At 46.8% G+C, this 65,997-nt stretch overlaps 1 protein-coding gene across 1 annotated transcript; it reads right to left on the bottom strand.

Annotated features, from left to right (window-relative positions):
* Positions 1–5,687: 5,687 nt before the first annotated feature.
* LOC116989131 (solute carrier family 43 member 3-like) lies at positions 5,688–49,649 on the bottom strand. Its single transcript, XM_033046356.1, has 12 exons — positions 49,454–49,649; positions 43,415–43,547; positions 32,730–32,776; positions 30,362–30,438; positions 28,939–29,031; positions 22,712–22,851; positions 20,447–20,571; positions 17,275–17,448; positions 15,078–15,197; positions 12,823–13,015; positions 10,168–10,291; positions 5,688–5,786 (listed from the first exon to the last, which is right to left on the bottom strand). The coding sequence occupies exons 1-12, from the start codon at positions 49,647–49,649 to the stop codon at positions 5,688–5,690; spliced, it is 1,521 nt and encodes a 506-aa protein (XP_032902247.1).
* Positions 49,650–65,997: the final 16,348 nt, after the last annotated feature.

Genomic DNA, 65,997 nt, shown 5'->3' with positions numbered 1-65,997 from the left:
ACGCGATGACGCGCTTCGACACAGGCTGCTGGGGGGGGGGGGGGGGGGGGCGGTTTGGCGCTGGGGCTGATCATCCAACTCAGTATCCTGTAGCTGCCTTCTCTCCATACCCCCTGAGACCTTTAGCCACAAGGGCCACATCTAACTCCCTCTTAAATATAGCCAATGTACGGCCTCAACTACCTTCTGTGGCAGAGAATTCCAGAGATTTACCACTCTCTGTGTGGAAAATGTTTTTCTCATCTCAGTCCTAAAAGATTTCCCCCTTATCCTTAAACTGTGACCCCTTGTTCTGGACTTCCCCAACATCGGGAACAATCTTCCTGCATCTAGCCTGCCCAACCCCTTAAGAATTTTATAAGTTTCTATAAGATCCCCCCTCAATCTTCTAAATTCTAGCGAGTACAAACCGAATCTATCCAGTCCTTCTTAATATGAAAGTCCTGACATCCCAGGAATCAGTCTGGTTAACCTTCTCTGTACTCCCTCTATGGGAAGAATGTCTTTGGCAGGGGAGATGGAGAGGGGAGAGGAGAGAGGGGCGGGGGAAGAGAGAGGGGTGTGGGGGAGGGCGGAGGGAGGGGAGGAGGGAGATGGGGTAGGGCAGAGAGGGGGAAGAGTGTGGAGGGAGGGGAAAGAGTGGGGAGGGAGGGGGAAGGGTGGGGAGGGAGAAGCGGTGGGGGAGAGAGGGATGGAGTGGGAGGAGGAGGGAAGGAGAGGGAGAGGGGTGAGGAGAGAGATGGAGAGGGGTGGGGGAGGGGAGGGGAGGAGAGAGGGATGGGGAGGGGGTGAGTGGTGTGGGGGATGGGGGGGGAGGAAGGGAGGAGGGAGATGGGGTATAGGAGGGAGGAGGATTGTGGAGGGAGGGGGTGGGGGGAGAGAGGGGAAAAAGTGGGGAGGGAGAGTGGGAGGGGGAGAGAAGTGGAAGAATAGTGAGGGAGGGGGAGAGGGGTAGGGGGGGGGGGGAAGAGGAACAGGGGTAGGGTTAGGGAGGGACGTGAAAGGGAGGGGGAGAGAGAGGGGTGCGGGACGGAGAGGTGTAGGGGTGGGATAAGGGGGAGAGAAGTGGAAGTGGGGAGAGAGGTGAAGGGGGAGTGGTGGAAGAGGGACAGAGGGCTAGGGGAAGGAGGCAGAGGGAGAGAGGGATGGGGGTGGGGTAGAGAGGGAAGGGGGTGGGAGAGGAAGGGGGTGTGAGGAGAAGGGGAGGAGAGGGAGAGGGGTGAGGAAAGGGAGATGGAGAGGGGGAGGTGAGAGGGGTGGGGGAGGGGAGGAGAGAGAGGATGGGGAGAGAGGTGTGGGGGAGAGGGGAGGGAGATGGGGTAGGGGGTAGAGGGGGAAGAGTGTGGGTGGAGGGGGAAGAGTGGGGAGGGGGAAAGGGGTGGGGGAGAGAGGGAAGGGGGTGGGGACGGAATAGGGGTGGGGGGAGGGTGGTTGGGGGTGAGGGAAGGGTGTGGGCGAGGGAAGGTGGAGAGGGAGGATGGTGGGGGTGAGGGAGATGGGGGTGGGAGGAGGAGGGGAGGAGAGGTAGAGGGGTGAGGAGAGGGAGATGGAGAAGGGGAAGAGAGAGGGATGGGGACGGGGAGAGAGGGATAGGGAGGGGAGAGACGGATGGGGAGAGAGGTGTGGGGGAGGGGGGGAGGAGGTAGATGGGGTAGGGGAGGGAGGAGGAAGAGTGTGGAGGGAGGGGGAGAGGGGTGGGGAGAGAGGCGGGAAATAGTGTGGATGGAGAGTGGAAGGGGAGGGGTATGGACAGTCCATCTGTTCCCCATTCCCTATCACCCCCCAATCCTCTTTCTCTATTCCCACACACGTGGTGACGCGCTTCGACACAGGCTGCGGGGGTGGGGGGGGGGGGGGGAGAGGGGCTGGGGCTGCTGCAGAGGCATATGTAAATTGATCCATTCCGATTGGACATTGTGAGCATTGGGCATTGTGACATCACACGATCGAACGTTCACCAACATTCTATGGGTGAGAAGCTGTTTTTTTTTTTTAAATTTGGGGGGGGGGGGGGGGGGGGGGGTAGGGAAGGATTTTATTAAAAATGTGTACATAAACACGACGAAATTTAATCAGGAGTGGATACTTGGAATGAAAAGTGAAATCTCTACCGAAATGGAAAAAATCTCGGCGATTCTGCGTCTGGTGTTGGTGTAGCAACGAATTAAAGGCTGGCAGCTACATGTCAGGCACACACACACACACACACACACACACACACACACACACAAACACACACAGTTTTAATATATTATAGATAGATAGTAGATAGATATACTCATATATAAATATAGACCGTTTTGTTTTCTCGTTTATAACATTGTTTACAGAGTACTATGTTTACATATTCTGTTGTGCGGTTGCAAGTGAGGATATCAATGTTCTAACTGGGACGTGAGAGAATAAAACACTCTTGACTCTTGACTTACTCCGCTAATGTGTGGGATGGAACTAGTGTACGGGCGATCGATGGTCGGTATGGGCTCGGTGGGCCAAAGGGCCTGTTTCCACGATGTACCTTTAAATTAAACTAAAAACACTAAAACCAGAGGGAGTCTAAAGAAGGGTCTCTACCGGAAACGTCACCCAATGTCTTCTATCCAGAGTGGCTGGCTGCTGCATGGAGTTCCCCCGCACAATTAAAGCATGGAATAGTCTTCACCCTACCATAGTTACCCAACCAGACGCAACTAAATTTAAGATACCTCTTTTTTGCCCAAGAACCCTTTTTTCCTGAAGTCCAAGTCAAGAGTCAAGAGAGTTTTATTGTCATGTGTCCCAGATAGGACAATGAAATTCTTGCTTGCTGCAGCACAACAGAATATGTAAACATAATAAAGAACAGGAGATAAAAGTTCAGTGTATTTACATACCATAGACCATATATATACACAATAAATAAACAGATAAAATGCAATAGGCTGTTATTGTTCAGCCCTCCACCACCTCCAGTTTAAATTCAAATTAGAATATTTATCGAGGTCCAGGAAACCAGAAGCAAGAGTTACTCCAGGGAATTACTCCAGATCTAGGGTCAGGGAGTGATTCTGCGTAGGGTTTCAGCGTTCGCAGCGAGGCGGCGACCGGACAGCAATAGCGGCCAAATCTCCAACAATTCAAAGTGAGAGAGAAAGTGCCCAGGGCCGATCAGTTGCCTGGCAGTGCGCATGCGCAGGGCGGCCGATGATGTGCTGGCCGTGGTTGTGCGCATGTGCAGGGGGAGGATGTGCTGGCCGTAGCAAAAAAAACAAACAGATTCTTACTTGCAGCAAGTATATTGTGGATAAATGTGAGGTTATCCACTTTGGTGGCAAAAACAGGAAAGTAGACTATTACCTGAATGGTGGCCGATTAGGAAAAGGGGAGATGCAACGAGACCTGGGAGTCATGGTTCGCCAGTCATTGAAAGTACGCACGCAGGTGCAGCAGGCAGTGAAAAAAGCGAATGGTATGTTAGCATTCATAGCAAAAGGATTTGAGTATAGGAGCAGGGAGGTTCTACTGCAGTTGTACAGGTCTTGGTGAGACCACACCTGGAGTATTGCGTACAGTTTTGGTCTCCTAATCTGAGGAAAGGCATTCTTGCCATAGAGGGAGTACAGAGAAAGTTCACCAGACTGATTACTGGGATGTCAGGACTTTCATATGAAGAAAGACTGGATAGACTCGGCTTGTACTCGCTAGAATTTAGAAGATTGAGGGGGGATCTTATAGAAATGACAAAATTTCTTAAGGTGTTGGGCAGGCGAGATGCAGGAAGATTGTTCCCGATGTTGGGGACGTCCAGAACAAGAGGTCACAGTTGAAGGCTAAGGGGGAAATCATTTAGGACCGAGATGAGAAAGACATTTTTCACACAGAGAATGGTGAATCTGGAATTCTCTGCCACAGAAGGTAGTTGAGGCCAGTTTTTTGGCTATATTTAAGAGGGAATTAGATGTGGCCCTTGTGGCTAAATGTATCAGGGGTATGGAGAGAAGGCAGGTACAGGTTACTGCGTTGGATGATCAGCCATGATGATATTGAATGGCGGTGCACGCTCGAAGGGCCGAATGGCCTACTCCTGCACCTATTTTCTATGTTTCTATGTTTCTGTTTCTAAGATGTCTCTTCTCACTCCTCAGAACTATTGTTCTTGCAGCTGAGACACAGCAGAAACAATAAAGGTGGCTGGCCTGTCAGACAAAGGTTAATTGGATTTTGTTCAATAGGTCGTTGATTGCCTGATCGATGGGGTAAGCTACAAATACGAGAGCTGGAAAAGGTCCAACGGGTGTCAAAAAATAAGAAGTGAGGAGGGAAGGCAGAGCGGGGGGGGGGGGGGGGGGGGGAGGATGGTGCAGGGTGTGATTGGGGACAATATCAGGATAGTGGGAGAATTGGCTGAGCACCGGGACGGAGACAATAGGAGGGGGAAAGTATAGGGGATAACAGAGAAATGCGTTAACATGCTCATGGATGGGGAGCGTATCCTTAATCTTTCAATTAAAATATTTAGTGTTGAAATAGACACTTCGGTCCATGTAGCCCATGCGCTGACCGTCGATCACCTGGTCACACTAGCGCTATCGTGCCCCACATTCGTGTCCACTCCCAGCATCCCACATACGGTTTTAAAGAGGCCATTTAACCTCTAAACGCCAACTTGGAACGTGGGAGGAAACTGCAGGACCAGCAGGAAATTACACGATCACACAGAGAAGTGGAAACACCCCAACCACTCAGCACCCAAGACCCAGTTCCAACCAGAGTCATTGTCGGTTTGAGGCAATAACTCCTTCAGCTACGACACATCTCGCCGACAGAACGTGCCTGATCCAACATATTGCTCAAGATTCCAGTTTATGTAGCATTTGATGCGCGCTTCCTCGGAAACATAATGGTCCGAATATATACCGAATTCTTGTCTATCATTTTATATGGTTCTATCAGGATCACAATTACTCATGAATATTTAGTACATGGGCACAGATACATATATCAATGGCGAGCTCTGCAATGAATCTCGCACAGGTGTACGAGGATGCGAGGGGCTAACCGGAATACCTGAGGGAAGCATGCGCTGTCAAACTCCTCACAGACAACACTTCAGGTCAAGATCGAACCCTGTTCTTTGCCTCTGTGAGGAAGCACCTCTGCAAGATGTGTAGTACATAACAGCTCCCCTGTCCTTGGTTGAACTTCAATATTATCCTGATTTTAAACCAGTTAATGCCATGAGCATTCGAAGGGATTCTTACAAATTTCCTAATTGCTGACTAATTGTTCCACCGTTCATTGTTAAAAAAACATGCGTTCTTATATTTTACCGAACCTCTGGAGAAAATTATTATATAATGCGAGTTTTCCATAACACGTCCAAAACCTAATTAAAGTTCTAAACTACATTTTCCATCCATAAATCTTTATAGAATTCACATAAAATTCGCGTATACTTTATATGTTTGAGTCCATGTGCTTCAGATCCTGCTGCAACTGAGATTTGCATTGTACGTGTACCTCAGCGAAGGTAAATTTGTCAACACATTTGGAAGATCACAATCTTTTAAACTATTACACATTTTCCTTTCAGTTAAACACATCTGCAATCTTAGAATGTTGTATCTATAATTTTCTGTCCGCGTCTATGACTCAGTGACGTAATCTTGCCCTTGTATTTCAATTCGGCTCTTGGACCTGGTGTGGCTTCACACTGCCCTCTGAGAATTGGCCCGTTGGCAGTAAAAGTAGACGTTGATTGGGTGGGCGTAGGCCAAGGTTACCAGGGCGATGAACGCGATGTTCATCTGAAGCAGAAGGGAGATAGAGATGAATGAGCGGGTGGAATGAGGAGATACAACAATCTGGACCACACAGCGGGTCACAGGATGGCGGGACTCTACTTTCCAACACCCCGTACCACCTCCGAACATGGAACATAGAAATGGACACGAGACAGATTAAATAAGATGCACTGTTTCCCGAAACGAGAGGTGAATGAAAACACATCAGTCACAGTAGCTGAACATAGCACATAGAACATTACAGGGGGAGGCACTTCAGCCAACAGTGGCCGTGCTCAACATGACGCGGTTAAGTTGACATCTGGCTGCGTGTGATCCACAACTGTCCGTTCTCTACATATCAATGCGCCTCTCTATGTTTGAACGGTACTACTTTTTAATTCAGACGGGAGTCAATGTCTGGACCGAGCTGTCAGAGGAAGCTACAGAAGCGGATACAATTACGACAAACACAGCTGGACAAATACGTGAATATGAATTTGGAGGGATATGGGGCAAATGCAGGCAAATGGAACTAGCCCAGCAAGCCAGAATGTGATTCTGTATTCGCTACCATCCAGGGCAGCGTGTTCCAGACGGTCACCGCCCATCCTTCGTGTAAAACAACTTGCCCCGCACATCTCCCCTGAATTTCCATCCTCTCACCTTGAAGCCATGTCCTGTGCGTTCTGCACGATATGTATAGCAAAGCCTGCCCATACGGAACCCACACTTTCCCACGTGGTGCGATTCCAAGCAGTAGTGGTTAATCTATGTGGAGTAATGGTGCGTCGATCTCTACAAAGCTGAGGCCATGCGCCAACTCTCGGACTGGCGCGTCGATCTCTACAAAGCTGAGGCTACGCGCCAACTCTCGGACACCTCCTCCTACTTACCCCTGGACCATGACCCCACTGACGAGCACCAGGCCACCATATCTAGCACCATCACCGACTTCATCAACTCCCACGCCCTACCCGACCAAGCTTCCAACCTCATCGTTCCCCAGCCCCGCACGGCCCGGTTTTACCTTCTCCCCAAAATCCACAAACCCGGCTCTCCCGGCAGACCCATTGTCTCTGCTTGTTCGTGCCCCACCGAACTCATCTCCACACACCTTGACTCCATACTATCCCCCTTGGTCAAATCTCTTCCCACCTATGTTCTAGACACCTCAGACACTCTCCGCCGCCTCCGCGCATTCCACTCTCTAGGCCCTCACCCCCTCATCTTCACCGTGGACGCCCAGTCACTCTACACCTCCATCCCCCACCAGGATGGCCTCAAAGCCCTCCGGTTCTTCCTCGACCAGAGGGGCAACCTATACCCAGCCACTGACACTCTTCTCCGCCTAGCCGAGTTGGTACTCACCCTCAACAACTTTATGTTTGACTCCTCCCATTTCCTCCAAACATAAGGCGTAGCTATGGGCACACGCATGGGCCCCAGCTACGCCTGCCTCTTTGTCGGGTACGTCGAACAATCCTTGTTCAATACGTACCAGGGCCCCATCCCCGACCTCTACCTCCGTTACATTGACGACTGCTTTGGGGCCACCTCCTGCACCCACACACAACTGACTGACTTCATCCACTTCACCACCAACTTCCACCCGGCACTCCAATACAACTGGACCATTTCCGACACTCCCCTACGATTCCTTGACCTCACCATCTCCATCGCAGGGGACAGACTTCTGACCGACATACACTACAAACCCACTGACTCACATGGCTATCTGGACTACACGTCTTCCCACCCTGCCTCCTGTAAGGACTCCATCCCCTACTCCCAATTCCTCCGCCTACGCCGCATCTGCTCCCAGGATGAGACGTTCCACACCAGGGCATCTGAAATGTCCTCGTTCTTCAGGGAACGGGGATTCCCCTCCTCCACCATAGATGAGGCTCGCACCAGGGTCTCATCCATACCCCGCAACACTGCTCTCTCTCCCCATCCCCGCACTCGCAACAAGGGCAGAGTCCCCCTAGTCCTCACCTTTCACCCCACCAGCCGGCAAATACAACAAATAATCCTCCGCCATTTCCGCCACCTCCAACGTGACCCCACCACTCGCCACATCTTCCCATCTCCCCCCATGTCTGCCTTCCGCAAAGACCGCTCCCTCCGCAACTCCCTTGTCAATTCTTCCCTTCCCTCCCGTACCACCCCCTCCCCGGGCACTTTCCGTTGCAACCGCAAGAAATGCAACACCTGTCCCTTCACCTCCCCCCTCGACTCCATTCAAGGACCCAAGCAGTCGTTCCAGGTGCGACAAAGGTTCACCTGTATCTCCTGCAACCTCATCTACTGCATCCGCTGCTCTAGATGTCAGCTGATTTACATCGGTGAGACTAAGCGGAGGTTGGGCGATCGTTTCGCCGAACACCTCCGCTCAGTCCGCAATAACCTACCTGAACTCCCGGTGGCTCAGCACTTCAACTCCCCCTCCCATTCCCAATCCGACCTCTCGTCCTGGGTCTCCTCCATTGCCAGAGTGAGCAACACCGGAAATTGGAGGAACAGCACCTCATATTCCGCCTGGGTAGCTTGCGTCCGGATGGCATGAACATTGAATTCTCCCAATTTTGCTAGTCCTTGCTGTCTCCTCCCCTTCCTTAACCCTCGAGCTGTCTCCTCCCATCCCCCCGCCCTCGGGCTCCTCCTCCTCCCTTTTTCCTTCCGTCTCCCCCCCACCCCCCATCAGTCTGAAGAAGGGTTTCGGCCCGAAACGTCACCTATTTCCTTCGCTCCATAGATGCTGCTGCACCCGCTGAGTTTCTCCAGCATTTCTGTGTACCTAGTGGTTAATCTAGTTCGGGTTTCAAACTGCTGCTAAATTTCTTCCCATCACTCTATCACGAAAATATTTCCGAATCTGCAACGCTCGTTAGAATTTCTGCACCATCCAGCTATACAGCACATAAACGAGCCATTCGTTCCCCTGTACATGACGACCAATTTGGTTGACGGGCTAGTCCCATTCGCCTGCAATTGGCCCATATCCCTCCAAACCATTCATATGTCTCCATCGATCCAAACGTGTTTGAAAGGCCATTATTGCATCCGATTGTGCAACTTCCCCTGGGAGGTAATTCCAGATACTGAGTGAAAATGTTACGTCCACGGTCCAGCATAAATCTTTTCCCTGTCAATAGACAATCGACTATAGACAAGAGGTGCAGGAGTAGGCCATTCCGCCCTTCGAGCCAGCACCGCCATTCAATGTGTGTCTGAGGCAGAGAATTCCACAGACTCACCACTCTTTGTGAGAAAAAGTGTTTCCTCGTCTCCGTTCTAAATGGTTTACCCCTTATTCTTAAACGTTAATCCCTAGTCTTTATTTCCTGTCAGCCAACCAATTTTCTATCCATGTCAGCACGCTACCCTCAATACCAGGTGTCCTAATTTTGCCCACTAATCTCCTATGTGGGACCTTATGAAATGCTTTCTGAAAGTCCAGGTACACTACATCCACTGGCTCTCCCTTGTCCATTTTCCTAGTAAAATCTTCAAAAAAGTCCAGAAGATTAGTCAAGCATGATTTCTCCTTCGTAAATCCATGCTGACTCGGACCGATCCTGTTACTGCTATCCAAATGTGCGGCTATTTCATCTTTTATAATTGACTCCAGCATCCTCCTCACCACCGATGTCAGGCTAACTGTCATCTTGTGCCCAAATATCCCATAATTTTTTAATCCTCCACTCATGGAAAAAAATTGTGAACGCACATTTCATCCAATTTCCTCGTGTTCTTGCATATCTCAATGAGGTCATTCCTCAGCCTCATCGGCTCCGAAGAAGGAAACCTCACTGTTATCGAACCCGTGCCTATAATGGAAGTCACTAAGACCATCTAACAAGCTTATGAATCTCTTCTGCTTCTTTTCTGACTACATGACATTACTCATCTCGTTCCGTGCGCGCTAATAGGAACTTTCAACCACCGAAGACAACTTGAATTTATATTTATATCAGTGAGATTCGCGAGTTGGAAGGACTTAGAGAGACTTCAGACTCGCAAGCCAAGGCGGTTTTGTTCCTTGATTTCGGCCTATGCCCCTGCAGACATCCACAAAGCCTCTGCAATCACCAGAAATCAGTCTCCTCATTTACACCGCGAAAAGGTTTTAAAGGTTGAGGTTGTCTATGTCTTTCCTTTAAACCATCTCTTCTCTAAGGGAAACAGAACTAGCTCTATCAGTATCCCCACGGTTATCTCACGTCATTACCTCTGCATCCTTACAAGAGCTCTCCGACCAGCCTTACAGTACGGATATGGGAATATGATACAATATCCTAGCTGGGAGTCTACCTCTATGTTGCTGTATTTCCACCCATCTCTCTGGATGGTAGGTAGACAGACTCGCGTTACGGAGAGTCTTTGGGCTTCCGCTACTTACATACAGCGGATTGTGCTGCAACGGACCGTTAATGAGGATGAGGCAAGGATACTGCAAAAGAGAGATCACAGCGCCCAGGGCCAATGATGTCCCGTAGAGTTTCCCGAAGTGACATGGCGGAAAGCTGTCGAGAAGAAAAGAAGGAATACAAATCATTGCAGCCAATACATTTCACAATAACAGGCGACTTGGTCCAACATCGAGTTGGTATTAACTTGCGTCGACATACAGCCCGAAAACATGCCATTTGGCACAAGAGGACCATGCCTCCCTGACCTGGTTACGTTTGAATGTTCCTGCCCGATAGCTCTCTAAAAGGGATTCTGAATATAATTGTTCCCAACCATGCCCAAAAATGTATTAAAGCTTGTACTTGTACCTGCGTCTCCGATTTCCCCTGGCAGCCGTTTCGCACGTCCACCCTCTATGTGGAAGTAAGTGCCCATTAGGTTTTTATTTAATGTGCAAGAAGGACCTACAGATGATGGTTTCAACAGAATTCTAGACAGTAAAAGCCGGAGTAACTCATCGCGTCAGTCAGCATCTCTGAAGAAAAGGAAGAGGAGGCATTTCAGTTCGAGACCTTTCTTCAGACTGAGCGTCAGAAGAAAGAGACACGAGAGATGTAGATGGCGATGGAGAGATACAATGAAAAATGAATACAAGATATGCAAAAAAGTAACGATGATAAAGGGAACAGGCCATTGTTAGTTGTTTGTTAGGTGAGAACTAGTACAGAAAATGAGAGTGAACAAGACACATTTTAAGCTGGTACGACGTATGTGGGGGATGGATGGAGAGAGATTGGATGCAGGGGTTATTTGAAGTTAGATACATCAATATTCATCCAATTGGGCTGTAGCGTAATCTGAGATGTGTTCCTCCAATTTGCGTTTGTCATCACTTTGCCAGTGGAGGCCTAGGACAGAAAGGTCAGTGTCGGAATGGAAAGAGGATTTAAAGTGTTTTGCAACCGGGATATAAAGTAGGTCCAGGCGGACTGAACGAAGGAGTCTAGCGAAACGATCGCAGAGCCTGCGCTACGTCTCACCGATATATATGAGTCCACACCTGGAACAGCAGATACAGTAGATGGGGTTAGTGGAAGTGCACGTGAACCTCTGCCTCACCTGGAACGACTGGCGGCGTCCCTGGACGGATTTGAGGGAGGAGGTGTGGGTATAAGTGCCGCATCTCATGCGGTTGCAGGGAAAAATAACCTGAGAAGGGGGTAGTTTTGATGGGAAGAGACGAGGTAACCAGGGAGTTGCGGAGGGAACGGCCTCCGCGAATAGCGTAACGGGGTGGAGATGGGAGGATGTGGCCAATGGTGGGATCCCGTTGGAGGTGGCGAAAATGTAGGAAGATTATGCGGTGCATGCGACGGTTGATGGGGGTGAATGTTGAGGACGAGGGGGACTGCCCCTGTTGCGACTGGGGGGAGGGGGAGCAAGAGGGGTGCGGCGGGATATCGAAGAGACCCAAGTTAAAGCCACATCTATGCTGGAATCGGGGAACCGCGGTTCCCTAAAGAAAGAGGAAATCTCAGATGTCCTGGTATGAAACACATCATCTTGCGCGCAGATGCGACGTAGACGGGGGAATTGATAGTAGGGGATATACTCTTTGCAGGATGCAGGAGAGGAAGTGGTGTAGTCAAATGAGCTATTCTATAACTCTTATCTGCCTCAATCACGAACTCCGCAGCACATTCCACACAAACATAACCATCAATTCCCCACATATGTTATTCCCGTTGCCCCTCTCAACGTCAAGCTGTGCCATGCAGTATTTGATTTTCCATCCTGGAGAAAAGGATCTGATCTTCTATCCGGTCTCCCGCAAACTCTAACGTTGCCGATAAAACAATTCGTCTAACCAACCTCTTACTGTACCTAATGTCTCCCCATGTCCTCGATGTTGGGGGAGTCCAGACTCAGGGGCCACAGTTTAAGAATAAGGGATAAGCCATTTAGAACGGAGACGATGAAGCACTTTTTCTCACAGAGAGTTGTGGGTCTGTGGAATTCACTGCCTCAGAGGGCGGTGGAGGCAGGTTCTCTGGATGCTTTCAAGAGAGAGCTAGATAGGGCTCTGAAAAATAGCAGAGTCAGAGGATATGGGGAGAAGGCAGGAACGGGGATGACCAGCCATGATCACATTAAATGGCAGTGCTGGCTCGAAGGACCGAATGACCTACTCCTGCATCTAATGTCTATTGTCGCCTCCCCCAAATCCAGACAGCCCTCTGGTATTCCTCCTCTGTACCATTTCCAAACCCTCCACAACCTTCCTTTAATGGGGAGAGCAGAACTGCCAATAATGAGACAACATTCAACCCCTTGCCCTCGTCATTCATTTTGGACGAGTTCGTGCGACAGAACGTGCCACGCACACATTCTGCTGATATTCTGCTGGAATCTTCTGTCATCGTGCACCATCAAAATCTCGTGATAATTTTGCCCCATCCTCTACCGCCCCACTTTCACCCTGCAATACCCCCTCTTCCGATTCAAACGCACGATTCCGATCTCCAGGAATTCAGCTCCAACTCATAATCTAGAAACTCTAAGAAGTCCATGTGTACCAATACAACATCTCACACACCGAGCCTTGCTGACTGCACAGTGGCGCCAAGCCGAATTCGGAACTTACGTGATGGCTTGAAACGCAGAGAAACCCCCATAGAGGAAGCCGCCGTTGATCATTATCAGAACAAACGTGAAATACTGAAGCTTTGGTACAGGGATGGCGGCAGTCAGAGAGAACAGGACCGAGAGAGTGACTGTGAGGGCGAGAGGGAGGACCGCAGCCTCCATTTCCGCCAGTCTGCTGCAGGAATCCGAACCTGTGGAGAAACATGAGGGGATAGGGGAAGGAAATGTTACCTCGTCGATTCCCAAATATTGCAGAGACGCGGTAGGGTTCGAGTAGGGGGGGGGGGGGGGGAGGAGAGATGGATCTAGGGGTAATGGGGAGTCTAGAGGAGGTAATTGGGAGCTTTAGTGGGGGGGGGGGGGTCAAGCCTAGGGGAGAGACGGGAGATCCGGTGGCGATATAGAGAATGTGTGAGAGAGGGGGGTTGAGGGACGAAGCGATGGCGATAGAGAAGGACGTAAGGTGGGGCAGAGCGAGAGAGGCGGTGGTGGGGGGGGAGGGGGGGCAGGAGAGAGGGAGGGAAAACATGGGCTGGAGGGCGAAAGAGGAAGGGTGGCAGGCCGAAGTAATCGGGAATGGTGAGAGTGGGAGAGAGAGGGGGGGGGGGGGGCGAGAGTAAGTGGGGGCAGCAGGGCGCGGCAGAGGATGGTGGCACAGCGAAAGTGAAGATGAGGAATAACGACAGATTAAGAGGAAGAGCGGGTGAAACTGAGAATGGGAAGGCGAGAGTGAGGGGTAGTGGAATGCGGAAAGTAGGCGTCGGTGGATGAAATATTGGGAGTAAGGAATAACGAGAGGGGGAGTGCGAGAGAGAGAGAATGGGTAGGATGAAGTGGGATGGGTTTAGCAAAGGGACTGAGATCGACACAGGGTTACGAAAGTACGTCGGTAGAGCGGAAGTGAGGGAGGGAGCGAGAACAAACTTGGAAGGCGGGAGAGACACAGAGAGAGAGAGAGACAGAGAGAGAGAGAGAGAGAGAGATAGAGAGAGAGAGAGAGAGAGAGAGAGAGAGAGAGAGAGAGAGAGAGAGAGAGAGAGAGAGAGAGAGAGAGAGAGAGAGAGAGAGAGAGAGAGAGAGAGAGAGAGAGAGAGAGAGAGAGAGAGAGGAGAGAGAGAGAGAGAGAGAGAGAGAGAGAGAGAGAGAGAGAGAGAGAGAGAGAGAGAGAGAGAGAGAGACAGAGGAAGGGCCAAGGCGAGCACCGTGTAAGGATTGTTAGAATGAATCAAGATGGGGAACACGAGTACTGAGGAATGTACGTGAATGCGTGAGAGAAAGAGTGAGTTGGCCAACGTGGGCGTGACTGTTGTGGCACGGTGGTGTCAATGGTGACATTTGCATTTGGGTTTATTATTGTTACGTGTAACGAGGTAAAGCGAAACGTTTTTGTCGTGCTCTGTCAGATCTGGTGAGATCATCTGTACTCGAGTCTGTGTGATTGAGCGAGAGGTGAAAATGTGGATGAGTCCGAGTGTCAGAATGCGGGAATGAGGTGGCGACAGAGGCAGCGAGCGATAGAGTCAAAATCTATGATCGAGACTGAGTCGAGGACGCGTGAGCCACCTTGTGGAGCCAAAGCGAGAGACACCCAAAGGATTAGATTCTGCCAACGCACCAATTAACTCCAGAGTATAGAAAGACAGGTACAGCACAGCAACTGGCCCTGCTCATGATGCCACGATAAATTAATCTATTTGTCTGTTTATATCCCACCCGTCGCTGCATATCAATGTCCCTATCTAATCCCCTCTACACTTCACCCTGATCAGCTTGAAGCTATGTTGTTCAGTCTGAGATTTACTCCCTGTGTGATAACATTTAGGACTGTGTATAGAACCATAGAAACATAGAAATTAGGTGCAGGAGTAGGCCATTCGGCTCTTCGACACTTCACATAATATTGTATACCTCAATAAGGCATTCTTTTCGGCGCTCCAGGGAAAGCTATCGAAGTTTGTGCAACCATTTCTTGCAGCAAATAACCCCTAACCCAAGCAACATTCTGCGAAACCTCTTCTGGACCCTCTCCAAATTTGGGAGGAGACAGCTCGAGGGTTAAGAAAGGGGAGGAGACAGCAAGGGCTAGCAACATTGGGAGAATTCAATGTTCATGCCATTCGGACGCAAGCAACCCAGGCGGAATATGAGGTGCCTGGGTTGGAAGGCAGGTGTCGCTAAATTATGCAAGCACGAATTTAGACCCGGTCTTTGGTCAAGTTATCGATGCTGATTGTCGCATCGCCCTGGCATTACCTGAGACTGAGTCCAACCGCCGACATCTCAATTTCCGTCGATCCATAATTAAGCCGTTTACCGGGGCGCAGAAGATGCTAAACAACTGGATGATGGCAAAGGCGTTTGTAAACGTGCTGACTGTGAAATGGAAGTAAAGATTAGGGAGCTGTTTTGTCAAATATAAAGAAATGAAGAGAGATGAGCGAAACAGAAGACGTTGCGAGGGTCATGGACCACACTCAAGTAAACGGGTCATTGAGAACCCACCAGGACAGGAATGGACAGTCTTTTTTTGCCAAAGATACTCTTCAAACGCCAATCGTAACCGATTGCAAGAGGGTCACACATATAGAAACAGGCCCTTCGGCCGTAAACCTCCATTCCGATGTCCTATACAGGCTATATCCATAGCCCGCTTCTAACCAATATCTGTCCAACCTATTCCTAGTTACGCAACTGTCAAAATCTCTTTAAAATATAATCGTTCTACCTGCTACAACTACTTCACCGGAAGGTCATTCTAGATACGCATCATTCCCTGTGCAAAAATAAAAGTTGTCCCTCACATTCCTAGCACATCCTTCACCTCTCACCTTAAACCTAAGCGGCCTCGTGTTTGACTCATCTACTCTGGGGAAAAGCGATGAGCATTCGCCCTATCTATTCCCTGATGGTTTTAAATACCACTGTAAGTTTACCCTTGTGACCCAGGAAATAACGTGCAATACTGTTCAATCTGCCCCTATAGCCCCGGCCCTTATCTGTACTCGTCTAAATCCCACTGTATACTTTGGCAGACTTGCTCACCATCCACAACTCCATTAATGTTGGTGTCGTCTGCAAACATATTAGCCGGCCCATTCTCATCTACGCGCAAGTCGTTTATATATCACAAACAATGAAGGTTGAGTTTAGATGTCCGCGGAACTCAGTCACAGTCTTCCAGCCAGAACGATACCCTTCCACCACTATTTCATTCCATGACAAGTGAGCGGCAATTGATTTTACATCATTAAAAATACCAAGGCATCTCTTAAAGAGAGCTCGACCATTTACCCTATAGATAAAATGATATTTGCATTGGCCGGTTTCACTCAGAAACTTCAGGTGACCAGCCTCTCGAGAGGGAGGGCGGCATTCTGCGGTAACCATCAATTTACTGACATCCCCACATTTCAGCGCGTACAGTTTCTGTATCGCCAACTTCTCTGCACTAATTGGGGATAGATTGCAGATATGAATATCAGTCGCCACCCATTACATTGGACATGGAACACAATACATGAACGTGCCCTCCGGCCCACAACATATAATGACGTCGTTGCTGATCTAATCTGCTTGCACGTGGTCCATGTCCCCCGTTCCCTGTATGGTGATGCGCCTATCTAGAACCCTCTTGAATGTCACTATCGTATCTGCGCCCACCAACAACTCTGACTACTCACAGCTACCCACTACTCCATGTGTAAAACAATCGTCGCGCGCATCACATTTGAACGTTACCCCTCTCTCCACAACGCTTATTCCCGTAATCTTTAATATATCCACATTGGCAAAAATGTTCTGTCTACCCTGTTTAACCACTCATAATGTCATATACCTATCAGATCAAGGCAGTACTCTGCTGAACCCCTACTGCATCCTCTCTAGAGACTCCACATCCTTGTTGCCGTGGGGCGACCAGAACTACATTCAGCATTCCAAATTCGATCTAATTCAAGTATCAGAGAGCCGCATCGTGACTCCTATACAATATGTCGACCAATGAAGGCGAGCATAATGTATGCCTGCTTTACCTGTCCACTGGTACTGCCACATTCAGGGATCGTTGAACCTCGATCCAAAAATCTACTGCAAATCAATGGTATTGTCTTGCCATCGCCTGTATACCATCCCCTTGCATTCAACCTCGTTAAGTGTAGCACCTCACGTTTGCTCGGATTAAACTCAATCTGCCATGTATTCGCCCATTCCTATTGCTGATCGATATCCGCCGTAGAATTTGACACCTTTCTTCGCGCCCCCCCCCCCACGCCACACCCCAATAATCTCGTTGTCATCTGCAAAATGTGTAATCAATCTTTTCTCCTCTCTCCCCACTTCTATACTGCGCTCCTCCCACCCCTCCTTCTCCTGCACAAGTTAACACGTCGATGCCCTCGTCCTTCCCCCGTTCCCTAATCTTAAAGTCTTCGAGTGGCCAATGTACACTTACCTTGCTCGGTATCACCCTTCAGCATGAGATTGAGCAAGGGGTTAAGGGCACCGAAGAAAATGACGATGCGCAACTGAATGAGCGAGAACCATAGCAGGTTGGTGAAGAATAGCCGAGAAAAGACGCAGCTCCAGAAAGTGGGAACTTCCTCTTCCGTTTCCGTGAATAGTGAACCTGCAGCGGGAAGAGGAATGACATAAATAATAACAGGAAATTGAGAAGGATGCAAAGTTCACACCACTGATATTTCACATATCCACGGTAAGTAGTAGGGGGTAGTGTAGAGGGGCCAACGTTTAGGTTTCATTGTAAATTCCCACTCCTCGGTGAAGAAATGAGATCATTGGACGCATCTAGTTCGCAGTCTTCGATTCACAAGTGTGTGTGTGTGTGTGTGTGTGTTTGTGTGTGTGTGTGTGTGTGTGTGTGTGTGTGTGTGTGTGTGTGTGTGTGTGTGTGTGTGTGTGTGTGTGTGTGCGTGTGTGTGTGTGTGTGTGTGTGTGTGTATCTGCTTGTGTGTGTGTATGTGATGTTTTGTGTGTGCCTGCGAACGTGTGTGTGTACTTGTGTGCGTGCGTACATGTGTGTGCGTGTTTTTGTGTGTGTGTGTCTGGTGGATTGGAGGGTAGTTAATGTAACCCCACTTTTTAAAAATGGAGGGAGAGAGAAACGGGGAATTACAGACCAGTTAGTCTAAAATCGGTAGTGGGGAAACTGCTAGAGTCAGTTATTAATGATGGGATAGCAGCACATTTGGAAAGTGGTGAAATCATTGGACAAAGTCAGCATGGATTTATGAAAGGTAAATCATGTCTGACGAATCTTATAGAATTTTTCGAGGATGTAACTAGTAGAGTGGATAAGGGAGAACCAGTGGATGTGTTATATCTGGACTTTCAGAAGGCTTTCGACAAGGTCCCACATAAGAGATTATTATCCAAACTTAAAGCACATGGTATTGGGGGTTCAGTATTGATGTGGATAGAGAACTGGCTGGCAGACAGGAAGCAAAGAGTAGGAGTAAACGGGTCCTTTTCAGACTGGCAGGCAATGACTAGTGGGGTACCGTAGTGGGGGACCCCATCTATTTACAATCTACATTAATGATTTGGACGAGGGCATTGAATGCAACATCTCCAAGTTTGCGGATGACACGAAGCTAGGGGGCAGTGTTAGCTGTGAGGAGGATGCTAGGATGATGCAAGATTACTTGGATAGGCTGGGTGAGTGGGCAAATGCATGGCAGATGCAGTATAATGTGGATAAATGTGAGGGTATCCACTTCGGTGACAAAAACAGGAAAGTAGACTGTTATCTGAATGGTGGCCGATTAGGAAAAGTGGAGATGCAACGAGATCTGGGTACACCAGTCATTGAAAGTAGGCATGCAGGTGCAGCAGGCAGTGAAGAAAGCAAATGGTATGTTAGCATTCATAGCAAAAGGAGAGTATAGGAGCAGGGAGGATCCACTGCAGTTGTTCAGGGTCTTGGTGAGACCACACCTGGAGTATTGCGTACAGTTTTGGTCTCCTAATCTGAGGAAGGACATTCTTGCCATAGAGGGAGTACAGAGAAGGTTCACCAGACTGATTCCTGGAATGTGAGGACTTTCATATGAAGAAAGACTGGATATACTCGGCTTCTACTCGCTAGAATTTAGAAGATTGAGGGTGGATTTTATAGAAACTTACAAAATTCTTAAGGGGTTGGACAGGCTAGATGCAGGAAGATTGTTCCCGATGTTGGGTAAGTCCAGAACAAGGCGTCGCAGTTTAAGGATCAAGGGGAAATCTTTTCGGACTGAGATGAGAAAAACATTTTTTACACAGAGAGTGGTGAATCTCTGGAATTCTCTGCCACAGAAAGTAATTGAGGCCAGTTCATTGGCTATATTTAAGAGGGAGTTAAATGAGGCCCTTGTGGCTAAAGGGATCAGAGGGTATGGAGAGAAGGCAGGTACAGGATACTGAGTTGGATGATCAGCCATGATCATATTGAATGGCGGTTCAGACTCGAAGGGGCGAATGGCCTACTCCTGCACCTATTTTCTATGTATCTATGTTTCTATGGTGTGTGCGTGCTTGCGTGCGTCAGTGTGCGTATGCATATATGTAGTGTATGTATGTGCGTGTGGTGTGTGTGCTTGTTTGTTGTGTGCATGTGTACGTGCGTGCATGTGTGTGTGTTTGTGTGCGCGTAGGTGTGTATGCGTGCGTGTATGAGCGGTCGGTTGTGTGTGCGTCTCTGTGTGTGTACGCGCACACATGTGTGTGTTTGTTTGTGCGTGTGTGTGCGCGTACGTATATGTGCGTGTGTTTGAGAGTGTGTTTCTGTATGTATGTATGTGTGTGTGTGTGTGTGTGTGTTTGTGTGTGTATGTGTGTGCGAGGGGAAGCAGGAAGGAGGCCACAGGCGGAAGGGAGAGAGCGGACGGTGAGGTTGATAGAAGGGAGAAATGGAAGATGGGGAAACAGGACCACATGGCGTTATGGATCACGGTTCAGCTGCATTCGTGAGGAGAATCGTGCAAGGATGTAGGTAGGAGGTGAAGAAAATAAATGAAGATAAGGCGACTGGAGCTGATGGAGTGGGGAAGCAAGATAGGAGGGAAGAGTTAGGTTTTCGGAGCAATAGTGAGAGAGCAGGTGTAAAGTGAATCTCAAGACAAGTGGTGAGAATGCAGGAGGGAGGAATTGCGAAAGGGCGGGATGTGTCAGGCACAATGGCGAGGGGAAGAAATGCAGGAAGAGGGAGCGGGAGGGACTTTGGACAGGGGAGAGGGACGGAAAGGGTTGATGGAGGAACGGAGGGAACAAAACGAGATGAGGCGCGGAGAAGACAGGAGAATCACAATTCCGAAAGGCGGTCAGTGGATGGAGAGACACGGAAAGGAAGGGACATGGTCGTGGGATGAGATGCAGTGCCGGTATGTGGAAGATCTCTTCACCTTGCGCTCTGCTGTGCTCATGATGTCCACCGGAAGTCGACAGTTCTTTTCCATTAGCCGATATTCTCACTGGGTCCGGTGCTCCCCCCTCCTTTCTGCCGTCTCTTCTCTCCCCGCCCACAAGATCGGTGGCGTGTCGCATCTCACATCTACTCACTCCCAGGACTCCCTCTGCCAGTTTGTGCTTCACTCCCCATTCCTTCCTCTTCCCCCCCTCCGTGATGCCTCTTCCCATCTCCTCCCTGCTCTCCTCCCCGTTTCCTTCGATCCGAACAGCTCCCAGACTTGGTGTTCTCTGGGGAGCCGTCTCCTTCCGACGTCGCATCAACCTGAACTTCTGAAACTTTACGCTGGATGGAGACAGAACCGCACAAATAACACCAGGGCAGACGGTAAAACAGGATGATAGAGAATGAGAGGGGTTATGGAACGGGGTGGAAGATAAGAATTATAAGGTTATTATAAAATGTTACAGTGATTTTCAACAACGCTACATTACATTTTTCATGCACGTCATTCCTGTTATATATCACGGCCGGACGCACAAGATGGGACTCTAAACCACGCCCTGTCCCAAAGGCTATTACACCTGTAAGCCACCTTCAAGTATTTAAATACAAACACGCTGCGATTAGTAAATTTGTCGATAGGACCAGAATTGGTGGGACAATGAACAGTGAAGACAACTCTCTAAGATTATGGCACAATGGCCCAGCTGCTAAAGTTGCCATCTCACAGTTTTAAAGACCGGAGTGGAGCCGCAATGGCGTGGAATTTGCAGGTTTTCACTGTGACGGCATGAGTTTCTTCCGTGTGATCCAATTTCCAACCACATCCCAAACGCGTACGGCTTTGTTGGGAAATTGCCTTTTATAAAGTGCCACTCGTGTGTAGGGAGGGGATTACAAAAAGGGATAAGATAGAACTAGTTGCATAGGCGAATCGATGGCCGCCTTGGAATCTGTGGGCCGAACAGAATATTGGGACAAGAATGGCTGATGACGTTTAACTCGGACATGTGCGATATGATGCGGTTTGGTAAACTAAACCACGGCAAGACAAGAGTCCTAAATGACAGGGGTCTGTAGAGCATTGTAGGCACATAGTGCATTTCTGGTGGCCCAGATCGCGGAAGGATGTTTTCCAACTGGGGAAGGGTTTGAAAAACGTTTCACAAGGATGTTACCGGGACTGAAGGGCTAGTATAAAAATGAGACGCGGTGGAAGTGGGTACCATAATGACATTTAAAAAGTAGCTGGGCAGATACAGGGATACAAAGGTTTTAGATTGTTCAGAAGGATGTGGCCCAAACGCGGGTAGCTCAAGAACGACAGGACGTGAGGACATTAAAATTGACAAACAATCGCTTCTCGTGACGCTTGTGGAATGATACATTTTTAAACAATTAAATATACATCCTGTCGTATTTAAAGCTTGCTGGACAAAAATCAAACTGGCCCTCGATTCGCTAAGATTTACTGTATCTCCGGTAAGATAAACATGTTTACTCTCTTTCCTATTACCATACAGACCTTTCTGTCCAGGGGTACTCCATTGCCAGATTGAGGCCACACGCAAACGTGAGCAGTAGCATATCATCTCCGTTTGTATAGCTTGCAGCTTGACGGCATTAACATTCAATAATCGAATACCCACAGCCCCTAACTCCTCCTGCTCTTTGTTTTATCCACAATCCGTCTTAAATAAACATAAAAGGTGCTTTGTTTTTTTTCAACCGTGAAGCGTGAAGAATAACTTTGCGATTATGGATTTGGTACCCGGTAGCCCCTAACCCCTACCCACATTTCCCCCATTGCATCAACCCAATATTATAACGCAATATTCTTGGCAGCGCGACAATCACAGTTGAAGTCCATCCATTTATTCCAGGAAGTCGAGTCTGAAACTCATTTCGCCCAGTACTTTACCTGACAAATAATCATCCATCCTCTTCGTGTCAATTAGATTTCTGCATGTTGCTCACTCCAGTCCCATACGTTTAATTTGAATATTTTAGAGATACAGCGTGAAAACGGGTCCACTGAGTCCACTCCAGCCACCTGTTCGCACTGATACTTTGTCATTGAGCGTTCTTATCCACTCCCTAGAATTGCACAGGGGCCAATTAATCTACAAACCCGCACGACCTAGGGATGCGGGAGGCAACCGGAGGATCCGGGGGAAACACACTCGCTTTCAGAAAGAACATCCACATTCTACATGAACAGCAAACGATTGTGTATTGAACGACATCAGGTGCGCCATTTTATCGGTCTTGTTCCATACATATAAACATACAAACCTACTTAACCCATAGATCAGGTTTTTATTTCTTGTATCCTAGTCTGGGTACCACTTATTCTACATGCGCAGCGGCATCTCCGTATCTGGATCATTGCTGTTGTCAGAATAAAGTACCTAATCCAGCGATTAGTTATCTGATTGGAATTAACTTGCATAAATCACTCAACACCAATCTTGCGCCTTACCCGTAGGTAAAACCCTCCGGCAGTGGATAGGGGATGTGCTTCCAAGGAAGGAGAAAGACCGTGAACAGAATCTGCAGGACGCTCAAGCAACTGATGAACAGGAAGGACGACTTCAGGGGGAATCCGGCTTCAAACGCCACCTGGGTAGGGCGGGGGGGGGGGGGGGGGGGGGGGATAAGCATAATGCACACATTGTGAGAGTTGATTCAACTATTTGTATCCGTTGAGCTCACCCCGCCCTTGCCGACTACAAACAATCCACCTATTCCGCCGCCGTTGCCCTCGGTGCCCCCCTTCCAATTTCTCCACCGCCTCCTTCGCGTCATCGACCGCTTCTCCCCGAACTGTGTACACGCTTCTCATCCCCATCTTCCAGTCTCGAACAACACTAAAAGGGACAATGTTACATTGGGAATCTTAGGCGAGAAATCGGACCTGCCTCCGTGCTCCATGAATCTATGATTATCCACTCCCTCCTTCTCCGCCCTCATTGTCCACGTGTCTGACACCTCCTCCTCTCCCTGTCTCCTTTCCCTCCATTGCATACACTTTGGTCATGTAAACTGTCTTCCGACCCGACTCTTTTGTGTCCGTTTACATCTCTTGCCCTTAATCCAACCCTCCCTTTGTTCTGGATCTGCACCTTTCCCCAACCGCTTCCACCCGTATTAACTCTCAGCGGTGCAGGCACGTGGTCCACCTGATATACCGTGTCCCGTCACTAACGTCTTCGGGCACCAATTGCCTCCAGCGTCGGAGGAGTACAACTTGCCCCGGTCAGTTTTATCTGGACTTAACGCCGTGATGAACAGACACAGAAGGAGGCGATTCACGGGTCTGTTGGAATATTCCACTAAATACTGTGACCTCATTCATCTCCGACTACCGTGAAATTACTCGCATCTCTCCTTCTCGCTCCGTCCTTCCCTCTCTCTCCTTCTTTCTCTCCCCCTTCCCCTCCATCTAATGTTCCAACATCCGTTTTGAACCCCCGATTCGTCAACTTTAACTGTCAATCGGCTCCGAACCAATCACAACGTGCACGCGCAATGCCATCCCTCCACTAGTCACATATTCTCGTCACCACGCTTTCGCTTTCGGTGGAGATCACTCGATCGGAAACTCCTTGCTTTCACCCACTGAAACTAGTCCCTTACAAGAAACGCATCACTGCATCCGCATGAAATGTAAAATCTGTCCATACGCTTTCTTCATATCTTTCATCTGGCAAACGTCATCAGCTTGTCCAGGTGAGACAGAAGTTCACATGTAGTTTCTCTAACATCATCTATTCATTAGTGCTGCCTCCTTTACATCGGCGCAACCAACCGTAGGAGAAGAGATCGTTTGGCCGGACACCTGCGCACAGTACACCAATGCTTGCACGATACCCGATCGCAACCAATTTAAATTCCGCATATCAAATGTTCTATCCTGGGTCTGATATATTGCCAGATTATGATCACACGCAAGCTAGAGGAATGCCACGTTTGGGTGTTTTGCAACTCTTTGGTACCAACATTTAAAAGGACACAACGTGCTGGACCAATTCAGCGGGTCAGACAGCAACTCCGAAGAACATGGATAGGTGGCTCTTCTTCAGATTCAGATTTAATATGATGTGGGTGGGGGGTGGATAAAACTACAAAAGTGGAGGCGGAGGACAGATCCTGGGTGATGGTGGTGGGGTTGATAGATAGATGATTGTACAAAGGTCTGAGATATAGTTCATATATTCACATTAATTCTCCTATAACATTCAAGAAAGTTTCCTCAAACAGGACATGGCTCTTATGACCCGAGGATCCTCATGCTGGACCATGCTTAGGAAACGAGCCTGGCCAAGTGTTCGCTGTTTCTGTGGATGGGTATCTTGTAGATGCTGTTCATAACTCCCTCTGTATTTATCATGTTTTAATAAGTACCGGTACGTTGGGAGAAGGCACGTAATTGGGGCAAGACAAATTAATAAAATTAGGCAGATTCTAAGGAGGGTAGATTAGGAACAGCTGCTACTGGGGTAATCCACAGATCACACGCAGGAGTCGTTTAATGGCCAGCTAATCAAAGTACGGGATCAGCATGTTCCCGTAAGGAGCAGGGATCGGACACCGATGGCAATGTAAAGCAACCGCGGATATTCTAGGATGTTTGCAACTTGTTCAGGGAGAAAAATAAATCGTATGTGATGTTTCAGGAGATGGCATCAGCCGGGTCTTAAAATAAATATAAAGCGACTAGGGAAAAGCTCAATGTGGACATTCAAAGGGCCAATATACTTGGACCCGGAGGACTGGAGAGGGGCCAATGTATTTATGTGTTTCAGAAGGGAAGTGGAGAGAATCCAGGGAATTATAGACCAGTGACGCTTATGGGGACAGGGAAAGTATTCGAGAGAATTGAGATAGGACTCCAAGTTGTGATAACAAGTCAATTGGGGATGACAATAGGATTTTGCACGGGATTGGAGGCAGGTGACTAGTGGGGTGCCTCAGGGATCTGTGTTGGGTCCTTTGTTGTTTGTCATGTACATCAATGATCTGGATGAAGCGGTGGTAAATTGGATTAGTAAGTATGCAGATGATACCAAGATAATGTGTTGTGGATAATGAAGAGGATTTCCAAAGTCTACAGAGTGATTTAGGCCATTTGGAAAAATGGGCTGAAAGATGGCAGATGGAGTTTAATGCTGATAAATGTGAGGTGTTACACCTTGGCAGGACAAATCAAAATAGGACGTACATGATAAATGGTAGGGAATTGAAGAATACAGTTGAACAGAGGGATCTGGGAATAACCGTGCATAGTTCCTTGAAGGTGGAATCTCATATAGATAGGGTGGTAAAGAAAGCTTTTGGTATGCTAGCCTTTATAAATCAGAGCATTGAGTATAGAAGCTGGGATGTAATGTTAAAATTGTACAAGGCATTGGTGAGACCAAATCTGCAGTATGGTGTACAATTTTGGTCGCCCAATTATAGGAAGGATGTCAGCAAAATAGAGAGAGTACAGAGGAGATTTACTAGAATGTTGCCTGGATTTCAACAACTAAGTTACAGAGATAGGTTGAATAAGTTAGGTCTTTATTCTCTGGAGCGCAGAAGGTTAAGGGGGGACTTTATAGAGGTCTATAAAATGATGAGAGGGCTAGACAGAGTTGATGTGATCAAGCTTTTCCATTTGAGAATAGGGAAGATTCAAACAAGAGGACATGACTTCAGAATTAAGGGACAGAAGTTTAGGGGTAACATGAGGGGGAACTTCTTTACTCAGAGAGCGGTAGCGGTGTGGAATGAGCTTCCAGTGGAAGTGGTGGCGGCAGGTTCGTTGGTATCATTTAAAAATAAATTGGATAGGCATATGGATGAGAAGGGAATGGAGGGTTATGGTATGAGTGCAGGCAGGTGGGACTAAGGGAAAACATTGTTCGGCACGGACTTGTAGGGCCGAGATGGCCTGTTTCCGTGCTGTAATTGTTATATGGTTATATGGTTATGGTTACATGTGTTGTCCAACGTGATTGAGTTATTTGGAAAGGTGACGAAGGAAATTGATGAATATAGGGCGGTGGATGTGGGAAACAGAAGACAAATCTATGTACTCCTTCGCGGTAGTTGAATACAGAAGATTAAGGTGTACGGGATTCACGATGACGGTCATATGATTTCGGGACTGGGCAGGTCAGAGAAGACAGAGGTCTGTGGTGGATGGTATATATTCAGGCTGCAGGTCTGTGACGAATGGAACTCCGCAGGGATTGGGTCATAGGTCATAGGAATAGGAATAGAATTAGGCACTTCGGCCCATCAAGTCTACTCCGCCATTCAATCATGGCAGATCTATCTCTCATTTCTAACCCAATTCCCCTGCCTACTCCCCAAAAACTTTGACACCTGTACTAATTAAGATCTATCTATCTCTGCCTTGATTATACTCACTGACGCCGTCCACAGCCTTCTATGGCAAATAATTCCACAGATGCACCGTCCTCTGACTAAATACATTTCTCCTAATCTCTTTCCTAAAAGAACGTGTTTTTTTCTGAGGCTATGAACTCTAGTCTTAGACAATAGACAATAGACAATAGGTTCAGGAGTAGGCCATTCGGCCATTCGAGCCAGCACCGCCATTCAATGTGATCATGCCTGATCATACCCAATCAGTACCCCGTTCCTGCCTTCTCCCCATATCCCCTGACTTGGCTATTTTTAAGAGCCCTATCTAGTTTTCTCTTGAAAGCATCCAGAGAACCCGCCTCCACTGCCCTCTGAGGCAGATAATTCCACAGACTCGCCACTCTCTGTGAGAAAAGGTGTGTCCTCGTCTCCGTTCCAAATGGCTTACTTATTCTTAAACTGTGGCCCCTGGTTCTGGACTTCCCCAACATCGGGAACATTAGACTCTCCCACTCGTAGGAAAATCCTCTCCACATCCACTATCCAAGCCTTTCACTATTTTGTATGTCTCAATTAGCCCCCCCCCCCCCCCCCTCGTTCCTCTAACCTCCAGCGAGTACAGACCATGTACCACCAAACGCTCATATGATGTTAACTTACTAATTCCTGGGATCATTCTAGTTAACCACTGGACTTTTTGGGGAATCCTGCGCCAGCACTCGCAAGTTATTTTGCACCTCAGATTTCTGGGTTCTCAGCACAATTAGAAAATAGTCTACGCCGTTATTCCTACTACCATAATGCATGACTCCACACTTTGCTACACTATATTCGATCTGCCATTTCTCTGCCCACTCTCCGAACCTGTCGAAGCCTTCTGTAGAGTCCATGCTTTCTCTATACTACCTGCCCCTCCATCTATTTTCGTATCATCATTAAACTTGGTCACACAGCCTTCAATCCCCTCGTCCATTTGGATTCCTGCTGGGACAGACGAAGGACAGACAGACAAACAGACAGAGAGACAGACAGACAGACAGACAGACAGACAGACAGACAGACAGACAGACAGACAGGCAGACAGACAGACAGACAGACAGACAGACAGACAGACAGACAGACAGTCAGACAGACAGACAGACAGACAGACAGACAGACAGACAGACAGACAGACAGACAGACAGACAGACAGACAGACAGACAGACAGACAGACAGACAGACAGACAGACAGACAGACAGACAGACAGACAGACAGACAGACAGACATACATACATACAGACAGACAGACAGACAGACAGACAGACAGACAGACAGACAGACAGACAGACAGACAGACAGACAGACAGACAGACAGACAGACAGACAGACAGGCAGGCAGGCAGGCAGACAGTCGGATAGACGGATGAACGGATGGACGGACTGACGGAAGGAAGGATGGATGGAAAGTTGGATGGATGGATGGATAGTTGGCTAGTTATTTTTTTACACAATGAGTAGGGTTGTGTAATTCATTGTCAGTATTAGTTAGTGGCATGGTAGTGCCGTTTGAGAGACTTTTAGAAAAGCATATGTATACAAAGGCCATCGAGGGACATGGATCATGTACAGGCAGAAGTTATCCGCTGAACGTTGCATGATGTTGAGCAAAGTCATTTTGGGCCGAAGAGCCCGTTCCAGTACTGTTTTTGTCTATGCACTATGCTCTGTGGCGTGCAGCCGTTTATCCCACTTCACACTTCCAATTGCACTGCCTCGTTCTTCCAACATCTCTTCGTCTGTATTGTCTATTTCACTCTTCTTTCAATCCTTCTCTTTCAATATCTACACCATTCCATTTGCTTGCATTCTGCCTTTTCTAATTTGTTCCCTTCCATTGTCTTTTTCACCTCTAGCCTTTGTCCGCTCATCAGCCAATCAAACACCCCTCACTGGTTAGGATTTGTTTCGCCACTCCCAAATAGATTTCAGATTTATCCCGCAACACACCCTGCACAATCAGCAGGAAGAATGGTCGCTAAGCGTATCTTCCACTTCCTCTGGCTTTGCAGCCTCGCCTGCTGTGTTACTCCAGCATTTTCTGTCCTACATAGGTTGAAATAATATTTCCCCACATCGAACCACCCCCACCCTTCCCCTTTCGCCCGAAATCTATAAACCTGCCACATGCACCCACAGAATTTGAACGAACACTCAACTATTTCTCCCGCCTAAATTAAATTATATGTTCTTGACCCAAGGAAAAGAACGGTAGTACCCCCATACAAACATCACAGCTAAACCCCTCGCCCCGAAAAGAGTTTTTAAGACAGCTTGTTGACACTTTCCTCACCTTGACCAGCAGGAAGACGGCTGCACCGGTACTGAAGGCTCCGTTGTACAAGGTGATCACTGTGGAGCGATTCCTCCCAAACAGATTTCCAGCCTGCAGGTCCATGCAAAGTAAACAGTCATCGAGACCGCACAGAAGCTCCAAGAATATTCAACACTCTCCCACGCCCGGTCACTGGAGGCCGGAATATGTTCGGTCTTCACTGCTGACCCTGTGCACCTTGGCAAAGAAATCACACCTACGCCTCCAATTCCTCAGTGGCAAGTTCAGCGCGATTGCAACGGCATTTCCGACTATTAGAGTCGTTTTAGTTATCACAAGTAGATGTCTCAGGGTCTGCCGCGGCGTGGGAGGTGGAGTGCAGATTGCAGACTAACTAAATTCCGTAATATTGGAGCAGCAGCACACATGTAGTGGCGTACTGTCAAGGGTCAGTACTGGGGGAGTCTCAAACTCGTGTAGGGGCAGTACTGAGGGAGTACAGCCCTCTGGGACCGGTAGTACTCAGGGAGTGCCGCACTGTGGGAAGGGTGTTGTTGTGGGGAGGCCGTACTGTGGGAGAGGCAGTGAGGGACAGCTGTATTGTGAGAGCGTCACATCGTGGGTCGAGTAGGATTGACGGAGTACCGCACTGTCCAAGAGGTCACTGTGAGGGAGGGCCGCACCTCTGTGAATGATGTCCTAGCTTGCCAATCCTATCTCTGTAGTCCAGAGTCCGAGCAACATCCCCATAAACGTTTTGTTGTGCAGTTTAATAGCGTATTTTCTACTGCAGGGTGACCAAAAATGAACACAATACTCTAAGTGTAGCCTCAGCAACATCTTCTACCATTGTACCAAGTCGTCGTAACATGTAACGATGTCTGCTCAATTCCCGAACCGATAAAGCGTGTCAATAGTCTTCTTCACCACCCTATGTACCTCTAGTGATGCCACTTTGGGTAAACTGTGCTCTTGTATTCCGTGATCCTTCTGCACTACAATACTCGAGACGGTTCTACAGTACACTATGATAATCGTGCCGGGGATTAGCATCACCACATTTAACACGTCACACTTATTTTATTTGCCAATTCTTGATCCTCTTGCTCAGCTGTTTGTCGCCCTGCTACTAAGCTTCACGACCACCTTAACTGTTATTGCATTTATTATTCACCCAATATTCTAGAGAGAGTTAGATAGATGGATTCAAGTAAGTTAGATACAGCTCTTAGGTCTAACGGAATCAAGGGATATGGCGAGAAAGTATCAATGGGATACATATTGGATGATCAGCCGTGATCACATTAAATGGCGGTGCGGGCTCGATGGGCCGAATTGTCTAATGGCCTACTTCTGTACCCATCTTCAATGTGTCCATGTCTCTATGTCTCTATGATCTTGAAGTTTTATTGTTGAAACCGGACGAATGACCATAGAATACCTTTATGTTTGTTGTGAGCACCAACATTCCTCCCATTCCTATTAATGCGATAGCGGGAAACAGCATCAGAGCCGAGGCTGTAACAGAGAGTGAGGGTGAGGATGAGGCAGAGACCAGGGGCATGAGATGGTAAGTCATCCTCACGTGGGCGCACACGTCTTTTCTCTCAATCTCTCTCCTTCTCTTCGATCTCTGAGAGGGAGCGCAGACGAGCGCGAGCAGGAGCGTCCGCGAGCGCTGCGCGAGAGCGCGCGCGCGCGCGCGGCGCGCCCGCGAGCGGCGCGCGCGATCGCCTCGCGCGCTCTCGCGCGCGCGCGCGCAGCGCAGCGCGCGCCCCGCGCGCTCGCGCGCGCGCCAGCGCGAGCTCGCGCTTCTCGCGCACACACACACACCAACCCCCACACACACACACACACCACACACACACACACACACACACCACACAAACACCACACACACACACCACATACACAAACACCACACACACCACACACACACACTCACATACACACACACAGACACACACATACACCCATACAAACCCCCCCCCCACATCACACAAACATAGGTCCACACCTACACACCATATAACCATATAACCATATAACAATTACAGCACGGAAACAGGGCATCTCGGCCCTACAAGTCCGTGCCGAACAACTTTTTTCCCTTAGTCCCACCTGCCTGCACTCATACCATAACCCTCCATTCCCTTCTCATCCATATGGCTATCCAATTTATTTTAAATGATACCAACGAACCTGCCTCCACCACTTCCACTGTAAGTTCATTCCACACCGCTACCACTCTCTGAGTAAAGAAGTTCTCCCTCATGTTACCCCTAAACTTCTGTCCCTTAATTCTGAAGTCATGTCCTCTTGTTTGAATCTTCCCTATTCTCAAAGGGAAAAGCTGATCCACATCAACTCTGTCTATCCCTCTCATCATTTTAAAGACCTCTATCAAGTCCCCCCTTAACCTTCTGCGCTCCAGAGACTAAAGACCTAACTTATTCAACCTTTCTCTGTAACTTAGTTGTTGAAACCCAGGCAACATTCTAGTAAATCTCCTCTGTACTCTTTCTATTTTGTTGACATCCTTCCTATAATTGGGCGACCAAAATTGTACACCATACCTTGAAGGTGGAATCTCATATAGATAGGGTGGTAAAGAAAGCTTTTGGTATGCTAGCCTTTATAAATCAGAGCATTGAGTATAGAAGCTGGGATGTAATGTTAAAATTGTACAAGGCATTGGTGAGACCAAATCTGGAGTATGGTGTACAATTTTGGTCGCCCAATTATAGGAAGGATGTCAACAAAATAGAGAGAGTACAGAGGAGATTTATTAGAATGTTGCCTGGGTTTCAACAACTAAGTAACAGAGAAAGGTTGAATAAGTTAGGTCTTTATTCTCTGGAGCGCAGAAGGTTAAGGGGGGACTTGATAGAGGTCTTTAAAATGATGAGAGGGATAGACAGAGTTGATGTGGATCAGCTTTTCCCTTTGAGAATAGGGAAGATTCAAACAAGAGGACACGAATTCAGAATTAAGGGACAGAAGTTTAGAGGTAACATGAGGGGGAACTTCTTTATCAGAGAGTGGTAGCGGTGTGGAATGAGCTTACAGTAGAAGTGGTGGAGGCAGTTTCGTTGGTATCATTTAAAAATAAATTGGATAGGCATATGGATGAGAAGGGAATGGAGGGTTATGGTATGAGTGCAGGCTGGTGGGACTAAGGGAAAAAAGTTGTTCGGCACGGACTTGTAGGGCCGAGATGGCCTGTTTCCGTGCTGTGATTGTTATATGTTATATTATATGTTATTTGGTCTCACCAATGCCTTGTACAATTTTAACATTACATCCCAGCTTCTATACTCAATGTTCTGATTTATAAAGGCTAGCATACCAAAAGCTTTCTTTACCAACCTATCTATATGAGATTCCACCTTCAAGGAACTATGCACGGTTATTCCCAGATCCCTCTGTTCAACTGTATTCTTCAATTCCCTACCATTTATCATGTACGTCCTATTTTGATTTGTCCTGCCAAGGTGTAGCACCTCACATTTATCAGCATTAAACTCCATCTGCCATCTTTCAGCCCATTCTTCCAAATGCACACATGCACACATGCACAGAGACATATACAAACACACACACAGATGGAGTAAACGCACGCACAGCCATGCACCACTTAGGCACACACATCAATACACACACACACACACGCTTATAAGGAAGCACAGCAACACACACAACAATGAGCACATTCACATGTATAACACTGTCAGACTCACCATACGAAGGACACAACCATGCGCTGAGATAAATGCACGATTCCCCAGACAGGATTGAGTGTCACTTACCCGCAGTGGCAAAAGCGATCAGTAAATTGCCTGTGGTGTAGAGGAAGCTGGGGAAACACAAATCTAACTTTAGACCCGCTTGCCCTCGCCGCCACCAAGAGATACTATCACAAAAACCTAGACTGTTTGTAGAATGGTCCACCCTGAGAAAAGTGTTGTCGACCATCATTTTATCCATGTCCATCATATCGTGCGCACCTGAATATGATCATCGGTCTGCCAGCAATGCCCCAAATAAAAGAACGTCCTTTTCCTTTAACTGAAGCCCGAAGGCCCAGATAGTATTCTGGTAAATCTGCACTCTGTCTAACTTAACGCCTTTCTTAAATGTCATGTTTGGACCATGGAACTCGATCATAGAACACAGAAGAATACAGCGCACGAACGAATACGTGCATATGTGTGTGAGTCTGTTTCTGTAAGTGTGTGTGTGAGTGTATGAGTGTGTGTGTATGAGTGTATGTGTGTGTGAGAGCCTATTTGTGTACGTGTGTGTGGGAGTGTGTGTGCGTGGGTGAGTATGTGTGAATGTGTGTGTGTGCGAGTTGTGTGTGTGTGTGTGAGTGTATGTCTATGAGTGTATGTGTGTGTGTGTGAGTGTTTGTGAGTGTGTGTGTGTATGTGTGAGAATATGTGTGAGGTGGAGGATGTGTGTGTGCGCGTGCGTGTATGTGTGTATGAGTGTATGTGGGTGTGTGTGAGTGTGTGTGTGTGAGTGTGTGTGTGTGTGAATCTGTGTGTGTGAATCTGTGTGTGTGAATCTGTGTGTGTGTGTGTGTGTGTGTGTGTGTGTATGTGTGTGTGTGTGTGTGTGTGTGTGTGTGTGTGTGTGAGTGTGTGTGTGTGTGTGTGTGTGTGTGTGTGTGTGTGTGTGTGTGTGTGTGTGTGTGTGTGTGTGTGTGTGTGTGTGTGTGTGTGTGTGTGTGTGTGGCTGTGAGATGGAGGGTGCGTGTGTGTTTGTGTAAATATTCCGGCCTGCAGTCGGGTTGAAGTGCTGTGAAATTGGATTTGCTGGCCTGCACTCTGTTTAAAGTGCTGTGAGATTGTTTCCTGGCTGACATGCACTCCCCTTGAAATGCTGTCAGATTGGATTTGTTGTCTGGCCTGCACTCTGCTTGAAATGCTGTGAGATTGGATTTGCTGGCTGGCCTGCACTCCGCTTGAAATGCTGCGAGATTGGATTTGCTGCCTGGCCTGCACAATACTTGAAGTGCTGTGAGATTGGATTTGATGGCTGCCCTGCACTCCGCTGGAAGTGCTGTAAGATTGGATTTTCTGGCTGCCCTGCACCCCGCTTGAAGTGCTGTGACATTGGATTTGCTGCCAGCCCTGCACTCCGCTTGAAGTGCTGTGAGATTGCATTTGCTCGCTGGCATGCACACCGCTTAAAGTGCAGTGAGATTGCATTTGCTGGCTGGTCTGCACACCGCTTGAAGTGCTGTGTCATTTGATTGGCTTGCTGGCCTGCATTCCGCTTGACGTGATGTGACATTGCATTTTCTGTGTGGCCTGCAATCCGCTTGAAGTGCTGTGACATTAGATTTGCTGGTCGGCCTGCACTCCGCTTGAAGTGCTGTGACATTGGATTTGCTGCCTGGCCTGCACTCCGTTTGAAGTGCTGTGAGATTGGATTTGCTGCCTGGCCCGCACTCCGCGTGAACTGAAGTGCTGTGTAATGGATTTGCTGGCTGGCCTGTACTGAATGATGAGTTTTGAGGTAAATTCTCAGATTGTCTTTGTTAAAATTTGACCGCTCAAGCTCTGTATATTAATATTGTCTATTTTTTTCATCAACAGCAAAGTGACATCAAGAGCCTGTGATCAGCAGAACACGAGACACACAACAAGAAAGAACTGAACTTAATAAATCTCATATTTAACATTTAAATTGATGTTATATTTTAAGAATCATTCACATTTTAAACTTTAATAAATCCTTTTTCCACTTGCCATGCCTGCGTATTCTTCACAATGGGCACCTAACGGGCAGGAAAATCTGTCGTAGAGCCACTAATAGTGCATGGGGATGGGGGGGGGGGGGGGGGTGGTGGGGGAGGTTGAGGGGAGATGGACTGAATGCATGAAGGAGGGGAATGGCAAGGAGCAGAGTGGGGGGAGGGGGGTGAAGGTAGGTGGGGTAACGAAGTGAACTGCCAACCTGCCAGCCGTGAGTGACATCAATGCCAGGCAATTAGCCATGAGTAAGTAAACAGCCAGCTCACCAGCCATAGGCCAGTGTACTGCCAGCCCACCAGGCCATGAGTCAGTGAACTGCCAGCTCACCAGCTGGAAGTGACTGAAGTGCCAGCCCACCAGCCACGAATTAGTGAACTGCCAGCTCACCAGCCATGACTCACTGAACTGCGAGTCCAATAATTCACTTAGTCAACAATGTCCATACTAGCCCTGGAAACCAGTCCCTTCAGCCCACAAAACCCATACTAGCGCTCCAGAGATCCACGCAAGCATAGACTTTCACCATTCATTACTTTGATCAGTAAAAAAAAAAGAAAATGTCTAAAATTGATTGTCCACCCTCTCCCCCTTCTCTCTCCCTCACAGTCTCACAGGTGATAACCTGTTTTCGGCAGAATTTCTGGAAGTTTCTGAGCTGCCAGCCCGCCAGGCATGTGTTACTGAGCTGCCAGGAATGTGACTGAGCGTCCAGCCCAATAATCCATTCGGCCCACAATGTCCATACTAGCCCTCAGGAAACCGGTCCCTTCGGTCTACAACACCCATGCAAGCGCTCCAGAAAGCCCCTATCCCCACTGGCCAGTAATATTGGAATTAATGGAGAGGTGGAATATTGCGTTGGGGGACCATCCCTCCCGTGTGAAGTCTCTATTAAACGCTCCATTCTCGAGCATTATATCTATGTTCTCCACTATTGAAAACACCGTGGGGAAAAATAAACTGATTGACTACCCTATTCGTGCCCCTCATAATTGTATTAATTGTCCCCGCATGCTTTGCTGTGCCAGAAAAAAAGAAACCAAGACTATCCAAATTCTCGCTGTATCTGGATGGATTTAAGAGAGGGTTAGATAGAGCACTAGGGGCTAGTGGAATCAAGGGATATGGGGAGAAGGCAGGCACGGCTTATTGATTGAGGACGATCAGCCATGCTCACAATGAATGCTGGTGCTGGCTCGAAGGGCCGAATGGCCTCCTCGTGCACTTATTTTCTATGTTTCTATGTTTCTATGTTTCTATCTGAAACCCTTTAATACACGCAGTATTCTGGCAAAGGTACTTTGCACTCCTTCTGAGGCCTCTTCGTCTTTCCAGTGAAGAAAGAGACAGAACTACACGCAATACTCCAAATAAGGCCTGAGTCCTATAGTACCATGAATTCCTGACTATTATATACAATGCCTCGAGCAATGAAGGCAAGCATTAAATATGCCTTCTTTACTACCCTAGCTATTTGTGCCACCACATTCATTGATCTACAAACTTGGACCCGAATATCCCTCTGCATATATATATATATATACTGTATCCATCACAAACAACAGATTGCCCGACGCAGATTGCTTAGGAACGTTACTGGCCACATACCGTCAGCCAAAATGTTTAATTTCCACCACATTCCCCTGTCTTATATGAATAAGCCAGTTCTGAATACAGACGACCTCGTGAATACCGTGCATCCGCATCTTCTCGATCAGCCTACCAGGAGCGTCCGAATCAAATATTGGTCTTACTTCAATCTATGTATACAACATCTACCTAGTAGGTATGTTGCAAAGCCTACCTGAAGCGTCGCTGAAAATCTGTCCCAGCTCGTGTGCGCGATTTTGGCGCCGTTTAGAGGGGGCGGGTTTAAAACGCTATTTTCTCTAGGCTGTTCCAATCGAGGTTTTTCAGCCTAGTTAATTATTAACGAAAAATCGCTGGAAGATTCCCTCGCTTGAGCTATTATTAGTTTTAAGGGCTTTCCTTACTTGTTATAGTAGTTTAAAAATTAAGCTCTAAACCCCCGACCGCCGACAACGGGCCGGATCTCATACAGGGGAAAACGGAATGTAGGCTGTTTATTTTTACGTTAAAAAGGGCTTCTAAAGATCCCTTTATACAAAGTTTAATATTGCGAGCAGCTCATTTTGGGCCCATTATATCCCGCAGTATTTTTCTCGGCATTTGGGGCACAAATCTAGCGCAATGTGAACGTTCTAAACCAGCGCGTTCCACAGGGACCCACTGGAAAGCTGATTTAAATGGGCATTTATTTACAGCAATTGAACACTAAATTCCTTCCATTTGGTCTATAAATTAATGTAAATGAGATTTAAAAATAATGTTTTATTGTGAATTATTTGTGTATATTATTTGGACACTTAGGCTATTTAAAAATGTTAATCATTTATTAAGAAATAGATAGATGTTTAGATCTAGTAATTGAAGTTTGGAATTAGCTACAATTGGGTAACTAACTAATTATATGCTTTAATTTCAGGTCATCCAAGTAAGATTATTTTATATTTGTTTCAGAATGCTTCAATCTATGATAACTGAAAATTTCATTCAGTTCCCTTAATTTTTAAGAAAGTTATGGGCTTTTGACTGTTCACGATCACAGCTTTTTTGTTATGTCCATAGAAAATCAATAGGGAACAAGATGCTAATTTCCGAGTATGAAAATGGCCATAACTTTTTAAATACTTGAGATATGAAAGTGAATTAGGTATCAAATTAAACTTATTTTTATGCTTTATCTGATGGGATAAATTGCAGACTTGATTTTTAAAATCTCAAAATTTTGTAACATACCTAGCTATCTTCATCAACCTCCCTGATCACCTCCTCGGAAATCTCCTCTCAGACAGTATGACACGACCTACCGCGGCGAAGTGCTGCTGGCTATCCCCAATCAGCCCAATCTTTTCCAAATTGTAGTAAATACTATCACGGATATTTCTCTCCACTAATCTACCTGTCACCGAGCTGAGACTTACTGTCCTCTAGTTTCCGAGATCCTCTCTACTTCCCTGATTAATCAAAGGAACACTATTACCACTCTCCAGTTCTCCAGTCCTTTTCTATGGCTGGAAAGCAAGCAAAGATCCTCAGCAATGGGCCCCCCCCCCGCCCCCTCCCCCATGTCTCTGTTTGCATCGGTCAATAACATGGGATGGATCTCATCAGGTCCTACGGACATCGAACCGCCTCGACCCGAAACATCTCCCATTGCCTTTGTCCGGAGGCATTGCCAGTCCCGCTAAGTTACTCCATTATTTTGTGTCTATCTTTAATGTTCTTGAAGTACCTCCGGAAGACCACCTTCTCGGTTCCGCATTTTAGTTTTCTCCACATGGGTCTCGCTGTCTTCCAATTAATTCTCCTCGGTGGATACACATGCAAAGTACATGTTTAGTATTTCGCCTACATCTTGCTACTTCAAGCACAGATTTTCTCCTTTGTCCCTGAGCGGGTCTACTTTCTTCCTGGTCACGGGCGTATATAAAGGCTCGGCATTTTCATTAACACAATACCCAATTACATTTCATGGCCCCTTTTGGCCCTTCCAATCGCCCACTTGATGTTTTTCCAACTCCGATTATATTCCTCATAAGCCCCGTCTGATGCCACCTTCTTAAACCCGACATTCGCTTCACTTTACTTTGGAGCAAACTTACAACCTCCTTGGCCATCATCATGTCTCTTACCTCGCCGTCATTATCATTTGGAGTAAGATGCTGATCCTGCACTTTGATCAAATGGCATTTAAAAGACTCCCACGAGTCATTTGTGGACTTTCCTAATAGCAATTTCTGCCAATCTATCCTCCTTAGCTCCAACCTCATGTCATTGTAATCCACCTTAGCCCAATTTAGTACTTTCCCAAACTAACCCCATTCAGAAGAATCTTAAAGCATATAAATTTGTGATTGCTATCTCCAAAATGCTCTTCCATCGCAACATCAGTCATGTGTGTAGGGTCGTTTCCCTAAACAAGGTCCAGTATAGTCACTCCTCGGGTCGGAGTATCCCCATACAATATAAGGAAACCTTACTGGATACATTTTACGCGTTCGGCTGCGTCTAATCTTCTTGACCAGATTCGGGAACTTAGAGTCACCCATTACAATATCCTGAACAATCTGTCTACATATCTGATCGTCCATCTGCCTATAGCTATTGGGTGGCCTATAATTTAATCCCATTGGAGTAATCGCTCATTTGCTATTTTTGAGTTCAACGTATAATGTAATCTCCTGTATACCCTCTCTGAAGCCGCCGTGACGTTGTCATTGATTTTAGGCAACTCATCTACGTATTTTACTCCGAATTCTTCAGATGCACAACTCTCAGGCTTCAAAAAAAATCTTCACTTCAGTCCTAAATGGCCTAGCCAAATATATGGTAGGAGTTTTCCCAGGGTCGGAAAATCAAGAAGCAAACGACGTCGGTGAAATTCGAGTGGAGAAACATATAGTTGTGATCTAAAGGGCAACCGTTATAATCAAAGTATGTTGGATATAAGGAATGAACTGCCCGAGGAGGTGGTTGAGGCAGTTACTGTGAAAGCATTTAAAAGACACATATGTGAATAGTAAATCTTAAAAAAGATATCGGCCAATTAGCAAATTGGACCAGTTTCGATTAGGCATTTTGATCATTTGGACGAGTTGCGCCAACGGATCCTTTTCAGTACTCTGCGATTCGAAGTCCACATATCCTTGTCTCGTTTAAATGTCCAAACACTGACATTATCCAGAGCTGAAAATAATGTGTTCAACTTTGCGAGGTAGTGACGCGCATTACAATGGCCGTCGCCTGTCCTATAATCACACGTTTTGGGGATGTGGGGTGGGAAAACCGGTGCAATGGGAGGAAATGCATGATGTCATGGGGAGAAACAGAAAACACCAGGCAGACAGCATCCGATGTCATTATCGAATCGGTGCTTTGGCGCAGCGAGGCAGCGGCTCTACTAACTCCGATAAATATTTGTAGAACCCCACGATCTTATGAACCTGCTGATCAAATAGCCGATCAGCACATCCCCATCAAAGAATCATAATCATAATCATACTTTACTAGCCAAGTGTGTCAGGGAATTTGATTTGCCCTATAGTCATACCAATAAAAAGCAACAAGATACACAAAATACATTTTAACATAAAGATTCACCACAGTGACTACTCCACATTCCTCATCGTGATGGAAGGCGAAAAAAATAAGAAAGGCCCACATAGAGTGCATGTGCCGAGGATGCTTCCACTAGAGGGAGTGCCTTGGACCAGAGGGCAAAGCCTCAGAATCAAACGCCATGCCTAAGATTGGATATGAGGAAGAATTTAATTAGCCAGATGGTGGTGAATTCACGTCATTATTTGCCACACACACGGTTGTGGAAGTTATGTCATTGTGCATTTTTAAACCGGAGAACGATAGGTTCTTGATGAGCAAGGACGTAAAATATTACGGGGAGAAGGCAGGTGAATGGCTTTATGAAGGATTAAAAAAATCAGCCATGATCGAATGGCTGGTCTCGATGGGCCGGATGGTCTAATTATGTTGCTATTTTTTAAATGGCGGTAAGATCTTATTGCAATCGCTCTCCAGTAAGAGATTTACATCTGGTTATTGCATCAGCCTCAACCACTACCTAATGTCATGTGCCCTGTATCATATGTGAGAAAGATTTGCCCCTCATGTTCCTGCTAAATGTTTTTCCTGTCATCTTAAATCTATGCCATCTATTTTCGGACTCCACTGTAAAACATCGGAGAAAATCATGTACATGAGTCACTTCTAATCCCATCATGATTTTATACCGTCACATGCGATTACCTCTCAGCCTCTTGCACTACGAAGCTTGCTAAACCTCCCTGTAGGAACCTGTGGGGCAACGTGACTCAGGGCATAGCCTCCTAAATATCCTCCTAGTCTGAAGAAGGTTTTCGACCCGAAACGTCACATATTCTTTCTTCCCAGAGATGCTGCCTGTCCGGCTGAGTTACTCCAGCGTTTTATGTCTATCGAAAGGACAGACATGTGGGTAGAGGGGGCGGGGTTGCCCTGTTGGCGAGGAATGAAATTCAGTCCCTTTCAAGGGGTGACTTTGAAAGAAGATGTGGAGTCAGTATGGATGGAACTAAGGAATTGTAAGGGGAAAAATACCCTTATGGGACTAATCTACAGCCCCCCAAACAGTCGCCTGGACATAGGGCGCAAGTTGAATCAGGAATTAAAATTGGCATGTAGTAAAAGTAATGCGGTGGTTGTTTGACTTGGTATGACTATAGACTGGGAAAATCAGGTTGGTACTGGACCCCAAGAAAGGGACTGTGTAGAGTGCCTTCGTGATGTATTATTTGAACAGGTTGTATTGGATCCTACCAGGGAGAAGGCAATTCTGGATTTAGGGCTTTGTAATAAACCGGATTTGATAAAGGACCTCGAGGCTAATGAGCCATTAAGAGGCAGGGACCATAACATGGTCAGGTTTAGTCTACAATTGGAGAGGGAGAAGGAGGTGCCAGTGTTACAGTTGAATAAAGGGGACTATGGGGCCACGTGGGAGGAGCTGGTCAAAGTTGACTGGAAAGATACACTAGCAGGGACGACATTGGAACCAAAATGGCAGGTGTTTCTAGGAATAATACAGAAGGTGCAGGATCAGTTCATTCCTAGGAGGAAGAAAGATTCCAAGGGGAGAAAGGGGCGACCATGGCTGACAAGGGACGTCAGAGACAGTATAAACATTAAAGCGAAGAAGTACAAGAACGTAGCAAAGATGAGCGGGAAGCAAGAGGATTGAGTAATGTTTAAAGAACAACAGAAGATAACCAAAAAGACTATGCGGGGAGAAAAGATGAGGTACAAAGGTAAGCTAGCCAAAAATATAAAGCAGGATAATAAACGTTTTTTTAGGTATGTGAAGAGGAAAAAATTAGTTACGACCAAAGTTGGACCATTGAAGACCGAAAAAGGTGAATTTATTATGGGGAACAAGGAAATGGCAGATGAGTTGAAAAGGTACTTTGGATCTGTCTTCACTAAAGAGGACACAAACAATCTTCCTGATATGGTAGTGGCCAATGGATCTGGAGTGACAGAGGAACTGAAGGAAATCTACATTAGGCACGAAATGGTGTTGGATAGACTGATGGGACTGAAGGCTGATAAATCCCCAAGGCCTGATGGTCTGCATCCCAGGGTACTTAAGGAAGTGGCTCTAGAAATCGTGGATGCATCGGTCATAATTTTCCTATGTTCTATAGACTCAGGAACAGTTCCTGTGGATTGGAGGACAGCTAATGTTATCACAAGTATTAAGAAAGTCGGAAGAGAGAAAATAGGGAATTATTGACCAGTTGGCCTGATCGGCAGTGGGGAAGTTGCTGGAGTCAATTATAAAAGATGAGATAACCGCACATTTGGATAGCAGTAACAGGATCGGTTCAAGTCAGCATGGATTTACGAAGGGGAAATCATGCTTGACTAATCTTCTGGAATTTATTGAAGATGTAACTAGGAAAATGGACAAGGGAGAGCCAGTTGATGTAGTGTACCTGGACTTTCTGAAAGCATTTGATAAGGTCCCACATAGGAGATTAATGGGCATAATTAGGGCACATGGTATTGGATGTAGAGTGCAGACATGGATAGAAAAGTGTTTGGCAGACAGGAAACAAAGAGTAGGGATTAACTGATCCCTTTCAGAATGTCAGGTGGTGACTAGTGGGGTACCGCAAGGCTCGGTGCTGGGACAACAGTTATTTACAATATACATCAATGATTTGATGGAAGGGATTCAAAGTAACATTAGCAATTTTGCAGATGACACAAAGCTGAGCAGTAGTGTGAACTGTGAGGAGGATGCTATGAGAATGCAGGGTGACTTGAACAGGTTGGGGGAGTGGACAGATGCATGGCAGATGAAGTTTAGTGCGGATAAATGTGAGGTTGTCCACTTTGGTAGCAAAAACAGGAAGGCAGATTACTATCTAAATGGCGTCAAGTTGGGAAAAGGGGAAGTACAACGGGATCTGGGGGCATTGTACATCAGTCTATGAAAGTAAGCATGCAGGTACAGCAGGCAGTGAAGAAAACGAATGGCATGTTGGCCTTTATAACAAGAGGAATCGAATATGGGAGCAAACAGGTCCTTATGCAGTTGTACAGAGCCCTAGTGAGACCGCACATGGAGTATTGTGTGCAGTTTTGGTCCCCTAATTTGAGGAAGGACATTCTTGCTATTGAGGGGGAGCAGCGTAGATTTACAAGGTTAATTCCCGGGTTGGCGGGACTGTCATATGTTGAGAGAATGGAGCAGCTGGGCTTGTGCACTCTGGAGTTTAGAAGGATCAGAGTTGATCTCATTGAAACATATAAGATTGTTAAGGGCTTGGACACGCTAGAGGCAGGAAACATGTTCGCGATGTTGGGTGAGTCTAGAACCAGGGCCCACAGTTTAAGAATAAGGAGTAAGCCATTTAGAACGGAGATGAGGAAACACTTTTTCTCACTGAGAGTGGCGAGTCCGTGGCATTCTCTGGATGGAGACAGGTTCTCTGGATGCTTTCAAGAGAGAGACTCCTGCATCTATTGTCTATTGTCTATTGCTATCCTCCTAAAGAACCTTGTCTTACGCACACAGCTTCCGCACATCCCCCTCTTGGCTTTGCGAAGGCGCAGTAACCACTGACCCGGTGCCCAGAGTGACTTACATGCCCAGGAAGCGCGTTGGCATGATTCCGCAGTTGTCCAGCAGAGCCCCGCTGGCAATACACGCGATATTCATGGTCAAAACGGCGATGGTGAAGATGAGGGTGAAGCGTTCGCCCTGCGGATCACAGCCCACTACGAGAAAGAGTGAGAGAGAGAGAGAGACAATGAGAGAGAGGTGGAGAGTGAGCGATTGGCGGACAGCGCAGGTGCGGTACGGGGAAAGGGCAATACAGTGGAATACAAGTCCTCTGTAGAGGAGGGAGCGCGATGGAGATGAGAGAGGGGAATAAAGTAAAAGGTCGTTGTGGGGTTAAAAGTGGGAGTACATTTGAAAGGGAGACCTGATAGAAGTACATACAATTAGGAGAAGCATATAATATAGAATGAAGTACAGTACAGATCAGGCCATTCGGCCGACATTGTCTGTTCTAATGCCAAAACCAAATCTTATCAGCCTGCACATAATTTATATCGCGCCCGTCCCTACATACACAATGGCCCGTCCAAAAGTCTCTCAAATGTCATTATTGACTCGGTCTCCGCCACGGCCACTGGCAGCGGGTTCCGGGCATTCGCCGCCTCATCTGTAAAGAATATGCTCCGGGGATATCCATTAACCTTTGCCTTTCTAAACTCAAACTCAGTTCAGTTTTGTTTATTCCCACGTGTAATTCGGCACGATGAAAAGCTTCGAGTTAGCAGATACATGATTACAATAGGTCAATTTACTGTGTGGAGATACATGATGAGTGAGTGATGCTTAGTGCAACGTAAAGGCAGCAAATTCCAATCAAGGAAAGTCCGAGGGTCACCATGTGATAGATCTTAGTTCAAAAACGTTCTCTGTTTGGGGTAGGATGATTTACTTGCATGACAGGTCATGGAGTCTGAGTGCCCTCCAGACGCCCACATCTGCACCAGGTGCGTCGAGATGGGGCTCCTAAGGGACCATGTTAGGAACCTGGAGCAGCAACTCGATGACCTCTGTCTGCTTAGGGAGAGCGAGGAGGTCATAGAAAGGAGTTACAGGGAGGTGGTCACTCCAAGACCACGGGAGACAGAAAACTGGGTCACAGTTAGGAAGGGCAATGGGCAGAGGCAGGGACTGGTGAGTACCCCGGTGGCTGCACACCTTGAAAATAAGTACTCATGTTTGAGTAAGGGTGGGGGAGACAGCCTACCTGGGGGCAGCTACAACGGCCGGGCCTCTGGCACAAAGACAGGTCCTGTTGCTCAGAAGGGTAAGGAAAAGAAGAGGAGGGCAATTGGAATAGGGGACTATAGTCAGGGGGTCGGATAGGCGATTCTGTGGACTAAGACAGGAGACCCGCATAGTAGTTTGCCTCCCTGGTGCCAGGGTCAGGGATGTGGCTGAACGTGTCCAAGAAATCCTGAAATGGGAGGGAGAGGAGCCTGAGGTTGTGGTACATATAGGTACCAACGACATAGGTAAAAAAAGAGAAGAGGCCCTGAAAGAAGAATTTAGGGAGTTAGGTAGAGAGTTAAGGAGAAGGACTGCAAAGGTAACAATCTCAGGATTACTGCCTGTGCCACGCGACAATGAGAGTAGGAATGGAGCGAGGTGGAGGATAAATGTGTGGATGAGGGACTGGTGCAGTGGGTATGAATTCAAGTTACTGGATCATTGGCACCCCTTTTGGGGAAGGTGCGACCTGTACAGAAAGGACGGGTTGCACTTGAACTCGAGGGGGACCAATATCCTGGCGGGGAGATTTGCAAAGGCTACTGGGGAGACTTTAAACTAGTATGGTTGGGGGGAGGGACTCAAATTGGGAAAGCTAGCAGTCAGTGTGTGAGGCAGGAGGCAGAGTAAGGTAGCACTCTGACCCAAAATGTAGGGGAGAGAGAAGAAAAAGACAATGAACAGAGAATAAGAGAGGGTGGGTTTCTTAAATGTGTATATTTTAATGCTAGGAGCATTGTAAGAAAGGTGGATGAACTTAGAGCCTGGATTGACACCTGGAAGTATGATATTGTGGCGATCAGTGAAACATGGTTGCAGGAGGGCTGTGATTGGAAACTAATTATTCCCCGGAATTCGTTGCTTCAGGTGTGATAGAATTGGAGAAGCAAGAGGTGGAGGTGTTGCATTGCTTATCAGGGAAGATATTACAGCAGTGCTTTGGCAGGATAGATTAGAGGGCTCGTCTAGGGAGGCTATTTGGGTGGAACTGAGAAATGGGAAAGGGGTAGCAACACTTATAGGGGTGTATTATAGACCGCCAAATCGGGAGCGAGAATTGGAAGAGCAAATATGTAAGGAGATTGCAGATATTAGTAGTAAGCACAAGGTAGTGATTGTGGGAGATTTCAATTTTCCACACATAGACTGCGAAACACATTCTGTAAATGGGCTGGATGGGTTGGAGTTTGTAAAATGTGTGCAGGATAGCTGTTTGCAGCAATACATAGAAGTACCTACTAGAGAAGGGGCGGTGCTGGACCTCCTGTTAGGAAATGAGACGGGTCAGGTGGCAGAGGTATGCGTTGGGGAACAGTTCGGGACCAGTGATCACAATACTATTAGTTTCAATATAATTATGGAGAGAGTCAGAACTGGACCTAGGGTTGAGATTTTTGATTGGAGAACGGCTAACTTTGCGCAGATGCGAAAGGATTTAAAAGAAGTAAATTGGGACAGTTTGTTTTATGGGAAAGATGTGAAAGAGAAATGGAAGACATTTAAAGGTGCAATTTTAAGAGTACATAATCTTTATGTCCCTGTTCGGTTGAAAGGAAATAGTAAAAATTGGAAAGAGCCATGGTTTTCAAGGGAAATTGGACACGGTTCGGAAAAAGAGAGAGATCTACAATATTTATAGGCAGCATGAAGTAAATGAGGTGCTTGAGGAGTATAAAGAATGTAAAAAGATTCTTAAGAAATAAGTTAGAAAAGCTAAAAGAAGATATGAGGTTGCTTTGGTAAGTAAGGTGAAAGTAAATCCAAAGCGTTTCTACAGCTATATTAATAGCAAAAGGATAACGAGGGATAACATTGGTCCATTAGAGAGTCAGAGTGGACAGCTATCTGCAGAGCCAAAAGAGATGGGGGAGATATTGAACACTTTATTTTCTTCGGAATTCACCAAGGATAAGGATATTGAATTATGTGAGATAAGGGAAACAAGTAGAGTAGCTATGGAAACTATGAGATTCAAAGAAGAGGAAGTACTGACACTTTTGAGAAATATAAAAGTGGATAAGTCTCCAGGTCCGGACAGGATATTCCCTAGGACATTGAGGGAAGTTAGTGTAGAAATAGCAGGGGCTATGACAAAAATATTTCAAATGTCATTAGAAACGGGAATAGTGCCAGAGGATTGGCGTACTGCACATGTTGTTCCATTGTTTAAAAAGGGGTCTAAGAGTAAACCTAGCAATTATAGACCTGTTAGTTTGACGTCAGTGGTGGGCAAATTAATGGAAAGGATACTTAGAGATAATATATATAAGCATCTGGATAAACAGGGTCTGATTAGGAACAGTCAACATGGATTTGTGCCTGGAAGGTCATGTTTGACTAATCTTCTTGAATTTTTTGAAGAGGTTACTCGGGAAATTGATGAGGGTAAAGCAGTGGATGTTGTATATATGGACTTCAGTAAGGCCTTTGACAAGGTTCCTCTCGGAAGGTTGGTTAAGAAGGTTCAATTGTTAGGTATTAATGGTGGAGTAGCGAGATGGATTCAACAGTGGCTGAATGGGAGATGCCAGAGAGTAATGGTGGATGGTTGTTTGTCAGATTGGAGGCGAGTGACTAGTGGGGAGCCACAGCGATCTGTGTTGGGTCCACTGTTGTTTGTTTGTCATGTACATCAATGATCTGGATGATGGTGTGGTAAATTGGATTAGTAAGTATGCAGATGATACTAAGATAGGTGGGGTTGTGGATAATGAAGTAGATTTTCAAAGTCTACAGAGAGATTTATGCCAGTTGGAAGAGTGGGCTGAAAGATGGCAGATGGTGTTTAATGCAGATAAGTGTGAGGTGCTACATCTTGACAGGACAAATCAAAATAGGACGTACATGGTAAATGGTATGGAATTGAAGAATGCAGGTGAACAGAGGGATCTGGGAATAACTGTGCACCGTTCCCTGAAAGTGGAATCTCATGTAGATAGGGTGGTAAAGAAAGCTTTTGGTGTGCTGGCCTTTATAAATCAGAGCATTGAGTATAGAAGTTGGGATGTAATGTTAAAATTGTACAAGGCATTGGTGAGGCCAATTCTGGAGTATGGGTACAATTTTGGTCGCCTAATTATAGGAAGGATGTCAACAAAATAGAGAGAGTACAGAGGAGATTTACTATAATGTTGCCTGGGTTTCAGCAGCTAAGTTACAGAGAAAGGTTGAACAAGTTAGTGCTTTATTCTTTGGAGCGCAGAAGGTTAAGGGGGGACTTGATAGAGGTCTTTAAAATGATGAGAGGGATAGACAGAGTAGACGTGGATAAGCTTTTCCCACTGAGAGTAGGGAAGATTCAAACAAGTGGACATGACGAGAATTAAGGGACAGAAGTTTAGGGGTAACATGAGGGGGAACTTCTTTACTCAGAGAGTGGTGGCTGTGTGGAATGAGCTTCCAGTGAAGGTGGTGGAGGGAGGTTCGTTTTTGTCATTTAAAAATAAATTGGATAGATATATGGACGGGAAAGGAATGGAGTGTTATGGTCTGAGCGCAGGTATATGGGACTAGGGGAGAATACGTGTTCGGCACGGACTAGAAGGGTCGAGATGGCCTGTTTCCGTGCTGTAATTGTTATATGGTTATATGGTTATAACAGCTGGGGAGAAACTGTCCCTGAATCTGGAGTTGTGTGTTTTCACACATTTATACCCTTTGCCTAATGGGAGAGGGGAGAAGAAGGAGTGGCCAGGGTGCGACTCGTTCTTGATTTTGCTGCTGGCCTTGCCGAGGCAGCGTGAGGTATCAATAGAGGTTTGTCTGTATGATGGTCTGGGCTGCGTCCACAATTCGCTGCAATTTCTTGCGCTCTTGCGAACTGTTCCCAAAACAATCTGTGATGCACTCTGATGAAATCCTTTCTTGGTGCATCTGTAAATGTTGGTGAGGATTTACGGGACACTCAGAATGTCCTCAGCTTTGTAAGGAAGTAGAGTCATTGGTGTGCTTTCTTCTCTGGAAAGGGAATTTTATTCCCTCTAGTACCTAATATTTCCATCCGGGGGAATAAGGTTCTGACTGACTAAAGTATTTGTGCCTCACATGATTTTATACACTACTACATGGTTTTCCTCAGCCTCCAAAGTTTAAGAGAACACAATGCAAATCTGTCTGACATCTCCCTGTAACGAATGTCCTCTAATTCTAGCAGCAACCAGATGACCCTCATCTGAACCCTTTCCAAAGTCTCGACATCCTTGCTGAATTGGCGACCCCAAGTGTAATACCCCAACTGCGACCTAACCGAAACCCTATAAAGCTGCAAGTTGATTTTTGTTCGAATATTTAGGTATAGTATCGCCTGATTTGTGGGATAGCAAAACAAATGTGGACAGCAAAACATTTTTCCATTGTACCTCGGTAAACCTGACAACAATGAAACTAAACCGAAAGCTAAACTTAATCAATTGCCCCTCTTCAAAATATCTCACGTCACCATCCTACCTCTAGACCGCCTCCGAATTTACATCTCCCTCCTCCACATCTCTGCTCACCTTACATGAAAATGTATATTTTTTCCTTCTCACCAGTCGATTACTCCACCCACCGGTCAATAAATCTCCCCCCTCCCTACATTCCTCAAATGTATCCAGCAACGACTTCGCCCAGCACCCATCGATCTTTTCTAGCTTCCCCCCAACTATAGCCGTCTGGGAAAAGGCTTCCACTCCATTCGTCACATGCTCATTCTCTCCATAAAGTTTGCCTGATGCCCAAAGTTGCTGCAGCACTTTATGCTTTGCCCGAAATTCCAGCATCTGATGACTCTTGCTTCTCATTTCAAATGACACCCCAACTTCCTTCTCCCCCTGTACTATTCCCGGTCACTCACCAGTTGAATTATTCGGCCCAGGATCGCTGGAGTTGTACAGAGGGATACAGAGGTCAGTGAAGTAGTCTTCCTCCTTCAGCACAAAGACCAGGGAAGGCCAGCCTTGGATCGCACCCGCAAAGCCGAGGCACTCTATCACCCCGGCAGCAAACGTCAAGAACAATTTGACCTTCTCGCTCAGCTGTCCCACGGTCATAATTCAAAGCAATTGCTCTGAGCACCGACAAATGTCACTGCCTCTCTGACAGCGCCAGTCTCGTACGTTGCTGCCTCAAAGGACAATGTTGGTTCTTTACCAGCTCACCTGTAGAGCTGCGTTGCCTCTGTGCTGCGTCGTGCGTTTCGAAGTTCAGTAACATCACCAGAGTGAAATGTCATTCGATTTCAGCTGGAAAATAAAATATGTTGTGAAATTAGTTCCAATCGTCCCGTTTCAGATTCAGTGCAGAAAGCAAATTAAGTAATGTGCAAAACGAAGATCACACAAGAGGTGTAGGTGGCAGATCAATAATTCCCTGCAATGGCAATAGGGCGGTGTTGGAGCTTGTACATTGTAGAGCTACATTCTCTCCAGAGATGTTGCCTGTCCCGCTGAGTTTTTACTCCAGCATTTTGTGTCTACATTTCTGGAAGGGCATCACTGACAGAGTGTCCCACTGTGGAAGGAGCACCGTACAAGGACGATACTGAGGCCACAATGTGAGGGGAGTACAGAACCAGGGGCCACAGTTTAAAAATAATGGCGATGAGGTTGCACTTTTTCACACAGTTGTGAGTGTGGAATTTTACTTCGGAGTCACGTGAGGGACTACGTGAAGAACCCCGCCAGGACGCATGCGTCTGGTATCGCTACACGCATTGCAACGAGTCACAGCAGGGGGAACGACGTTCCCTTAGCGGCAAAATTTGAAAGACGGGAACAGCAGGTAAGGAGACTCTGCGTTCCAGAATTTGAAAGGCGGGAACAGCAGGTAAGAAGACTCTGCGTTCCTTCCACTTACCTTTTAGGTGGAGACATGGACCGGATCCACGAAGGCTGCGGGAAAGCTGGCGGGGGAGAACCGCGGAGTTGCGGGCAGCCGGCAGCAGCAGCCAAAGGCACGCTAATCTCCCGTAATGGGAACAGCTGTGCCCGACTTCGCTCCCGACTTCGCTGCCGCACCGGCCCCGGCCGGGCGGGAGAGGTAAGCAAAAACTAACAGGGTCGTTGACTCCGAGGAGTCCGACTCTGAATAGCCGCGAGCGGCCAGTGCCCGTGCGCATTGGGGCCGGTTGGAGCGGCTTTAGGAGCAGCTGCGAGCGGCCAGTGCCCGTGCGCACGGGAGCTGGTTGGAGCGGCTGGGAGCGGGGAACAAAGCAGCCGCGACGGCCAGTGCCCGAGAGCATTAGAGCCGATTGGAGCGGCTGCAGGAGGGACCATCTTCAAGCAGCCGCGACGGCCAGTGCCCGAGAGCATTGGAGCCGGTTGGAGCGGCTGCAGGAGGGACCATCTTCAATCAGCCGCGACGGCCAGTGCCCGAGAGCATTATAGCCGGTTGCAGCGGCTGCAGGATTAACAGCAGCCGGGAGTGGCCTATGCCCGAGAGCATAAGAGCCAGTTGGAACGGCTGCTGGAGGAAATACCCCAAAGTGGCAGGCACCGGGAGATAGAGGCTAGCCACAGTGGGCAGGTAGTAATCCCCACAGCAGTACCTCGTGTAGGGCTGCACAGTGTTTCTCCCTCATCAGAGGGGAACACCGAGGGTCAATCCTGGGCAAGCTGCAAGAGCTGGAGCAGGAGCGGCTTCAGGAGCAGCCGCGACGGCCAGTGCCCGTGAGCATTGGGGCCGGGTGGAGTGGCTGCAGGAACTGGAGCAGGAGCGGCCTCAGGAGCAGCGGCTTCAGGAGCAGCCGCGAAGGCCAGTGACCATGTGCATTGGAGCCGGTTGGGTGCCCGAGAGCATTGGAGCCAGCTAGAGCGGCTGTTGCAGCAGGTAAGTGGCAGGCTCCGGGAGATGGAGACTAGTCACAGGGAGGCAGCTAGTAAGTCCTACAGCAGTACCTCTTGTAGGGCTGCACAGTGTTCTCCCTCATCAGAGGGGAGTATAGGGGGTCAATTCTGGGCTGCACCTGAACAGGGGTGCAGAACATACCCCTAGTGCACATAGGGTGCAGAAAACCTATTGGAAGACACTTACCATCAGGGAACTGCAAAAGTCTGAATGTTCCCAATATCAACCAGTGTATTTGAAAACATGGCAAGGGAGGGAATTGAAACGAAAGAAAGTTCTAAAAGTCCTAACAGCGGGACGGGGTCGCCCGCACAATAAACAAAAAGACATGACACTAGATCACCAGGATGCACTGGCCTTATATGCAAACCTGGAACCTCCTAACCTCCAATATTAAAATTTGGAGGCATCTTATCTTAACAGGTAAAGAACTTGACATAGAGAGAAACTCTGGGGCACATTAAGCAACGTCTAAAAAGTACTTCCTGGGGAATGCGCTAACCCTCATCACAGACACCGGCACCTCAACGACCACGGAGGATGCCGAAATAGTAACAAACCTACTAATAGTAACAATGGAGGAAGGTGGGTTTGGCTCCTTACGAGGTTGGTGGGAGATTACAGCTCTATCTGGATGCATAGAATATTACTACCGACGCTTATATTTCAGAAGTATAGGGGTATACCATAGAATTATTCAAAACATAATCCTCCAGTTCAGCATGTACCGAACTGAATGTTCATGCTTACAGGGAAAGAAATAATGAAAAGCGCATACTGAACTACAGTGCCCAAATAAAATAGGAATAATGGAGGACATCCAACACAAATCACAGGAATTCGTGTCCAAAAATCTTTATCATATATAGATGGTGGTTGCCACATCATCATAGATTTGACTAATTTGAATACTTTCGTACTTTATATTCATTACTAGATGGGAACCTTTGTTACTGCAAAGGTACTGATCCTAGGGTACTACATGGCAAGCATCGTATTAAAATATGCTTACTATACAGTACTCATTGGAGGTGCCCACAGATGTATTTAACACAATAGATCATCTGCGGTTCACCCTTAACACAGTTCACATGTCAGTGACTTTGCAGTAAGAAAGGGTACAGCCTTAATGGAGGCTTGCAGTAAACTAAACCATCCATCAGACTGGTAGTAGAATAATTGGCATTAGTGGCTGTGTTCCAGCCACATAAATCGGACCTTTACATTATCTAATTACTGAGCGCAATCATGCGTCACTCAAAAATTTATGGGGGGTCATTCTGACAGACCTATGAAGCTACCAACAGAGGCCACTATGGTACTAAAATGGTGGAAACATAACATTAGGCATTGTTCCAATCCAAACATTAACAGCTACCCGTCTATGGAACTTCATACTGATGGGCACTTGGATTGGGATGCTACTTATTCCATCTCCAGCTGTGGGGGAGATGGAATGCACAGGAGGCATCATTATAAACGCTGGGCATAAATACCTGGGAAAGTGAGTGCATGCCATGGCTTTAAGTCATATTGTTCTGGGTTATATCACCAGTATGTTAGACTACAAATTGACTACACCACCGTAGTATATGTCAACCATATAGGTGGAAACTTATCGACATCATGTGACTATCTGGCCAACACTATTTGGCAATAGTGTATCCAGATAGATATTTGGATATCAGCTACCAACTTACCAGGTAAACTGAATTTAGTGGCAGACAACAGGTCACGCTAAGTCTAGAAACACTGTATGGATGTTGGATAAAAATGTATTGCTGGAACAGCACGGTATGGAACACCAGATAACACCAGACCTATTCACATCCATGCTCGTACCAGTTATCGAATTATGTTCTTGGAAACCAGAACCTGGGGCAGTGGTTCAGATGCATCTTCGCTGCTTTGGGGGATCATTTATGCATTCCCTCCTTCTGCCTCATCAGTCGGGTATTTAGGAATAAACAATAGACTCCGCGTCTGGTATTTTGATAGTACCTGATTGGCCTACTCAACCATGGGTCCCGGTGATATCGACATGGTTTTAGAACCATGCATCACCATCCATCATAGACCTAACTTACTGGTTCTTCCCGCAACAAGGGGAGTTACCCATGTCATAATTATATATAATCTATTAATTTATAGAGTTGAAAGCACCTCTTCTACACCTGGGACTGACGGACCGAATGTGGAATTATTTCAGCGGGCCACAAGACAGTCCACCAAAACATCAGTACTTGGTGTCATCAAGAAATGGGAAGTACTGTCACAACAATAATCATCACTCACAGATCTAAGAACACCCCGTCTGTTCTGGAATTCCTGGCAAGTCTCGATGAGAGGCTCAGTCATAGTGCCATCAAATGCGCCAGAAGTGCTCTGTCAACATACCTGTCGCAAGGAACAGAGCGGCATTATGTTGGGACACACCCTGGTAACCAAATTCATGAGGGGCATTTTAATATTAATTCCCCAAGAACCAGGTACTCCCAAATATGGAGTGTGAGCATTGTACTGACCATGTTAAGAAACTGGTCTTCAGCTACAGCTCTGTCACTACAGAAACTGACTATGAAAACAGTCATGCTGATGGCCTTGGTCACGGCACAAAGGGTCCAGTCACAACAGAAACATAGGTTGGACAACATGATTATTCATCTGGAAATTTAACTTTTCACATCTATGAAATAGTCAAACAGAACAGACAGGGGTCAGCAGGCCTAAAAACAGAATTCAGGGCCTACCCGACAGATGGTCGTCTCTGTATTGTAACACACTTACTATTATATATGGAGTATGCAAAGATCATCAGAGGGAAGATATGTCACTTTAATCAGCTACAAACAGCCACTCAAAACAGTGACAGTCCAGACCATCTCTAGATGGCTTAAACAGGTCCTAATAAAGGCTGGAGTAGACATTAGCATTTTTTAACTCTCACTCCACCAGGGCTGCGGCTACATCGGCAGCTATGAAGGTGAACGTTCCTATGGACCAAATCTTAGAGACAGCAGGATGGTCAACGGAGGAATCTTTCCAACGACTTTATAACAAACCAGTCATTGAACCTGGAACATTTGCAGAAACAAATGTAAGTTCTGTAATATCATTTACCCCATAAATAGGGGCAATAATTGGTGTTAATATTTTTATCGTTGGGTTCTCAATATCGTATTGGTGTCTAATGATGTTACTCTATTCTCCCCATAATGAAGCCAGATGTGATGCATGGACTCGTTTCCACGGCATGAAATCACAGAGCTTTAAAATCTTCACGTAGCCACTCACGTGACTCCGAAGTAAAATAGTAAGATTAAACGAGAACTTACCAGTTTGAAGTTTGATCGTTATTTTATGAGGAGTAACGTTGAGGGAATACGTGCCCTCCGCTCCCACCCTTGATCATATACTCAACTAGTATCTCTTCTCTAATCTTACTATGTTTAGTCATTACAGTTATCTGTGATTTCACACCGCTGCTTTGAAGAATGTCACGCATGCGTCCTGGCGGGGTTCTTCACGTATTCCCTCAACGTTACTCCTCATAAAATAACGATCAAACTTCAAACTGGTAAATTCTCGGTTAATCTTACTATTTTCTGCCTCAGTGGGTGCCGGTTCTCTGGAAACTTTCAAGAGAGAGCTAGATAGAGCCGTTGAAGATAGCTGAGTCACGGAATATAGGGAAAAGGCAGGAACGGGGTACTGAATGTAGATGATCGGTGCTGGCTTGAAGGGCCGTAAGGCCTACTCCTGCACCTATTGTCTATTGTCTATTTTCTATTGTCCATTGTGAGCGTCACATATCCCTCGAGGAATAACTCCTTTGAAAGCTCGTTCCATATACCGTGTGGAGGGGTGGAGATGGGTGGCCGGCGACAGTGTGATGTGGTCAGTGCAGTAACGCTGTGTGTGTTCTCCCTTGATTCTCCTTCTCTGGGTAAAGGACTGTACTTCTCTGTACAGAATGTGTACGTTCTCCCCGTGACCTGTGTGAGTTATATCAGAGATCTTCTGTTTTCTCCCGCACTCCAAAGGCGTACAGGCCTTTCGGTTAAGTTGTTTGGTATGATTGTAAAATTGTCCATAGTGTGTGTCGGATAGCGTTAGGGTGAGGGCATCGCTGGTCAGTGCGGATTCACTGGGCGTAGGGCCGGTTTCCGCACTGTATCTCTAAAACTAAAAACTAAATTGAACGAATTATTTCGTTAATCAATGAAAATGCCACGGCGGTATTCAAAGATTACATACTGGAGGGTAACATCCACTGAGACGTGAGGGGTTTATCTCTAAAATAAGAAAGGAGCAATTATTTTAAAGTGAATATATTATAGGGCGCCCGATTTCCAACTGAAGGTCAAGGATCATATGCAGAAGACAGCGAGTAACACAGTGTTATTTTCGAGGTGGACTTTAACTTCCGCAATATCGACAGGGACTTACTCGGACCAAGAAGATTAGGCAGACAGATGTTTAGGTGTAATCAAGCAGTTGCCCCATTCCAGGCAAGATGGGGAGGCATTTGAGAGGGTGTTGATGATGTTTAGCAGAATGCCGCTTTGTGTAGAGGATTCAGCTCCAGGTAAAGATTGGATAGTCTTGGGTTGTTATCTCTCGAACGTCAGAATTTGAGGAGAGAAGTCATAGAAATATATGCAATTACTCGTGGCACAGAGCGAGTTCACCGTCAGAAACCTTTCCCAAGATGGAATTCTCCAACACTAGAAGACATAGTTATAAGATGAGAGGGGAGACGCAACATGTACACGAGTGGCAATAGTTTCACATAGAGGCTGGTGGGTATCTCGAACGAAATGTCAGAGAACGTAGTAGAGGTAGCGACAATTATCACATATAAAATATATTCAGACAAGTGCATGGAGAGGAAAGGCTCAGAGCCATATTGGGCATCCGCAGAAAATGTGGATCTAATTTAGATGGAGCAATGGTCCGCATGGAAAGGTTGGGCAGAATGTCTTCTTTGCGTGCTCTACGACTCTACGACAACACACAATGTGGCACCATCACCGCGCCGTGACGTTTGGAGAGTCTGTTTTATCATGAGGGATGCTTGTCGTGACAGATCTCAAAGTTTGTTCTAATCCTGTCACTATCTGTTAATCAGGCTAGAGAGGATTAATTTCATTCTAAAGAATCTGAGGGTTCCTGTGCCGCTCCAGTGTCCCTACAGGACGAAGGCCGTCATTACCGGCCGAGCGCGCCGGGGATGGCACCCGAACCAAGGACATGGCCGAACGTCACTGATGGATCAAACTTACTTTTATCACTTTTCCCAAACTCGACAATAACCTATAATTAGTATCTAGTAAAGACCTAGACGTCCATTAGTTAGGTTGGTGTGTGGGTTTGCTGACGACACGAAAATTGGAGAAGTTGCAGACAATGAGGCATGCTGTCAAAATGTCCAGCGGGTTATAGGTTACAGTGAATACATGGGCGGATAAAAGGCAAATGGAGTTTAATCCGAACAAATGTGAGGTGTCGTACTTGGGGAGGTTGAATGGAGGAAGAGAATTTGTAGTAAATGATGAAACCCTCAACATCATTGATGTACAGAGGGGTCTTGGATGTGAAGTCCGTACATCCCCACAGGTGGCAGCACGTCAATAAGTGGTAAAGAAGACATGTGGTTTGCCTTCATTCCTCTGGAAATTGAGTATAATGCTTAGGATGTCAGGAAACAGGTTCTAGAGGACTTTGGGTGGGCCGCATTTAGAGTATTGGGTGCAGTTCTGGTTGGCTATTTGGAGTAAAGACTTGTTGGTTTTGGAGAGGGTGCAGGTGAGGTATACAAGATTGTTGCCTAGACTAGTGGGTTTCAGCTACATTGGTAGAGTCATTGAGTCATAGAGTCATAGTGACACAGTGTGGAAACAGGCTATTCAGCCGAACTTGCCCACACCAGCCAACATGTCCCAGCTGCCCGTGTTTGGCCCATGTCTCATCAAAACTGTCCTATCCATGTGCCTGTCAAACTTGTCCTTAAAGTTGGGATATTCACTGCCTCAACTACCTCTCTGGCAGCTTGTTCCATACACCCGCCACCCATTGTGTGAAAACGTTACCCTATTAAGACTCCTATTCAATATGTTTCAATATGTGGCCCTTGTGGCTAAAGGAATCAGGGGGTATGGAGAGAAGGCAGGTACGGGGTACTGAGTTGGATGATCAGCCATGATAATATTGAATGGCGGTGCAGGCTCGAAGGGCCGAATGGCCTACTCCTGCACCTATGTTCTATGTTTCTATATGTCTATGTTTCCCCTTCAAATTAAACCTATGTCATCTGGTCCTCGCTTCACCTACTGTGGAAAAGAGACGCCGTGCATCCTCCCTATTTATTCCTCTCATTATTATATACACCTAAATAGATTAGCCTCATCCGCCTGTGCTCCAAGGAACAGAGTCCCAACCTACTCAACCCCTCTCTATAGCACAGACCCTCTAGTCCTTGCAACATCCTCGGAAATATTCCCTTCCCATCTTGAGAACATCATTTCCAGCTTGACTACATACTTGAATTGTTTTCTTCGTAACTTGGAGATTGGGGTATGACTTGTAAGAATTATAGAAAATAGATTGACTGTCAGAATCTTTCTCCCAGGTGGAAATGCCCATTGATACAAATACATCGACAGATGCTCCTGAACACACCATCAGTGATGTAACATGGGGTCATTGGGTGTTTCGGGTCTTTCAACATCAGATACCCTCACCCAGGCGACCCAGCCATAGTTGATCAGACCATGACTTGTGTTCAGGTGGCATTCGCTCCTCCCTATGGACCTCTTCTCCTTATCCAGAGCCATCTCGAGGCATTCTCCGCTGCCTCTGTGGTGTTCTTGATGGCCTTTCTCCTCGCCACTCCGTTTATGCCCAGTGCACTCAAGGCTTTGTAGGGCGATTGCCCTGCAAAACCTCTGCTGCCAACCTCGATGGACATACACCTTGCCTTCCAGCCCTGCTTGCGGCAGTCTATGCCCAGCTCTTCATACTTGGCCATCTTCCTCTCATGGGCCTCCTCCAGACGGTCCTCCCACGGCACAGTCAGTTCCAACAAGTCGATGTTTTGGTCGCCTCTGAGACCAGGAGGATATCTGGCCTCAGGGTGGTCGTGGCAATGTGCCGTGGGAACTTCAGCTGTTTCACCAGGTCTACGGAAAGCTGCCATTCCTGCGCAGTTGCCAGGATTCCTGACATTCCTGGCTGCTGTGGTTCTTGGCAGCTGCACTCCGGCCTTCACGAAGGTGATCATCTGGGTGGTGGGGCGTTCTCGTCTACAGCTGCTGATTCACATGCTGATGGCTTCTGCAATGGGTTTAAGAACCTGGTCGTGACGCCATGTGTACCGGCCCTGCCCAAGAGCCTTTGGGCAACAGCTCAGGATGTGTTCCAACGTCCCCTTGCCTGAGCATTGCGGGCAATCTGGAGATTCCGCTTTGCCCCAGATGAAGAGGTTCGATGGGCTGGGCAGGACATCATACACTGCCTGGACCAGGAACTTGATGCGCTGTGGTTCAGCCTGCCAGAGCTCAGTCCATGTGACTTTTCGGTCCATTGCCTGCTCCCACCTTGTCCAGGCTCCCTGCTGCCTCAATCCAACTGCTCTGCTACACCCCTCCTCCTCCACCACTGCCGTCACTTCCTCCTGGACCAGCCTACGCCTCTCCTTCCCCTTGGCCTTGTCAAACTGGGGAGATGGGAAGATTCCCAGGCCAGCTCTTCCCCGAGTCACTGCTCCCACCAGGACTCTGTGGCGTATCCGAGACTCTGCTTGCAGCACGACTTCGCCGGCTCTCCACTTCCTCCCAGTTTTCACCTCCACCCCTGCTTGAGCCACCTTGGGGCCGCTGGAGTCCCTGTACAGCATCACCTCTCTGACCCGAGTCACCTTAAACTCCTCCTCCAGGGACTTCAGGGGCAGCTGGAGCTTGGTGTTATTTCCGTAAAGGGCGATGCTGCTAAGGCTCCTGGGCATTCCCAGCCACCTTCTGAGAAAGCTGCCGACTTTCCTCTCCAATCTCTCTACGATGGATATTGGGACTTCGTAGACAAGCAGTGGCCAGAGTATCCTTGGCAGGATACCATGCTGGTAAATCCATGCCTTGAACTTGCCGGGAAGCCCCGACCGGTCCACTGCTCTCAACCAACTCTCCAGCTCCTGACAGGTTGCCAGGACAGATGCTGTATCCTTCAGGCTGCTGTTAAACACCTTGCCAAGACTCTTCACTGGCCTTTCGGATACAGTTGGGATTGGTGACCCTTCGATGTTGTAGCGGAACCGGCCATGACTTTGCCCTTCATCAGCACCAGTGACCTTGATTTTCCTGCCTTAAACCTCATCCTTGCCCATCTAATCAGCTTCTCCAACCCCTGCAGGATCCACCTGCCTCCTGGCACTGACTCAGTGGTGACAGTCAGGTCGTCCATGAAGGCTCTGATTGGTGGTTGGCGCATTGGTGGTTGGCCCATAAATACATACATTTAGATGAGAGCGGGTTTAATTGAGATATGCGGGGCAGGTTTTCTTATAGAAAGTGGTGGGAACCTTGAACGCATTGCCAGTGGTGGCTGTAGGGGCAGAAACAATTGTGGCGTTTAAAAGTCCTTTTGGTATGCGTATGGAATGCAACAAGTTGAGAAATATGGCTCATATACAGGCAGGTTACAACAGTTTAACGCGGCATTGTGTTCAGCACAAACATTGTGCAGTAACGGAAACAGGAGTTTAAAGGTAGTTTTGTGGATCTTAGAAATGAAAGGATACGGAATTATTAATCAATTGTGAATTGTTTCAAGGGAGTATAATCCACAAATACCCATTGTGTCGTGGATATATAAGAATAGTGTTGTGCTGCGAATCTTTTAAACACTTTAGCGTCTCAGAGTGTTTCCCAGTGTGTACTGTTGGCTAAGGGCTTGAATAAACCGACTTTTTGGGGGAAACTCACTACCGCTCTCTGAGATGTCCTCAGTGTCTGTTCCCATCTGAACCGCAATTGAAAGTGCAACTGGACCCTACGGAAACGCGACATTTTTGGGAATGTCAAAATCCCCCTAAACATATATGAATCTCTATCGACGGCGAGATTGTTTCAGGAATATTTAGCGTACATTTCTCCTGGAAATAAATGGTAATTTTTCAATTATTTACCTGCAAGTCAATTATTACTTCTCTGATTTATCGAGATAATCGAACCACTACACAGGTTGATTGTGATGGATGATTTGGTTTGCAATAAACAGTTAAATCGGCCAATATATTCGGTGCCCTTGCCTGGTATTGAGCTCGTGTTGGTTGTTGCTCACATCCTGTGTAATTCAGCTTTATCTGCCATCACGGTGAGCAAGCAATGAGCACATGCAAAGGAAATAACAGTTCCTGATTAGGATAGTAAACAGGACTTTGACCGCATTCCAAATTTCCCCCACACCCTGCCCGACGCAGGAGCTTGCAGTGATCAGCATGGTCACCTTGAGAATAAAACAGCTATAATGCAAAAATACTGTCTCGGATTCGGTCGGCCCCTTGGCAGGAATGATGGGGGTAGATGGTACGAATATCCGCAGAATTAGCCAATTTGCCCATAGAGTTTGCTCTACATTTCGGGGTTTAAATGGTTGATCATTTCCCTCTCAACCATATTCTCCAGATTTCTCCCAACAACAATGAAAAGTCTTTGCTAATAAAGATCCTGCCAACCTACTCTTTGAAGTTACCCGATGAGTGCTTCCACAGCCGCCGGTAGCAATAGCTTCCACACATTCACCAAGATCTGGCCAAACAAATCCCGTCTCTCATCTAAAGGTATATCCTTTTATTTAGATGTTGTGCCATATGGTGCTTTACCCCCACACAACTATCAGATATATCCTTTCCATGTCCACTCTGTGTCGTCCTTTCGTTATATGGTGACGCTCATTGAGATCGTCCATCAATCTACCAAAACCCCAGAGTAAAGGGCCTAAGCTACCAACACTCCTCATACCTTTACCTAATCATTTGCCTTCCGTACTAGCGACCCAACCCATGAATTCATCCATTGGGATCTGTGCACCGGAACGTTCAATTCCCTTTTCATCTCGATTTCTGAATCCATTCCACATTTAGAAAATAGACTACGCCAATATAGTCACTCCAAGACCACGGGAGGCAGACAAGTGGGTCACGGTTAGGAAGGGTAAGGGGCAGAGGCAGGGACTAGTGAGTACTCCGGTGGCTGTACACCTTGAAAATAAGTACTCATGTTTGAATACGGTTGTGGGGGACATCCTACCTGGGGGTAGCGACAGCGGCCGGGCCTCCGGCACAGAGACCGGCCCTGTTGCTCAGAATGGTAAGGAAAAGAAGAGGAGGGTAGTAGTAATAGGGGACTCTATAGTTAGGGGGTCGGATAGGCGATTCTGTGGACGCAGACAGGAGACCCTGATGGCAGTTTGCCTCGCTGAGGGTCTGGGATGTGTCCAAGAAATCCTGAAATCGGAGGGAGAGGAGCCCGAGGTCGTGGTACATATAGGTACCATTGACATAGGTAGAAAAAGAGAAGAAGTCCTGAAAGGAGAATTTCGGGAGTTGGGAGGAGAGGTAAGGAGAGGGGCCAAAAAAGTAACAATCTCAGGATTATTGCCTTTGCCACGCGACAGTGAGAGTAGGAATGGAGTGAGGTGGAGGATAAATACGTGGCTGAGGGACTGGTGCAGTGGACAGGGATTCAAGTTTCTGGATCATTGGGACCTCTTTTGGGGAAGGTGTGACCTGTACAGAAAGGACGGGTTGCACTTGAACCCGAGGGGGACCAATATCCTGGCGGGGAGATTTGCAAAGGCTACTGGGGAAGACTTTAAACTAGAACGGTTGGGGGGAGGGACTCAAATAGATAAAGCTATTAGACAGTGTGTGAGGCAGAAGGCAGAGAAGGGAAGCACTCGGACACAAAATGTAGGGGAGAAAGTAGAACAAGATAATAAACAGAGAATAAGAGGTGGCGGGTTTCTTAAATGTGTATATTTTAATGCTAGGAGCATTGTAAGAAAGGTGGATGAACTAAGAGCCTGGATTGACACCTGGAAGTATGATGTGGTGGCGATCGGTGAAACATGGTTGCAGGAGGGCTGTGATTGGAAACTGAATATTCCAGGATTTCGTTGCTTCAGTTGTGATAGAATTGGAGGGGCAAGAGATGGAGGTGTTGCATTGCTTGTCATGGAAGATATTACAGCAGTGTTTTGGCAGGATAGATTAGAAGGCTCGTCTTGGGAGGCTATTTGGGTGGAACTGAGAAATGGGAAATGTGTAGTAACACTTATAGGAGTGTATTATAGACCGCCAAATGGGGAGCGAGAATTGGAAGAGCAAATATGTAAGGAGATAACATATATTAGTAGTAAGCACAAGGTAGTGATTGTGGGAGATTTCAATGTTCCACACATAGACTGGGAAACACATTCTGTAAGTGGGCTGGATGGTTTGGAGTTTGTACAATGTGCGCAGGATATTTTTTTGCAGCGATACATAGAGGTACCTACTGGACCTCCTGTTAGGAAATGAGACAGGTCAGGTGGCGGAGACATGCGTTGGGCAGCACTTCGGGTCCAGTACCATCACCAATAGTTTCAATATAATTATGGAGAGGGTCAGAACTGGACCTAGAGTTGAGATTTTTGATTGGAGAAAGGCTAACTTTGAGGAGATGCGAAAGGATTGAAAAGGAGTGAATTGGAACATTTTGTTACATGGGAAGGATGTCGAAGAGAAATTGAGGACATTTAAAGGTTACATTTTAAGAGCACAAAATCTTTATGTCCCTATTCGGTTGAAAGGAAAGTAAAAATTGGAAAGAGCCGTGGTTTTCAAGGGAAATTGGACACTTGGTTCTGAAAAAGAGAGAGATCTACAATAATTATAGGCAGCATGGAGTAAATGAGGTGCTTGAGGAGTATAAAGAATGTACAAAGAATCTTAAGAAAGACATTAGAAAAGCTAAAAGAAGATATGAGGTTGTTTTGCCAAGTAAGGTGAAAGTAAATCCAAAGGGTTTCTACAGCTATATTAACAGCAAAAGGATAACGAGGGATAAAACTGGTCCATTAGAGAGACAGAGTGGACAGCTATCTGCAGAGCCAAAAGAGATGGGGGAGATATTGAACAATTTCTTTTCTTCGGTATTCACCAAGGAGAAGGATATTGAATTATGTGAGGTAAGGGAAACAAGTCGAGTAGCTATGGAAACTATGAGATTCAAAGAAGTGGAAGTACTGACACTTTTGAAAAATATAAAAGTAGATAAGTCTCCAGGTCGTGACAGGATATTCCCTAGGACATTGAGGGAAGTTAGTGTAGAAGTAGCAGGGGCTATGGCAGAAATATTTCAAATGTCATTAGAAACGGGAATACTGCCGGAGGATTGGCGTACTGCGCATGTTGTTCCATTGTTTAAAAGGGTTCTAAGAATAAACCTAGCAATTAAAGACCTGTTAGTTTGACGTCAGTGGTGGGCAAATTAGTGGAAAGGATACTTAGAGATAATATATACAAGCATCTGGACAAACAGGGTCTGATTAGGAACAGTCAACATGGATTTGTGCCAGGAAGGTCATGTTTGACTAATCTTCTTGAATTTTTTGAAGTGGTTACTAGGGAAATTGATGAGGTTAAAGCAGTGGATGTTGTCTATATGGACTTCAGTAAGGCCTTTGACAAGGTTCCTCATGGAAGGTTGGTTATGAAGGTTCAATCGTTGGGTATTAACGGTGGAGTAGCAAGATGGATTCAACAGCGGCTGAATGGGAGATGCCAGAGAGTAATGGTGGATAGCTGTTTGTCAATTTGGAAGCCGGTGACTAGTGGGGTGCCTCAGGGATGCACTGTTGTTTGTCATGTACATCAACGATCTGGATGATGGTGCGGTAAATTGGATTAGTAAGTATGCAGATGATACTAAGATAGGTGGTGTTGTGGATAATGAAGTAGATTTTCAAAGTCTACAGAGAGATTTAGGCCATTTGGAAGAGTGGCAGATGGAGTTTAATGCTGATAAGTGTGAGGTGCTACATCTTGGCAGGACAAATCAAAATAGGACGTACATGGTAAATGGTAGCGAATTGAGGAATGCAGTTGAACAGAGTGATCTAGGAATAACTGTGCATAGTTCCCTGAAAGTGGAATCTCATGTGGATAGGGTGGTAAAGAAAACTTTTGGTGTGATGGCCTTTATAAATCAGAGCATTGAGTATAAAAGTTGGGATGTAATGTTAAAATTGTACAAGGCATTGGTGAGGCCAATTCTGGAGTATGGTGTACAATCTTGGTTGCCTAATTATAGGATGTCAACACAATAGAGCAGATTTACTAGAATGTTGCCTGGGTTTCAGCAACTAAGTTACAGCGAAAGGTTGAACAAGTTAGGTCTTTATTCTTTGGAGCGCAGAAGGTTAAGGAAGGACTTGATAGAGGCCTTTAAAATGATGAGAGGGATAGACAGAGTTGACGTGGATAAGCGTTTCCCATTGAGAGTAGGGAAGATTCAAACAAGAGGACATGATTTGAGAATTAAGGGACAAAAGTTTAGGGGTAACATAAGGGGGAACATCTTTACTCAGAGAGTGGTAGCTGTGTGGACTGAGCTTCTAGTGGAAGTGGTGGAGGCAGGTTCGATTTTATCATTTAGAAATAAATTGGATAGGCATATGGACGGGAAAGGAATGGAGGGTTATGGTCTGAGTGCAGGTAGATGGGACTAGGGGAAAATAAATGTTCGCCACGGACTTGACGGGCCGAGATGGCCTGTTCCCGTGCTGTAATTGTTATATGGTTATATGGTTAATATTCCGTCAACCAAAATCGGTAGTTGATCGTCTAGTTTATCGGTACCCTTTGCCACATTATGTGCCTTCCCTTTTGCTTTTATGCTAACTTCGCACCCTTTGTCAGCACGGGGAGCCATTTTCTCCACTTCGTCAATTTTTCTTGTTCGTGATGAAAAGATCCTGCGTCTTCCGAATTACTCCCTGAATCCTCAGTCAATGCTGTTCTAGTGACGTTTTACCTCGAGTCTCGTACCAATAAAATTTAGCAAGTTTCTCCACCATGCCATTACTTAACCATATACCGATACATAGGATTTCACCCACTCCCTCTCAGAAAACAGATTGAATTATATGACATTACGATCACAGGCTCCGTGGGCTTCCTTCACCTTTAGCCCCCTAGTTACATCTGGTTCATTACATAACATTAGGTTCAAAATTGCCATTAGGCTGAAATACGAGTTGCTCTAAAGCGCAATTTCATAGGCCGTCTACAAAGTATTTTTCGTGGGATCCAGCACCAGCGTCATGTCCGAGCCTGCCTTCATATTGAAATCCTGCACGATGCGCTTTATGCCTTACACCTTGACCTCTATGCTGAGCCCTACACATCTGTCCCATCTTTTTAGCCTTGCAGTTTCTCAAATCTACTCTCAGGAATTCAATATTTTTCTGATCTTATGTCAGTTGTTATTGAGCACTGGACTACAGTAGTCACGA

The sequence above is a fragment of the Amblyraja radiata genome, chromosome 28 (assembly GCF_010909765.2).
Source record: "Amblyraja radiata isolate CabotCenter1 chromosome 28, sAmbRad1.1.pri, whole genome shotgun sequence".
Classification (NCBI taxonomy): Eukaryota; Metazoa; Chordata; class Chondrichthyes; order Rajiformes; family Rajidae; genus Amblyraja; species Amblyraja radiata.
Note: the sequence above shows the minus strand (reverse complement) of the source record. Positions and strands in the feature narration are given on the sequence as shown.

Excerpts from the sequence above, each read along its gene's own strand:
- LOC116989131 (XM_033046356.1), bottom strand. The coding sequence starts at position 49,649 with ATGACCGTGGGACAGCTGAGCGAGAAGGTCAAATTGTTCTTGACGTTT. Across the intron at positions 43,548-49,453 it reads TGGGCCGAATAATTCAACTG|TGGGCTGTGATCCGCAGGGC; the intron begins GTGAGTGACCGG and ends TCTTTCTCGTAG. Across the intron at positions 13,016-15,077 it reads GCGGTTGGACTCAGTCTCAG|GTTCGGATTCCTGCAGCAGA; the intron begins GTAATGCCAGGG and ends GTTTCTCCACAG.